Source organism: Pistacia vera, unplaced genomic scaffold (genome assembly GCF_008641045.1).
Source record: "Pistacia vera cultivar Batoury unplaced genomic scaffold, PisVer_v2 Contig1045, whole genome shotgun sequence".
Classification (NCBI taxonomy): domain Eukaryota; kingdom Viridiplantae; phylum Streptophyta; class Magnoliopsida; order Sapindales; family Anacardiaceae; genus Pistacia; species Pistacia vera.
In genome coordinates, this window is record NW_022195077.1 from 270,371 (window position 1) to 342,459 (window position 72,089).

The 72,089-nt window shown below is 36.2% G+C and overlaps 3 protein-coding genes across 3 annotated transcripts; 1 reads left to right on the forward strand and 2 right to left on the reverse strand.

Moving 5' to 3' along the window:
- Positions 1–21,633: 21,633 nt before the first annotated feature.
- On the reverse strand, positions 21,634–22,122 carry LOC116127102 (uncharacterized mitochondrial protein AtMg00810-like). Its single transcript, XM_031412774.1, has one exon. It carries the CDS (start codon positions 22,120–22,122, stop codon positions 21,634–21,636), a length of 489 nt encoding a protein of 162 aa, XP_031268634.1.
- Positions 22,123–27,785: 5,663 nt separating this feature from the next.
- LOC116127112 lies at positions 27,786–29,093 on the reverse strand. The gene is made up of 3 exons (XM_031412784.1): positions 28,785–29,093; positions 28,073–28,580; positions 27,786–27,967 (listed from the first exon to the last, which is right to left on the reverse strand). Exons 1-3 carry the CDS (start codon positions 29,091–29,093, stop codon positions 27,786–27,788), a joined length of 999 nt encoding a protein of 332 aa, XP_031268644.1.
- Positions 29,094–36,485: 7,392 nt separating this feature from the next.
- On the forward strand, positions 36,486–37,295 carry LOC116127123 (putative disease resistance protein RGA3). Its single transcript, XM_031412792.1, has one exon. It carries the CDS (start codon positions 36,486–36,488, stop codon positions 37,293–37,295), a length of 810 nt encoding a protein of 269 aa, XP_031268652.1.
- The last annotated feature ends 34,794 nt before the right edge of the window (positions 37,296–72,089 follow it).

The window sequence follows — 72,089 nt, forward strand, 5'->3', positions numbered from 1 at the left end:
CCTTTTTAATCCAGGAGGGTTGTTCTCTAGATTTGAGTGTCTTTTGTTGAGTGATTTCATCAGAGAGACCTACAATTAGTTCGAGTCCTTGTCTCTCTGGAAGAGATCCTTTTTCAGGTGCAGATGTGTTTACTTTAGATTTTGATGTGGTCACATCTTGATGAGAATTTGGAGTGGACACATTATTGTGATCAGTGGTCACATTGGGAGTCAAGATTAAGTCATCAATATCTTCTTCATGGGAAAATTGCAAAAAAATCTTTAGAATCAGAGAAAACAACATTAAATGATTCAATTATGCGTTGAGTTCTCATATTAAAAACCCTATATGCTCTACTATTTGCAGAATATCTGAGAAAAACACCTTCGTCACTTCTAGAGTCAAATTTTCCTCGGTGATCTCTATCATTTAACACATAGCACTTGCACCCAAAAACATGAAAGTAGGATAGATTAGGCTTCTTACCTTTCCACAGTTCATATAAAGTTTGAGAGGTACCTTTCCTTAGACAAACTCTATTTTGCAATGTGACATATAGTGTTCATTGCCTCAGCCCATAATCTTGTTGGCAATTTTTTGTCCTTTAACATGACTCTTGCCATTTCTTGAAGAACTCTATTCTTTCTCTCCACAATTCCATTCCGTTGCCGTGTTTTTGGGGCATAAAACTCATGCCATATACCCTGCGAATCACAAAAACTGGAAAAATCAATGTTCTCAAACTCTCTTCCATAATCACTTCTTATCCTCACAACTTTCTTCACACAACAACTTTGTTCAACTTGAAGTCTTTTGATCAAGGTTTGAAATACTTCAAATGTATTAGACTTTTCCCTTAGAAAATCAATCCAAGAGAATCTAGAAAAGTCATCAACACCTACAAAGACATATCTCTTGCCTCCCAAACTTTCAGTTTGCATAGGTCCCATTAAATCCATATAGAGAAGTTCTAAAACATGTGAGGTACTCAGTCGAGATAAGGATTTGTAAGGAAGCTTAGTTTGCTTACCTTGTTGGCATGGGCCACAAACTTTACCTTTTGGGAACTCTAAAATTGGTAGACCTTTCATAGCATCCTTTTTAGAGAGTTTCACAAGATCTCTGAAATTTATGTGTCCAAGTTTTTTGTGCCAAACATCAATATCATCAGAACTGGAACTTAAACATGAAACTTTCTTAGTCAAAAGATAGCAATTATCATTTGATATTTTTCCTTCAAGAACTGAGGTTTCATTGTTATTTAAAACTTGACACAAATTTTTTGAAAATTTCACAACACAACCTTTATCACATATTTGACTTATGCTTATGAGATTTGCTTTAAGACCTTCAACATAGAGCACATCATTCAAAATAGGGAAACTGAGAATAATAATAATTGATCCTTTACCAAGGATTTTACCTCTTTTGCCTTCACCGTGGGTCACATGACCAGCCTCAACAAATTCAAGTTCAGTCAACAAACTTTTGTTACCTGTCATGTGCCTTGAGCACCCGCTGTCAAATTACCATTGGTCATTTTGAAATGCAAGTAATGATGTATAAGCAACCAAGCTGTTGGTATTGGACTTAAGTCTCCATACTTTATTGTTTTGATGCAAAAATTTTTTAAAGGGAAAAACATTATTTCCAATGCACCTTTTCAAATATGCCATGAGTTTAAAACAATTTGGTCGAATGTGACCTTTCTTTTGGCAAAAATGACAAATAGGAGTAAACCTCTTTCCCTCGCGGAAATGATCTGGAGGTGTAGTGAGAATATTTTGGTCTGAAACTGTGTTGACAGAGGTGGTCACAACTGGTTTTGAAGTGTTTGCTTTAATGAAGGTGGTCACACCAAGTTTGGAGGAGCTTGCTTCAGAGGAGAATCCCAGCCCAGTTTTGTCACCAAACAACTTTCCTTGGCCAAGAACTTCATCAAGTTTAAGAGAACCTGCATTCAATCTTTCAACAATCTCCTTGGCCACTGTTAGTTCATTTAAAGCTTGATTTAACAAAAGTTCCTTGTTAGATAATTCAATAAACACAACATTCAATTTTTCATTCAAAACTTTTTTATCTTCGGTTAAGGTACAATTTTCATATTCAAGGGATTTTATATTTCTAATGGCTTTTACCCCTGACTCATACATCTTATCATAGGCCTCTTGCTGCTCCTTATAAACATCACTTGAGTCATCCGAGGACACACTCCTACTGTCCTCTTGGTTAGCCGTAAAAGCCAGGAAGTTCTCATCCTTAGGAACATCATTACCTCCACTTTCACTGTCACCACTCTCACTTAGTGTGGCAGCCATGGCTTTCACTTTTTTCTTAAGAGTGTTGGCACACTCTGAATGAATGTGTCCACACCCTTCACATTCATAACACCTGACGCCTTTGTTTTTTTTGTCATTGTCTCTCGAAAATCGTTTTTAGAAGGCACCTTAAACAACTTGGCCAGAAGACTTTTTCACAAAAGGTTGTTTACCCCTTTTGTTCAACCTCGGTTTTCTCATATTCTTTTTCAAAAATTTAGCAAAATTCTTTGTGAGTAAGGCACATTCATCTTCCCCACCATCACTAGAAACAACATAGATAGAAGGTTCAGATGTTACCACATGCTTTAGAGCGAGACCCTTTCCCGTTTCTTTTCCCACCGTTTCAGGTTAAGTTTGAAAGTCTGAAGTGACCTGATGAGTTCATCCAGCTACATCTCGTCCAGATTTCAACATTCTTCGATAGAGTTTGCTTTGGATATGAATTTCATCGGAAGAGAACACAAAGCTTTCCTGACAAGTTCAGCTTCAGTATAGATTTTACCCAAAGCAAAGCATTCATTTGTGATGTCACATAACCTACCATGAAAATAAGTAATAGACTAATCATCATGCATAAAAAGATTTTCATAATCAGTAATCAATCTCCTAAGTTTGGTGATGGGAATGCAAAATGTCATATTTAACCCCCTTAATGTTTAGTCTTTTATATGTATTTGTTTCCTAATTGTACGCATTATTACTTTATTTTGGTTTAGGAAGCAAATGGAGGTGTTAATTGAAAAACGGAATTAATTAGGGGAATTAGGACAGTTTCGCCACTGCTTCATATTCTGGGCATAATTCTCTCATCTGAGCTCCGATTGAGATGATTCAAAATGCTGTGGAACACTAAGAAAGAGATCTACAACTTTTATGTTTTGAGTTTTTAGAGATACTGCTGAATAAAGGTTGTAATCGAGCTTGAAGTTGACACACCTGCATTGCCGACGTCCTGGAGCGTTCTGACTTGTTATGCAAGTCAGTCTATTATTGCACGTTTTGAAGACATACATGCTGCACGAAAATCACAGCTGGAAACACCACTTTCCTATTTTATTAGGACTCTATTTTATTTTATTTCCAATTAGAATTAAATTAGGATTAATGTTATTTTAGGATAGGAGAATATTTCTTTTAGGAGATTGAGTGGGATTCAAATTCTAAAATTGGATTTTAAAAGGGAGATCAGATTAGGTTTGAAGGGACCACGCCTCTCTCTCTTTTCCTCTCTGGAATTTTCTTTCTCTTGAGTTTTTGTGATGGCCATGAGCGGCTAGAACTTTTGTAACTTGGTCGAAGGAAACGGAAACCTCGGAATCAAATAAACTGTGAGATCTTTCTGTTTTTAGTGTTAAATTCATGTTTGAGTATTGAATGTTATTCTGTGCATATTTTCATGATTGATGCATTTAATTACTAGGAGGCCTACTAGTGTATTATTTGTTGAAATCTACTGCTAAGTTTGATATCAAATCCGTAATTGTTTGATCCCTCCAACTTGTGAAGCAATTAGGGTTAGTAATTTGCTGCGTCAGGAATTAGTAACCTTACGAAGAACATTCAACTAAATTAAATACAACCGCTTGTGTTTGTGTTGTTTAGCTTCATCGATCTCTCTAATTCTTAAGGCTGCCACTAGATTAAATCTTGAGCGCTTGTCTAGGGTTGTTTAGGGGTAAGATTAATTAGGATCGCTTGTTTCCTGATTAATTACAATTAAGGAGAGATAGGAAATTAGTTCCAACGGTGAATATTCAATGTGTGAATTGATTATCTTTGCATCAATGATCAGTTGTAAGATTCCGATGGTGGATGTTGACAGAGACCAAGTTCGTCATTTTGATTGAATTCGAATTAAATTGTTTTTGTTTTTGCTGAGATTGTTTTCTATTTTTACACAAACCCCCCAGCCTTTTTCACATCAAAGAAAATTCGGCTAGACACTCTTCGTGGGATCGACCCTTGCTTACCCTATTTACAGTTCAGTAGTTAGGTTCGGAAGGTTTTAATTCTGGCTGCCTACGACAGCACGCCAGTCTTTTTGACAATGTTAGTTCCTTCATTCTTAACTTGGATCTGTCCCATACATCTTTAGCTGTTTCACAGTTGGCTATGTTTTTCATTTGGCCAATACTGACAACATTAAAGAGTGCATGAAGAGCTTTAGGGTTGAAATTAGACTCTTCCAACTCAGCTTTAGTCCATTGATCGAGAGACTCTCCTAAGAGGTTCTTTCCAACCAACGACACAAGCATTCCAAGCCCTTTCATCAATGGATTTTATGAAGACTTTCATCCCAGGTCTCCAGAAGGAAAAACTAGTTCCCTCCAACAATGGTGGTCTATGAGTAGATCCACCTTCATCAAACAAACTCATAGTGATAGAACATAAAATGTGGTCACACAAAAAGAGGTGATCACACAGAGCAAAAACGAACTAATCTGCTTAACTAGACACGAGAAAGGAATTTACAAATAAGCAAGGATCAACTTAAATAATTTTTCAGAACCCGCTCTGATACCAATTGAGAGTTTTAAGGGGATTACCAAGTGATTAAAACTAATGCGGAATGGGTTACTTGTTCAATTTAGTGCAAGTGAGTTGCAACAGACTGAATTAAAACAAACATAAAAACAAGTAAAGAACACACTCATTTTTACATGGTTCGGCATCAAGACTACATCCACGGGACCATGTCCAAAGAAGCAAATTCACTATGAAATACTTATGAGTTCAATTACAAAGCAAGATAACCAAAAGTTGTAAAACACTCCCTGTTTTCTACACAACAATTCTATCTTCTTTAATTGAACTTCAAGCCATCACAACAAGCTTCACATGCATAGCAACATCATGTTGAAGAAAACCTCCTCTCAAGAATCAACAATGAAGACAGGACAATAGCTTACACTTAAGCTCTCAACACAAGGAAAACAACATCCAAAAGATCTTACACAAGGATAAGTGATGAGGGTAATTCTAAGCCAACCAAAGCATAGTAAGAAACCTTAACAAAAACAAGAACCTCAGAGAATATTCAGAGAGGCAAAACAATGTAATCAGGTTTCTTGTAAAACAAAAACTAAACGGGAGAATATAAAGTGATCAACACATTAAAGATTGGGGGACAAAAAAGTTAAACTTTAACTTTTATGCCTTTCTTTTTGCACAAGACATTTTGGGACCACAAACAAAATAAATATTCATTTTCTTACACAGCGAATAAACAGGAGACAAGTTTAAAGAATAAGACAGAAAATCAATTAAGGAATAATTATGTCTAGAAGTGAAAACAAATACGTGAAGTGTGATTTGAGGAAAAATATTTGCCAAAAACATTGTGAACACACATAGGCACTTGTGAAGGTGGTTACCTTTAGAAGTGTGAACACAATGGATCGTAAAATGACAAAAACACTAACACCCTTCACTGTCTATCTCTCTTAACACTTTGGCACTTGACTTGATTTGATACACTAAGTCCCTAACCTTTTCCACTCTATGCCCTATTTATACTGGTAGGGTGATAACAAAATATTTTCCATTAAGAAGAAACGTTATTTCTCATACTAGGATACGTACTTTCATTATTAAACCAAAAACTCATTCTACTTAAGATTTTTCTTATAATAATAAAAACTATTCATAATTCTACTATACTCAAATTAGAATTTTGAGCCATCTCTAACATGAAGCCAACCAAAAAAGTGATAAATCTTCTTTCTTTTGTTGTTGCTTTTTAGAGAAAAATATAATCAATTAATTTCAGTTTAATTAGAGGAGAGTTGTTGAAATGATGTGCTGAAATTGGTTGGAGAAGAAGAAGAAGATATTCATATGAAGGAGAGGGGCATTATTGCCTGATTAATGGCTTAGTGGCCCATATGAAATGGAAGAATTTGCTTTATTAGAATCCACTCTAACTCGGTTAATATTGTCAAGTTCTCTTACATTATAATCTTCTTTTTATTATTGAAAATATCAATTATTGCAACATTAGAGAATAATCAAGAAAAAATAAATCGTGTAAAGTATATAATATCTCGCATTTTTGCTTTTTTTTTTTTCTTTGTATATAATTTAATAAATGTAATTGCTAGTGTTTCTTAGCTATTTATATTTTGTTGGCATGAAATTAATTTGTTTGATAAATAGTAAAACAATTCCTTTTAGCTAATTTTTATAAGCCTATGCATTTTTCATGCATGCTCATTTTGAGTTGTTGATACTGTGATTTGCACCAACAAGAAGCAGTAAGATATACAGTGCAATCTATGTAAGAGTTTGTATAAGACCCGTTGCTTTAATGTTGGATCAATAAATGAATGAGAAATTGAATAATGACACGAGGAAATGATTTTTAAAGTAGTTTGAATGTTAAGTGCAAATCCTACATCCGCTATTATGGTATTGTTTTTTTATGATTTTTCTCTGTGCACAAGTACGGTTTACAAAGTATTCATTGAAAATTAGATCCCTAATCTGAGTGAAAAATAAGCCTATATACTGTTACAATGACAAACTTTTAAATAAAATTAACCTAAAAAAATGTCATATGGTGTGAATTTGTGTTTCAGGTATTGATCATACAACATGAGTTATCACTGATCATTAAAACATCAAATTCATAAAAGAAATGAAAACTCATGGCATAGACGAAATTATGTAATGTAAACACTGGATCTTGGTAATGTTATTGGAGGGATAAGGAAATAGGGAATTAGAAACATCTAGAAGTGTCGCACTTGTAAATTTGTAAAATTTACAGGTTATTAACATTGGTAATAAATGCATTCATCTTATGCTAAAAATATTATTTTTGTTAAAACCCCTTAAGTTTAGATGGGGGTTCCTTCATAAGTTAGTGATCAAGGAAATTAAACTAATCGTAAGCTATCCAATATCTTGTCTTAGCTCACATCCTTTTAGACCATCGAAACATAACTATATATAACATATATACTATTACATTATTAACTTCCAACCTTCTCATAACAACGATTTTCTGTTCTCAAACGAGGCATTCACATTACCAAACAAGCAATACAAAAACAACCAACACCAAAAAAGAAGAAAAAAAAAATATAGCAACTCCGCATACATAATTACTTTAGTTTATAAATAGCCCACTAACATTTAATTCTACATAATGAAAAAGAAATCATTAGAATTGTTGTTAACAAGGTTGCAAGAATGGTTCAAAGATACGAAATATTCTGCCATTCATGCAATCCTGTTAACAACAGTTCTACTTTTTTCTCTGATTATCCCTATTATGTTTTACACAAGAAATATCACGGATACATCAAAGATCGATAAATGGATTGATCACAACATCAAAGAGTTCTTGAATATGAAGGGTCGGTTGAATAAATGGATTGATGATAACATCAAGTTTTGGCTTCGACAGAGGTTGATATTAAGGTGATAACTATTATGTCAATCAAGGGCACTGTTGATTTCATTTTTGGAAATAACCAACCTACTTACTTGTTACTTCCATATCTCTTAGGATTATTGTAAGTATTAATATAAATGTCTACTTTTAAAACATAAACCAAGAGAAAAGATTCTTAAAGTAAAGAATTTTTAGGTTTCTTAGAAAGGTTGGATTTAATTGACTGTGAATCTAACATCTTCTCTTGTGGTTGAATGACAAACTCTTTAGTCATTAGGGTTAGTTATACCCTATACCCAGGGAGTCTTATGTTCGAGTCGTAGGAAAAATACTTATCATATTTGTGCAATTACCTTGATCCATTAGACTTGTAAGGTGTTTCGTAACCCTGAAGAATAAGCAAGCTCTAATATGGGTATAGGTACATCAGATACCTAAACAAAAAAAAACAAAAAACAAAAAACGACGACTATAAATCCATAATAATATAGGACAAATTACGTTGATACATGATACTGAAATTGTTAATAAATGTGTTAGCCCAGAGGGATGCTAATAGTTGAGATGCTGATGTAGAATATAGGCAATATAAATTTGGTTGAATCCTAAGGATTTTACTCTTGGTTCTTAACAGATAATATTTTAATTATTTATTTCATTTTTAAAAATTTAACCTAATTGCTTTTCCTGCTTTCTATCATTATTCAACGTAAAAGTTTCGTTTTAGTTTTGTCTCAATCATCACATTTAAGACGTGATGGTGTTGAGCTTTATAAATATTTGTATATATGGTTTCGTTATTCAAAAAATGAATTATACTTCATATATTACATTGAAATTTGAGAATGAGATTTTAGTAATGAATTTTCTTATAATATTTGTATTGTTAAAAAAAAAAAAAAAAAAATACTAACAATGTGCGGTTTATGAAGTTTTTATACATTTTAATATATATGTGTTTAGGTATATAATTTAGTATTACAGTATAAAATTATTCACAAGATCATACTATTACAGGCTTTTAATTGTCCGGTTTGGGTAAAACGATAAAATAACAGTTGGATTGGAATCATCTATTTAGATCCAATGAGCTAACGGATCAGGTTTGGTTTAAGAAAATTTAACATGGTACAAATGCGACACGGCATGAAACTATTTGATTAAACACGACCCATTGCTATATCTACTCTAAAGTCTCTTTGCACTTTAGTCTATAAAAACTTGGCTCAAACGAGAAAACAAACAAAGCTAACATGTAAATAAAGAGGGATAGAGATAGTTTTCCCCTCAATGACAAATTGGCTTAGTTTAAGCCAATACCCAACAAAATAATCATTGATGTATAAAAAAAATGAGATGTAAATTGGAGATACGTGTAAGACATAAATAAAATTAAAAATAATAGTAAAATAAATCTCCCTTAATTATATTCCAATTTGCTTAGCCTTGATGATTAGAATTCGAAACATAAAAGCTATAACTAATTTAGTTCATAACCCAGCTCAAAACATAAAAACATATCGCTCAGCTTAGTAAATTTTGTGAAGTCATGGGTAAAATTCATCCCTTGGCTTAGATCAGAACAATAATAACTCAACAGTAATATTAAGTTCATAATCCAATCTCATAATCTCTGACACGACAACTTGTAATTGATCAAGTAAACAGGATCCACAACAAGTAAATGAGACACATTTATGGGTTAATCAATTACGAACTGTCACGTTAAGAGTTGTAAGAGAGTATTGTGAGATTGAGTTGTAAACCTAACATTTTTTATAATTCAATTCAAAAGTTGTCAAAGATTGAGAGGGATAATGATACCTATGTACACTATAGTTTAATCCATACTATTGTTATATCATCCCACTAATTATATACCAATGACAAATCAGTTGGGAAGAATAACACAATTAATATTTTAGTTAAAATCATATCTTAATCTTAAACCGCATAAATAACCGAAAATAAGTTCTGCTTTTACTTTGCTAATTTAATTATATCGAGCGATAATTTTCAGCCTAGCCCGAGTTGATGAAGTCCAATGAGTAAGTCCTGGCACCTCGATAAACTAACCTAAGATATATTGATAAAGGTCCAAAATGAATCAAGTACTGAAATAGATGGAATGGGAGGTTCGACTCACCTGTGACCCAAATCTAAGAAGTCTGCCCGATAAGGAGGTCTCAAATATGTTCACTTGAGTGAGCAAGTGGTAAGACACGTGGCACACAAGGAAATAATATCTCCGACCATCTATGATCTACTTGCTGCCCATCCCAACTTAACTACCCACTTCCTTTATCTTAAGATCGAGATTAACTTCTCCATCGCTTCTAATCGTTATCAACCAAAAAGTGGCCATTAACCAGAACCTTAGGCCCCATTATTCCATGAAAATCATGGCAACAAAGCCCTCAAAACCGTCTTCACGTTTAGGGGAAAAGGCTATATAAACCTTCTAAAGGGACCGGCAAGGGTAATCTCGGCTCACGTAAAACCACTATTTTTCTACTATTTATGGTCTTAGTATGGCTTAAGCATCGGAGGGGCCACGCCGGAAAACCCACCGACGCCCCTTCAAGTTAGCAAATCTTTTTTAAGTGATCACAGAGTCCGAAGTTATCTCCTAGTTTGAGTGAATCTCTTATTGGCAGACTTCCACAACAACTTCTGGCCAGGTCATTTTTACAAACAAACTAATTAATTAGTCCACAGTGAAAGGGAGTTATACTTTACTCTGTTTAATTTATTTATTACCTATTTTTATTTTACTTTTTCTTTATCATTCGCTTTTTTTCTGATCAATAATACTATATTTACAAAGATTTTCATACAAAGTGAGGTGGCAAAAAATGAATAGAAGAGTGAAACAAAAAGTCAAACTCATTAAATTTACTCTTTCATTCATTTTTTGTCACATCACTTTGTATGCAGATCTTTGTAAAGTGTCTTTATAAGTGTAGTATTACTCTTTTCTGATATTGTTCAAGGAGATATTAATTACTTACTACTTTTATGTACAATAATTTTGCCTATAAAACAGGGTTTCTATAGTAAATCCCCATATATTTGGCTTCTTCTAATGAGCACCCGCTAGTTTTTGAAATGTAACTTTAGCACCTAATGGTTTTGAAAATACTACCGTAACCCTGGAGCATTTGGCCTTTTTTAAAGTGAGCACCTATTGGTTTAGAAAACATCATCAATTCAACCTTCAAATTTATCAATAGGCTTAACAATTTAACCTCTAGAAAAAGATAGATTTTGGTAAAAACATCATTTTCTTCAAACTTAAACAGAATGATCTAACGGTTTACAAAAAATGGGAGTTATGTAATGAGTCTCTCTCTAGCTAATATACTTGTAAAATAAACAGTAAAACTCACTAAATATAAATATTACGAAAATATACATGTAGATGAGTATAAAATAATGAGTCCAATTTTCCTTTATATATACAAAACTATACATAATGTAAATAAATTTCTCAAGAAACTCGATAGTGTTGCCGACCCTTCTGCATCTTGACATTCCAAGCGACCACATCTCATCTACTACCTGCAAAAACATTGAAAACAACGGGGTGATCACTAATTGCTCTGTAAGTAAACCCGCTATGCTACCCTTCTATCTCTGTTGCTCATATTCTGAATTCTTTCCTTACATCACACTTCTTTCTTCTTCTCTGTTATTTTCTATTCTTTCTCTCTGTTCTTTCTCTATCCTTTTTATGTTCTATCTCTCTGTTCTTTCTCTATTATTTTTTTTGTTCTTTCTCTATTCTTGTTTCTCACTTACTAACATGTAAGCACAATTAGAGAAACTAATTCTGAATAATATGAATGTCATGATGCATAAATGCATAAAGAATGCAATTTCTTTTCTGTTTTTTGTTTCTCTTCTTTCTTTCTATTATGTTATTTCTTTCTGTGTTCTATTCTTTCTTTCTGTTCTATTCTTTCTTTCTTTATTCTTTCTTTCTTTCTATTCTTTTTCTTTTCCTTCTTTCTATGCTGATCGGACTCGATTGAGGCATGGATTCGGAACCCTGGCCATGTGAGTGGGTACAGTCCTCATCTACATGTACTTCTATCAGACTGTATAACTCTTCTTTCTAATTCTGAGGCTGCTCACTAAAGGCGGCGTGCATGTAGGTAAATTCTGCTGGTATAGTTCTCATTCACATACACTTCTAACGAACTGTACACTTACTTCTTTTTTATTCTGACGCCACTCACTGAAGGCGGAGTGTATGTGAGACTATTCTTCTCTGTCACTCACAGGTTCCCCATCACAACAACCTTCTCTTCTCTTATCTTTTTACAATTAATTCTTTTCTTTCTTTTTCTTTATTCTTTACTATTCTCCTCCACGTGTATGGGCATGAAACTATGCTCATTCTTTGCTATTCTTTCTAAATGCAAATGTGAGAATGTGAGAATGCATTATGGCATATAAAAATATCATTAGAGAACTAGTATTTTCCACTAACAACATTCCCATACTTGAAATCAATCATAGATTATTAGTCTACAAAATATTTTGAGGTAGTCATTCTGCACAGGTCATATTCAAGAAGGCATATCTCAAGTTATACCCATCGGATTGCTACAATCTTGGTCTCGTTTTGAAGCTTAGAGAAACCGCTACAACTTTTATGTTTAGGTCTCAACCCAGTTCAATTGGTAAGATGCCCAAAAATCACTTAGAAGGTCACAACTGTGATAGGGCCACTACAAGAAAACCGGCATTCTGCGTCTAGCAAAATTAGACACAGAAAGTCACATTTAGACGCTAAGCCATTTTTAGCGTCTAAATTTGGTTGTCGCTCCCTTAGTTGCAGTAGGCTGGTCGCAGATTCATAGTGCGTCTATATTGTGGTTTAGACGCAAAAAGTTTTTTTTTGCGACTAGCAAAATAGTCGGTAAATGCTGGTCAAAATAGTCCCCCAACTTAGACGCTAAAAGTTTAAGGGTAATTTGGTAAAATTGTATAGAGACTAATCAATTAGTTGCAAAATGTATGTTTTAGTGTCTAATAATTTGTCGCGAATCCCACACAAATTAGACGCCAAAGGTGTAAGGGTAATTTCATAAAAGGCTTTTGCAACTATTTTATTAGTCGACGAATGTATCTTTTTGTGACTAAAATTTAGTGGCTAATTGTAATACTTTTAGACGCTGAATGTAGAATCCAAACGGTTTTTGCGACTATTTTATTAGTGACCGAATGTATCTTTTGGTGACCAAAATTTAGTTGTTAATTATAGTCATTTTAGACGCTGAATGTGGAATCCAATAAATTTTCGTGACTATTTTATTAGTGGCCGAATGTATCTTTTAGTGACCGAAATTCAGTAGTTAATTATAGTCATTTTAGACGCTGAATGTGAAATCCAATAAGTTTTCGTGACTATTTTATTAGTGGACGTATGTATCTTTTGGTGACCAAAATTTAGTGGTTAATTCTAATCATTTTAGACGCTGAACAACTCAATTCTGGAAATAACTTTCACAAGTAAACAAAGAACTAAATCATAGAATATATAAGAAAATAACACTATAAAAGGCTTTCATATTTACTCAATTACATTAGCAGAGAACAATGGATTGAAATTTCTGAATTTCATAAGACACCTTATTAGTTACTATGTATCATCAAAATGTCAAGAATAATATACAATTGAACAGGATTTAATGGAATATAGATAAAAAGAAAAGGCTTATGCCATCTTACAACTTGCTCAGAAGCACCAATGTATTTGTTCAACAGCTCAGGCCCTTTCACCGATATAAATCGTAAAGAACAAGCAGCAGCAGCAGCAACACCAGCAATGTGAGTTTTGCCGCAACCAGGAGGACCATATAAGAGAACATTTGACCTTAAACGTAAAGGAGCTTTGGCAAAGATATTTGGAAACTTTGAAGGCAATTCAATGATCTGACAATTAAATATAGAATTAGCAACAGATATATGATACAAGTAGACAAATGGATTTTGTTTTTTCCTTTTTATAATCCAAAAACCCCTTGGCATGAGCACCAAGTTCAGAACCCAAACTATTTACAACAACCTTGACTTGTTAGAAAACCTAATAGATATAATATCTTCAATATGTGGTTCCAAGAGGATTTAAACCAGTGATATCTTATAGATAAAAAGTAGGACTATTGAACCAACCCTTGCGTCTAGCAAAACTTTTCAGAATAGTTGCTCATTCAACTTGGAAGCTAGAAGCATCTAGCTCTTGACATTTTGTATATTACACAGGACACACTAAAAAATTAACTCCAAAAACAGGAACTTTTATTAGTTAAACTATCAGATGTTAGAAGAGACTGAATGCACTGTTTATCATCAAAGATTTTTCAATGAGTATTCAACTTTGATGAACTGATTTTTCAAGCTAAAATTAAAGCTACAATGTGCACTCCAATAGGGTTCATCTTCAAAAGGTCCATAAGCTATCACCTCAAGGAAGCAATAAAATATCAAAATGTTCTGAGTTCAAAGGATTCTATTGGCCTTGCATTTCTAAGAAATCAGAAGTAAAGAAATAATACCTCTTTGATCGCATTCTGAATGTCATTAAGACCACCAACCCTCCAACCAAGCAACCACCTTCAGGAAAAGGTTTACTAATGTCTCGCAGACAACTGGAAGGAAATCACGCATAGCTTGAGTAAAGTCATCCCTAACTAATGTGGGATGAATGTTCTTTTCACACCAGAATCGGAAGGCAGAAAACGCCAACAGCAGCATGACAGCTCTATCAACCAATATTTCCTGAAACATTGTTATTCCTTTTCTTAAAAATGCAGTAAAAACAAAGGTCAAGAAATTCATTAAAGAAGAGGGCAACAGTAACATGTATCTCTTATCTTTAACCATGATAACAACTAATTTAAACAATCAGTGGTAACACCAAAGACAATTGCATCACTAAACAAAGTGACTATGGTAGAAAAATTATGTGTTGAAAATTAAAAAGGATTTTGAGTAGAACTTCTAAATAACATAGATAGGATTTTGAGTAGGTTTGCATCATTATCAAGAGAGTTGATCGGTATTGGTAAAAAGAGACATATCAAAATCCATTATTGATATATTTCAATCACCATTAAAAACAATTTAACAAGTTACCTGATTGGAGTTCCCATGTGTATACAAAGGTTCTTGAAAACATATTCAACATAGTTATAAATGTACTTTAGGGATTCACCTAGATCACCAAGGAGTCTATTCTATTCAAGACAAAAGTTTAGCATATAGTTTAAATTGTGCTATAGAAAAATTACCTTTTGAAGAACATAACCATCATGTACTGCGGCCACTATAGTTTATCCTCCACTACTGAAAAAGTTGTGATATGAAAAATAACATTCATCATGTTAAATAAATGTAGTTGTAAGAGGAAAAATAAAAGATGGCAAGTAGATGAAATACTGCAAAACTTAATATAGCATACCTGTGGTTGTATCATGTAAATGAAACTATTTTAAAAGCATTCAAAGTACAATGAATTCATGAATTTCGCAAACCAAATATTGGATACTGATTAGCAGAAGCAGCCCTATAAAGAAACTAATCTTTCTCCTATAAATAGTAAAATAATTTTAAACTTCCTAAAAGAATCATCAACATTTTAAAACAGCCGCTGAAACAGGTAAATAACAAAAGAAAAAAGTTTTTCTATCAGTTTGCAAGTATTGAGTGAGGTGGACATCAAAATAGTGAAATAGATAAGTAGGACATTCTTTTTAAATAGATATATACCCTATAACTAAAACCTGCCTAAATCAACTTTTCAATCCTTTTTTTTTTTCCCCCTCAAATCCAGGTATAGGATAAACGAGAATACTTGTAATCTACCAAAGAATGTAAGTACAAAAAAAAGCCTAACTGAAGGCTTGAAATCTAATTCCAAAGCAAGCCCCCAAACACAATCCTCAAAGAAACGAACACTACCATTATCTGAGTCACTTCAAATTATTGCCGTTTAAAAACTAAAATACAACATATAAGAAAAACTGAAAACTAATATTAATAGAGTAGCATAAGCTGCCAAGAAGGTAGCACTCTATCTATAATTTGGCTACATCTCTAATACATGAATCCTATATAGTGCCATCATAGACAACTTGTGAGCCATATAGTAACAATTTTTGGTAAACATGCAAGGATGTTGAAATAGTAGAAATTGCTTTTACATAAACCAGTAACAGAACTTTAGAGTGGCAGATCACCTTTCCCTCGTGTTGTAGTGTTTGAAGATGGTTTGGCAAGTAGCTTGGATGCTCTTTGGGATCACTAACAAACATTCCCTAAAACATTATAACAATTCAGCATCAGTGAATACCAAAATAATTGACAGGAATATAATGACACCCACAGACCACCAATCTGTTGTTTGTTCTGAAATAATTTTATAACACAAAAACTCCTTAACATTATTACAAGTAAGCATCACATGATGAAAAAAGCATCAGCTAATTAGATATATACTCAAAATGCGTAGTCAGTGCCACTATGTTTTTAAAATTGCAAGAAATTTCATTGTTCGCAATAATGTACTAGCTAAATTGAAAAACATTTTAACCCACGATTAAATCATGTGCAATAACACCCAATGAGGATTAAATCAATGTGCGAGTAACAGTGCAAGAATATTTCTTGGCATCCTTGGCCATTGAACGAAGAAAAGCTTCACAAGCCAGCATTCATTCCTATTTATATCTTCCTGAAAAAGAAGAAGTTGCAGATTAATAAAGGAGAAGTAAAAGATAAGAAGTATGGTAAAATCACCCGAAGAGTTTCCGCAAACACGTGATAGGCAAAAAGGAGCATGGCAAAAGGATTGTGTTTTAGTATATTATTATATAAGGACCGCAAATCACAAAATGGAAAAAGGCTATTAAAGAAGGAATTCATCAAACTAAAGTATAACAAATACATATTAAAAAATCATATCATCAAGACTCAACAGTCAAATAGTAAAAAAACAACATGATCGGGAAGGCACATCAAACAACCAAATGAAAGAATAAACAAGAGGAAAATCAGCAAATATGAAGATAATTCCAACCAAAAACACTACGGTATTGTTCCTAAAAAATGAAGAAAAAAGTATACCTTCTCTACAGTGTCTCAACCCAAACGCAGATAATCCTCCACAAATTACACCCCAAACCAGTCTTGTCGGGACAGTTAACTATGATAACAATGGAGTCACCTGGCTTCTCGGCTTGACTTATTAGTACAACATCTTCATACAATATCCCCATTTCTTGAACTCTGTTTTTTCACCTTCATAATAAGAAAAGAATAAAAACTTACTGCAAACCTAGATGGGTATCTTGGCTTTCTCTTTCTTTTGTGGCATTGATTCCTTCTTGTTGTTTAGTTAAATCACAAGTTGGAGATTCTGTTGAAAGAAAAGTGGCCAGAAACAAACATTTAAGTGAGAAAGAAAGTTAAGGGCAGAGAGAAGAGAAAAGGGTGGTGGAAATTGTCTAAGCGAAAATTTTGATGGGTGGGAAACTTTTGTCTAAAAAAAGTCAGGTTCTGCAGTTCGAAAATTCGGGCATCAGCGATTAAGATAGCGTGTCAGATCGAAGAGATGAAGATGCGTGGGGAAAAGATGAAGTCAGGTTCGGTAGTTTGGAAATTCGACAACAGTGAGGGCAAACATGCGTGGAGAAGAATGAATTTTGGGTTGTGCGTTTGAGAATTTGGGGAAAAAGCTAGGGCAAACATGTGTGGAGAAGAGATAAAATTGACAAAAATGCTTGCTATATATAGGTTAGGTTATTATGTAATAACTTAAAAAAGTAAGTTTCAATTAGTTATTTAATTTGAAATATAAGTCAATTTGTAACTAAAATTTAGTCAACAAAGAATTAGTGTTAGTTGCCCATAATTGAGGTCTGGCGGGAACAAATAATTTTGGGGGAATATATTTTTAAGTTAAATTAGCAACTAAATCAAATTTAGTTGTTGTATACTTTGGGGCCTTGTAATTACTGTCCGAATATGGGATATTTTGGTAATTTTTATTTTTACAAACTAATCATAATAGTTATTAATAAATCCCTAATTATTCACAACTAATTTAGCACTAAATTAGTAGTTGCAAAAAAAAATTTTTGTAACCAAAATTTGATCAAATTATCATATTTTGGAGGGAAAAATCACCCAAAAATTGCAACTAAATTATTAGTCACATAAAGCAACCGGTTTTGTAACTAACAAATAGTCGCAAAAATTAACTTCATAGCCAAATGTTGAACATGTGGGCCCCAAAATTTTAATCCTCTTTGCTCGACTAATGTCAATTTGTTGATAAATGTAGCCTTTTTGCAACTAATTCTGGTTAGTTGCTAAAAAATTGGTTGCAAAATGTCAATTTTCTTGTAGTGGCAACCATGGTAACATGTTTCTCTTAGGTTTTCATCAAACAAATTGCATGCATACTCAAACTCTATTTGGCTACACTTCTACTACTTTCTCAAGCCACCAATATTTGGAGCAAAACTCCATTAAATCAACACTAAACCTGGCCAGGAAACTACACTCCATAAAGTCTACTCAAACTCTTTCTAAATTCAACCAAACTTCCATCAATAACCATATAGGCAAAGTCTACATTCTCATGGCTGAATTTTAATTATCATCAAGTATAAATCTCATCAAAACTTCTCAAAAACATAAGTACATACATAAATGTACAAATCTCTACTAACTTACTCAAATCAAACTTAGGGTTGGATTTACTTACCTTGATCTTGGGTAGTTCCACACTAGAAACTCTCTCTTTGGGTAGATCTCCTCTTCTTCTTAAACCCTAAGCATATAACTATAAGAATTCAACACTTAAAAATTAATCTCACATCATATTGCAAGAACACTTACCTTTGGATTCTTAGGATTGAATATCTACCAACATCCAACAAAAAATCCTCTAAATTGCCTTGGAAATTTGATGAAAAAAATGAGAGAATTTGGAGATGAAAGTAACGTGTGAGGGAGTAGAGAATGATAGGGTCTTCAAGAATGAACTCAAAATATCTCATTTATTACTTCTATTTTCCCATTTTGCCCTTGTACTTTCTATGAAATTCCATCTATGTCCCTTAGTCAATTACAATAATGCCCTAATTTTTATTAACTTCTCCATGAAATTCTATCTCTTTTCACTCCCCACTTTTTCAACTAATTATGAGTGAAAAGACCATTTTACCCCTAATGAAATTTTAAGGCGTTTTCTTCATACTTGTTCAAGATAACTTTAACAAAATTCAACTAAGGGTATTAGAGAATACATAAAGCTACGTACCTCGATGTAAGCGTTACAAGTTAGGACTGCAATTCTGAAACCAATGGGCGTTCACTGCAAAAAAAGCTAAACACATGAGGGTTAGGATAAATTACTTATCTCTATGCTTGGTGATAATGATGTTTTCATGAGATATGTTTTTAATGAGTGCTTGTTCCTTTCTTATCACTATACTTTTAATGATGATATTGTTTGAGACAGGTTTGTGTTGATCATTTGAACAAGATTGTGCTTTGTTTATAAGTTTGACAAACGGGGAGATTGTAAGTATTTTTGTCAACTTATGAAGTTATGTGTACACATTCATTTATGATGTTCGCACATTTATTTAGTTAAGCACAATCATGTATGTAATTCACACATGTCATAACATTCTACATAAATATATGCACATTTTCTTAGTCTAAACGTATTGCAAAATACGTGAACACATTAGAGTCAGATGTGTGAACATTGGTCCAGTCGGACCCTTTAGTGCACATGTCGTTTCTTTGCATGATAGGATATTTTTCAGGTCTGAGATATGCATGAGTGGTCCAAATACAGGTGTTTGATTTTTTAAAAAGTGGTCCAAGAATGTTGTTGCGCCTTTTTCAGACGTGGTCCTTGTGGTCCAAATTTGTTGGAATGTTTCCTAAAATAGACTAACATGTGTAAGTTATTGTCGGTTGTGTGTGTGCTAAGGGTTTCTTGCCAAATGAGTATATATTATCTTTTTCATCCTTGCGTTTTTCGTTGAACCTAAATATTCCTTTATCTGTTCTCTGAAATTCCTTAGAGAGGTTATTCATTTTAGGTCAGGTTCCTTTAATGTTTTCGTGCTCAAAATACTTATCTTTGTTGTTGAGTGGTTGTTGGAACATGGTTCCATTGATGAAAGGTTGAAGGGAGTTCAAGCTGTGGAGCTGATGATCGACTTCGACATTGAAGCTTGGAACTCGAGCTGTCCAAGAGGGTTCTTAGATTCAAGCAAGCTGCGACAAGACATTAGATCAACCAGAGGGTGAAGTTAGAGTGTTGTGAAACAGAGAGTGTTTTACATTTGTGTACTTAATTTTAACTCTGTAACTGACTTGTAAGTATTTACTATAGAGGATTTGCTTCGTCTAGACTTAATTCCATAGATGTAGGCTGTTAACTGAACCATATAAATATGCTTGTGTGCTTTCTTTTCTACTTATGGTTTATATGATGATTAATGTTGAATGACCATACACACAAGCAACAATAAACTCAATCAACACATTCCGCAAATGTTTAATGAACTTGGTTAAAACATAAACTTTCAACAATCAAACCATTCCACAAATGTTTAATGAACTTGATTAAACAAACTTTCAATTACAAGCTAACGTAATGACTTCTATAAAGTCAAAGGGGCTAGTGATTTATTATCTAATCACTTACATATATATACCATTTTTTTCAAATACATATAGAAGTTTTCATATGATCAATATAATACAAAGAATGATGCAAATGTCTTATTCTCTAATCACTCTCAGAAAAAGTGCAAAGACACGTCTTCTTTGCTTGCGAGAAATGTCGGGTCGATATGTGGAATTAATCACGTCACGTAAGAGAGGATATTGCGAATATGTAAACAGGGAGAGAGGAACCGAAGCTGATGCAAACACTAAAGCAAGTATCCAATATTCCTTTTCTCCGAAAACACTAGATAAATGAAGGTTTTGGAGCTGGAGAATTCTAAGGAAAAACTGCTGTTATGATGGCACACACACTGAAAAATGTTACAAACGGGAATACTTTTTCATTGAACAAAAAACTGAATATAAAACATGGTTTGCACTGCAGTTACACCTACTCTGCAGCAGACTTACAATCAAAATTAAACAGCCATACTTTACTAACTACTACAAACACATCACATTACATTAACACCTAATCAATAGCAAAAAACAAGCTGAATTCACCTAAGATGTTTATCATAAAAATTTAAGAAATTCTGATGCAAAACAGAAGAGACAAATTCCAACAGAATTCCAGTTTTGCCGCCAGAACATGCAGCTCCAGTACTTCAAAAATATTGACCAACTTCATGAGCTTCCAGCATAATATCATTTGATCAACACTCCTCCTTGATATTCATGCTGGAAACTCCAAGTTTGAGTCTGAATTCTTCAAACTTTGACTTATTCAGTCCCTTGGTCATAATATCAGCAACTTGGTTCTCTCCCAAGCAATGGACTAAGCTGATTTCTTTTCTTTGCTCTGCCTCTCTTACAGCATGGTATTTAATTTTGATATGTTTAGTTCGACCATGGAGAATAGGATTCTTAGCAATTGAAACAGTTGACATGTTATCACAATAAATGGTGGTAGACTCATCTTGATTCAGCCTCAAGTCTGTCAGAATTTTTCTCAACCAGATTGCCTGGTTTGTAGCAGCTGCAGCAGAAATGTGTTCTGCCTCAGCAATAGATTAGGCTACTATCTCCTGTTTTTTGGAGAGCCAACTGAAGACACCATGGTTAACAAAGAAAACATATCCAGAAGTGCTTCTCATATCATCAACTGAGCCTGCCTAGTCACTGTCTGAATAGCCTATTAAACTGAATTTTTCTGACCTTCTGAACTAGATTCCTAACTCAGTAGTCCCCTTAATGTACCGTAGCACCCTCTTTGCAGCCTTATAATGCATCTCACTTGGCTTGCTCATGAATCTAGATAGGAGGCTGGTGGTGTACATCAAATCAGGCCTGGTTGCTGTCAAGTACAGCAAGCATCCTATCAAGCTTCTATAGACACCTTCATCCACCCTTTTGGCACCATCTTCCACCCTTTTGGCACCATCTTCCTTGCTCAGCTTCTGGCTAGGAATCAGTGGGATATCAACTGATTTACAATTGTCCATATTGAACTTAATTAGCACCTCATTTGCATACTTCTTTTGACACACAAATATACCCTTTAAGCTTTGGTATATTTCCATGCCAAGAAAGTAGCTCATTTCACCCAAATCAGTCATGTCAAATTCCATCTTCATTGCTCTTTTGAACTCTTCCAACTGAACAAGATTGCTTCCAGTCACCAGGAGGTCATCAACATAAAGAGAGACTATCATCACTTCTCCTCTTTATTCCTTACATAAAGGGTGTGCTCATTTGACTTCTAGCAAATCCTAGCTTGCACAAATATCATTAATTATGCTATACCGGGCTCTAGGGGCCTGTTTGAGACCATACAAGGCCTTTTTTAGTAGATAGACCTTCTCCTTCTTTCGCTTGACTTCATACCCCTTGGTTGCTCAATGTAGATTTCCTCATCAAGCAATCCATTTAAAAATGCGGACTTTACATCAATTTGGAAGATTTTCCAACTGAATTGTGCTGCCACTGCCATGAGAAGCCGAATGTGGTGTCATGTCTTGCCACAGGTGCAAAAGTTTCTAAAAAATCAACTCCAAATTGCTGTGCAAAGCCTTTAACACAAGTCTTACCTTGAGTTTTTCACTGATCCATCAGATCAGTTTCCTTTTAAATATCCATTTAACTTGTATTACTTTCTATCAGTGGCCTATCAACCAGCTCCCAAGTTTGATTTTTCTTAATCACATTCATCTCCTCCTGCATTGCAGCCTTCCAGGCTTGAGATTTTGCAGCTTCAACATAGCATGTAGGCTCCAATTCGCCACATTACACCTCTCATATATGTCATGCAAAGACCTGGTGCCCCGGACTGGCATTTCATCCACTTCTTCAGGATTCAATTCTGCATTCTGAATTTCTGGATCTGTGTCATGTTGGCTATTGATCCTTCTCTCAACTTGCCTCTTTTCCCAATTCCAAGTAGCTCCTTATCAACCTTGACATCCCTACTAATCACATCCTTTTGGAGCATGGATTGTAAATTCGGTAGGTTTAGACTGGCTGCTGTATCCAATCATGATGCCTACTTCAGCCTTCTCATCCAACTTATTCCTTTGTTTGCTGACAAACACGTAACACACACTTCCAAATACTTTCAAATGATCCACATTTGCTGTGACACCTACCAGGCTTCAAAGGAGTCTTGTTGTCAATGCTTTTGTTGGTAATCGATTAAGTAGAGTAGATCCCAATGTTGACAGCTTTTGCCCAGAAAATTTTTGGCAAATTTTTCTCAATCATTAGCACCTAGCCATTTCCATCACTGTCCTATTCTTTCTCTCACTCACTCCATTTTGCTGTGGAGTGTATGGACTGCTGAACGGATGCCAAATTCCAGCCCCTTTGCATGCTTCTTCAAACTCATTGGAAGTGTACTCACCACCATTGTCACTTCTCAATGACTTAAGTTCAAACCTGTTTGGTTTTCTACCTGCAATTTGAACCTTTTAAACACAGCAGCTACCTCACTTTTTTTATTCAAGAAATGCACCCATGTCATCCTAGAGTAATCATCTATGAAAAGGATGAAGTACCTTCTCCCCCTAGAGAAGTTTGCTGCATTGGACCCACACATCAGTGTGCACACTGGAGCTTTTCACTTGCTCTCCAAGCTTTATTTGTAGGAATGGAGGCCTGCTGAGTTCGCCAATTTGGCAGGTTTTGCACAATCCTTCCACCTTGGTCTATTTCGGGTAGGTTACGGACAGGCTTTTTGTGTTTAAGTTCCTTGAGGGCATGATAATGAAAGTGTCCAAATCTCCTATGCCATAACTCTGAATCTTATCCTAGCTGAGTAGTTTTGAAAAGCAACCTTTCCCCATCTATATGGAAAACTTTTTCCTTGCATTCTAACCTTCATCAATTCAGTCCCTCACTCTCTAAAAAACACAAGTGAGTCCTTGAAATGCAGAAATAATTTTTCTCTAACATTTGTCCTACACTAAGTAGGCTCAAACTGATTTTAGGCACAAACAAACTTAGCTAGGAGTTTAGTACCGTTTTTGGTTTGGACAGAAACATCCCCTTTGCCTTTCACCTCTAGTAGCTTACCATTTCCCACCTTCACCTTGGATTGGTAACCCTTATCTAGGCTCACAAAATTGCTGGCATTTGGGTCATATGGTTGGTGCAGCCGCTATCAATCAACCAGACTCAGGGCTGCTTACAACCATGATTCAGAGACCACAAACACTGCCTGAACTCTCTTCTTCTGCTGGGAGTGCTAGGAACTTTCCACAGCTTGAGCTTCCTGTCCTGCTGATTCCCTTTGTTCTTACACACTCTTTCATGTGCCCAAATTGTTTACAAGACCTGTATTGAATGCTAGGCCTGAACCAATATTTATTTTCAGAGTGGTTCTTTTTTCTGTAGTGAGGACAAGGAGCAAAAGTTCTTGCTGCCCCCCATTTTTCCTCCTTGATTACTCAGCTTTTCTTTCCCCTTCTTCTCTCCAGCGTACCTCCTGATTTCCCCTTGAAATCCCTTCTTTTTTTGACTTCAACATAGCTCCTCACTGAAATCTTCTTGCCTCAGCAGCCTCCTCTGTTCTTATGCTTGAAGGAATGCACAAGTTCAGCTAGGCTGATTTGGGACAGGTCTTTTGAGTCTTCAAGTGAGGAGATTTTTGCTTTAATCTTTCGGGTAAACTAACCAAAACCTTCTCCACAATCCGCTGATCAGTCACTACTCCACACCAAGTAGCTTAATCTTGTTTACAACATCATTATCTATCCACATACTCCTTGACATTTTCATTTCTTGCATTTTGAGCACTTCAAACTCTCTCCTCAAGTTTAGGATCTGCATGTTTCTGGTTTGGGTACTTCCCCAAACTCCTCTTGAGCTTGCCCCAAGCTTCTTTAGGAGTATCACAAGCCATTATCCTGGAGAAGACTTGGTCAGTTACTGCAGAATGGATGCAGGAGAGTGCTCTTGGAGCCTTTGCAACCTCCTCTTCATGAATCCTAATCTGATTCAGTGTTGGTTTACTCCAAGTTAAGGATTTGTCTCTCTTTCTCCACATATTCCATAATTGCCTAAGAATGGCCTCTCAAATAGGTCTTCATTTTGACAGCCCAAACATGGTACTGCTCACCATTGAAGATAGGTGGAGAAAGTGGTGCTGGATTTGTTGCCATGGAGGAGATCTTAAGGGAGTTGAGCTGTGTTTGAAGAGTTGAAGTTTTAGTCTGAAAAACTCACAGAGGCTCTGATACCAAATGAAGGTTTTGAAGCTGGAGAATTCTAAGGAAAAACTGTTGTTATGATGGCACACACATTGAAAAAGGTTACAACGGGAATACTTTTTCATTGAACAAAAAACTGAATATAAAACATGGTTTGCACTGCAGTTACACCTACTCTGTAGCAGACTTACAATCAAAATTAAACAGCCATACTTTACTAACTACTACAAACACATCACATTACATTAACACCTAATCAACAGCAAAAAACAAACTGAATTCACCTAAGATGTTTATCATAAAAAATTAAGAAATTCTGATGCAAAACAGAAGAGACAAATTCCAACAGAATTCCAGTTTTGCCGCCAGAACATGCAGCTCCAGTACTTCAAAAATATTGACCAACTTCATGAGCTTCCAGCATAATATCATTTGATCAACAATAAACAGTGGCACAAAATGTTACCATCAGTGACGTTAAAGAGGAACAACATAACAAGACCCCATATCAACTTGTTGGGTAGCGAATAAAAAAAATCATGTTCTGCGTAGCGTGCGGTGAGGACAGACAAGAACATTATGATGGCAGCCAAAGACCATGAAGGATGTCAGTCTGTGAAAGTTTGGCTGACCGTTATTGTTGTAATCACCCGGTACAGTGATTACTGCTGCAAATACTACAGTGGCAATGAGAGCTGCTGCTACTGAGCATGAGGTTGCTGCATCTTTCATCCATTTCTCACCTTCTTTAACGAGTCCCTTATGTTCCTCAGTAAACACCATTGCTGGAGTTTCTCCTTTATAATTTTTTTCCTCTTTGTAGTCGGGCGGTACAATTTTATCCACTTCTTGTATATGATAAATTTAATTAGAGATTTGGACATATATAATTAACTCAATAATCAAAATTTTTCAAAATGGGTAAGTTTTATTTATATGATTACCATACAAATATATGGAAAGAGTTCATTACAAAAGCACCCATGCAATGTTTAAACCAAAAGTACGAGTAATGTTATATTTACTCACGATCTTACTAACCGTCTTATTAACCGTTGTAAATATAAGCATAGTACGGATATCATGCGGATAGTACGGGTACTATGTTTTATATTTATACACGTTAATAAAATGGTTAGTAAGATCGTAAGTGAGCATAGTATTATTGCCAAAAGTATTCCTACCTTAAACCACTGTAACTCGCGCTGCATCTGCAAAGCTGTGCTAGGAATGAGATTAAGTTGATTTTTGGATGCCAATTTTCCAGCTAAATGCAAGATATTGTTCTTGTCAACGTCTTGAGACAACAAATGTTTTGCGACCACTCATTTCATATATGAGGTGGAATACCTTCTCTCGACGTTTCATGGCTGCCAAATGGAATATGTTATGATCCTTTTCAATTGTAAACCAGATTGCATCAGGATATGATTTTATTATCTCTTCAACGACTTCACAAATGCCCAACTCTGCCGCTAGAAGGAACGGTGGTTTCAGTAACTCGGAAGCCTTTGCATGGTCTATATCCTTTGCAATTTCCTTGCACAAAAGTTTGACAAGTTTAATCACTTTTTCATGCATCAACTGTCTTTCCTTTTTCCTTTGTATGACTAATCACTGCAAATTGAATATAGACACTGAACAGCTCAACAATCAGAACTATATAGCTGAGTAAAATAAATATTACAGGTCAGGAGAAAACATTTCATTAAAGACTAGCTAAACATGAATTCATTTTAAAGTTAAACAATCATGATAATGATTAATTTGGCAGAAAAATCATTTCTCGTTAAAGTTAGTGACAAATAACTTATAGATTTCTTTTAATTGAACGATTTGTAACTTATATCCACCTATAACAAAAGTCAGAGTAGTTTCTAATCTAATTGATAATATCGGTCAAAAATTAAACTGCACTATTCTAACGAATGAAGTCATTAGAATAGTATAAATTTCTAAAACTAGTTACTAGTGGTAAACTACTAAAGCGGAAAATTGTCTTTGTTTATACGAAAAACATATTGAAAATTAAACTTGACTTTATTGCGGAAAGTTAAGTTTCCATCAAAATTTGAAGGGTCTGCAGATATCTAAATTCAGTGTATAATATATCAAATTAAATCCTTGTCTATCTAGTTTCAAAAGCTTCAGACCGATATCAATTGAATTTTTATTGAGTAAGTTATGACTAATTTACTATTGACTATTTAGTAGAAAAATCATTTCTTGTTAAAGTTAGTTCCCCTGTTTTGGGACTCATTCTTTCATTCTATATAAACTACCTTTTATCCAAAAAAAAAAAAAAAAAGTAATAATAATAACCTTTAGATTTCTTTTAATTAAACGATTTGTAACTTCTATCCACCTATAACGAGAGCTAGAAAAGTTTATAATCTAATTGATGATACCAGTCCAAAAAATAAGTCGCACTATTCAACCGCTTAAAGTTATTAGAATAGTATAAATTTCTAAAACATATTGTACCGCTTAAAGTCATTAGAATAGTATAAAATAAATATCCTCACTTATAGTATACGACTCAAAGAATATTTTTTTATTTATACATGATGAGCTAATTGAAATTTCCTTCCCAACAACCAAAATATAAGAAAACAAATGAATAAACAACAGGATATTCATGAAATAATGGATGATGCAAGATTAAATAGTAATTATGTGAGAAATGTAAACTCACGCTTAGGAATGATAAAGTGGTGCCGAAACTTTAGCTTTCTTTGTCTTCCACTTGGAAATGCAGACGGCTTTCCAGCTATTGTATTCAAAAACTCACCACAAGAATCCTTGTTTTTATCTAAACTTCGTTCATGTTTCTGAAGCAAGTTTAACGCCAACTCTGAGCATAAAGATGGAAAGAAATTTAGGACTGTTCTTTTCAAGTTTAAACTTGAAGAAAATGGTTAAAAATATACATCAATACAATAAAATGAACTTAACTCACCATAAAATCCAGCAATTATAAGCTTGTTTATGAAAGAAAGACCAGATTTATCTTTAGAATGTGTTGCACCAAAAACATAATTCAAATAATTGTCGCTGAATTGCAACAAATAGTTAATCATCTTCTTTTGGCCATGTCGAGCAGCCTCAATCAAAGGTATCCTTTTTAAATTGTTTGGATCTTGGATTAAACATAGATATTTATCTCTCTTCATGATCATGTCGGTTGCTTCGAGATTGTTAACAATTGCAGCAATGGAAAGAACCGTATTGCCCTCTTTATTTTTCAGTGAAGTCAGTTGATGCATTGACATCTTATCCAACAGATACTTCACGATATGATTCGCCTTGCACGTCCCAAGGCCAACAGCAACATGAAGAGTTGTGTCTAACTTTACCGTGATCCTAGATTCTAACGCATCTTTATCCTCATCACAGCGTTCTTTTACATATTCTAGATTGCCTTTGAGTATAGCTTGATATAGTGGCAGGTATTTCTTGCAATTTCTCTGCCATAAAAACAAACAGAAAAATTTTCATACTAATTAATTGGAGTAGTAATTTTTTATTTACTTCTGAAAATTCATTTTATTTTTCCACTATACTTACTGATCATCCTATCTTGTTCTGGTGAGGTGATAATCTGTGATAAAGCAGAGGCGGTTATTAGTAGGCTGTAATGAAGCGAGATATTGTAGTTTGACAGCGCATACCTGAGGATTGCGTTGGTACTCTTTTTTAAAAGTGTCCCATACTTCTTTCGCCATCTTCTTAGATGAAATTTTTGGGAAAATATTATCATCCACTGCTTGCTGAAGGATGAAAAGTGCTGCTGCATCATTCTGCTGCTCATGATCATACTCAAAGAGAGGGGGAATGTTTTTTGGGTTTTCCCCATTAACAATGTTCCATAAGTTTTGGGACAAAAAATATGTTTTCATCTTAGTACTCCAAATATCATATTTTTCTCCGGTAAAAATCGGGATAGAGAGAGCAATTGAATTTGAATTTCCTTTGGCCATGACGAAGGACTTGAGGTTTAGTATGTTGAACACAATGCCGAGGGTGTATATATATATATAGTAAATTGTTAGAAAGTATGCGTGAAAGTGTGGAAAATTAATTTAAGTAATTACCCCAATGCAATTCAACTTTTCAAGTATTGTAGTAACTCTTACCAGTTTTGAGAAGACATCATTTTTCAAATTAACTTGAGGTTAGGTATAGCCGTATAGATGATATTTTCATTTGTAAAAGGACATTTTTTGGTTTTCAACTTTTAAGGAAATCCCTACCATTTTCCCCTCATTTTTTTTTTTCTTTTGCTTCTTTCTCCTCAGTCTTTCTTTTTCCTTCCTTTTCCCTCCTAGCAACGCTTATCTTCTCTCTTCCATCTTTTCTAAAATCATTCACCTTAACAACTCCTTTACCTTTGCAAAAAAACATGAGTCAAGAAATGAAAGGTATACGAATTTGGTCCTAATAACTCTCCCCATGTCCTAATAATAAACTTTGCTAACAATCACCAATATAATTCAACTTCAATAGCCCATTCAAAAGACAATTGCAAGTAATCACACTAGATTCCAAAGCCAACCTTGATAGTTTTTAATTTTAAGGGTTTAAATCATTTACCCCACCTAAAGTATCCAAAATTAACGTTAGGTCCAAAGTATGACATATTATACAACACCAACCCCTATTGTCAATTTTGGATGTTAAAACAAACCAGAGGCCAAGTTTGACGTATGAATTACTAAGTTTTTCTCAAGATCCTAAAAAATAGCAGTAATACTACACTCACAAACCCTTCTCCTAACTTTCCTCTCACAAACGACGTATCAGCTCGTAATTAGTTAGCTTGCAATAGGCCTCGCTTGCCCAACAATGGGTCCCGCCTGACTAATACAAACTGGCTAATTGCAAGTTGTCAGTCAACGTTATGAGAGAAAGTTGTGAGAAGTGTTTGTCAACCTATCTTTATTCAAAAAATAGTTGTCAAGCCAATTTGATTTGACAATAACCCGTGTTACCAATATTAAATTGTTAATTAAGAAATTGGAGCACCAACAAATTTTCATTGCCGAAAATGCCCTTGATATAACTTGTAATTTACAAATTAACTCTCTTGTGACTTTTGGAATAAAGGCTTGAATTGCAGATTCAATAATTAAACGGTTTACATATTATCCTAAATGACATACAAAACAAGCCTTATCAAGAGAATTAAACAGCCAATATATTACTTATGGGCATACTATACTAATACCTTAGTCTCACAAACTTTCTCTCACACTCCGATGTGAAAATTCGTAATTGGTTAGCTCGCAAATGGTCTTGCTTGCTCGTTATAGGTCTCGTATGCCCAATTGCGAGCTGATATGTCGGGTTGTGAGATAAATTTGTAAGATTGAGTTGTAAGTCAATCTTTATTGATTATTTATTCCTTGATAAAGTATGTGCTTGGAGTTATTGTAGATTATAAAAACACTTTAACTTTCAATATTACTAAAAAGTATTTGGTAAACTGATTTTGAAATGCTTATGACTGAAGTTGATTGTTTTAGAATCAATTTTAAAAGGTTTTCAAAAGTTACCTTCTGTAGCTTTTAAAATCAATTTTTTCTTAAGCTGATTTTAAATATGTAAATGTTATTCTACTCTTATATATGAATAACATATAAAATTTATTCATACTTATTAACTTTAGTAATAATAATTTAATAAAATTATTTTTATAAAACAATAAAACTAGGAATTGCAATTGTCGCGAGGACATCCACTAGCGACGGTTATCGGCGATTGTTGTAGGAAGTACGTCAATACTAGAAACGCTATCAGGTCCAAAGTTTGCACTAGTTGATCTATCTAACGCTAAAGGAATCATCAACAATCTTGCAGCGTTTGGCCACATGAGACTATTAGTGTAAGTGCCCTAAAGCCAATCCAATTGTAATAATTGACTCTTATAAAACATGTTGATGTTAATAAAAGACTTTTTAACTATATCATTTAGTTATATACATTTAGATATATGCCCGTAAAATGATTAAATCGTGACGAGTGTATCAAGTTTTTTACATCTTTCATATAGAACCTTATAATTACATAAGATGGTCATTCTAGAATTGTTCATCAGACACTAATATCTTAATAAGGATACAAATAATCCAGTAAGATTATCATAGTGTTGAATGACCTATCGAAAGATAATACAATCTACATGTTGAAGCGTTTTTGGTGACAACTTGGTACAATGCATGAGTGCTTGCATTTGGCAAGTTCTTGATAGACCCCCCAAAGATTCCATATAGAGATGGTAACCCTATTGTCTATGGATATATCTTCTAACGGATGGTGGTGCATGTGATCCTTTGATTTAAGTTACTAGAGTGTCATGTGTAAATATGGTGTAGTTTGACACTAGCCTAACGTATCCTATTTAGAGCTATCAGTACAGGGATGGTTGGCTAATTAGAAATACACTATACTAGGTGGTGTCGACATAAGATTCATCACTCTTATTATAGGAGAATTTATCTCGTTGAGTACTCTGGTAAATGACCATGATCGCAAAACTGTGGTTCAAGTAGATTCGTGAGAGTCCAATTGGCACTTAAAAAGAGCACACTCCAACATCTCAGATCCGACAAGAAAGTATCTAGTCTTCGGTAAGCAATTTGGTGTCAATACTAACCAGAGATTGAAAAATTGCCCAGGATACAATTGTCATTCCAAACAAAATGGCTCCAAAGAACTCAGGTACTTACCGGGGAAATGTCTTGCCAAGTTTGTCTAGTTAGAAGGGCACCTCTCTTTCCGTCCTTTGATCTCCAGTAAATTGTCTCCAAGGTATGATCAAGAGAAAACAGGGGGACTTGGCTAACAATATGGGGAATCTCTCCCAAAGCATTCCGACCTGACCCACTGGCCATCAACTAAAACATCACTCACCTTTGCACTACGCCCAAGTCTTGTTTCACAGATTGTCCTATAAGGCACAACTTTATCAAGCGGTCCTAAGGGCTGCCAAGCATCATGCCAAAGAGAGATGGTTGACCATTTCCAATGGTCACTCCTAATAACATCCCTAAGTCTAAGTCATTCACCAAGCTAGCATCCCACGACACCTTGATACTCCAAAACTACGACCTTTCAACCTATAGGTGTGGATCCATGTAACCTAGAGAGTCTCTCCCTACAACTACGCCAAGCTGAAAGCAAAATCATCAAAAGGTATTCCATAGTCTCGTGGGCTTAATTCCTAACCTTCCATCATCTTAGGCAAACAAACATCTCTCCAGGCTACCTTCACTTTACCCTTACTCAAGTCCCCACCCGCCCAAAGAAGTCTCTCATCTTCTCTCTCTCAGTGGCTGTGGTGACTAATTGAGGTAAGATAACATTGAAGCTCGATATACACTTGCATGGAGGCTAAAACAAAAGTACACGTTGAAAAACCCAGCATAGGAGAGAAACTATTTTTCCAAATTTTAATCCTTTTTTCAACGTTCTCAAGTAAAGGCAAACAATCATTATGTGTAATCTAGTCGTGATCAAGGAAACCCCATGATAACGAACTAGCAGCTGCCCTTCATCAAAACCCATGATGCTCTTGATAATGGCCCTATTCACCTCATCAACCTTACACATAAAGGTGGTACTCTTGGAGGGTTGCGGTGGAGACCTAAAAACTCCCCAAATTCAATAAGGAATCTTGCAAAATCTGAACCGATAGAGATCCCCATGATAGAATAAGAAAAAAAGGTCATCCCAAAGCATAAGTACTAATTGATTAGCCTCACATCTCAAGTGATATCTAAAACCATCACTCTCCCGTGTCCTCCTTCTAATAATTAGATAAAGTATTTGCATAACTAGGGTAAACAATACGGATGTGGGTCCCCCTGACAAGACCCCTCTCACCTTGGAAGAACCCATGAATCTCCTCCATTAATAACAACTGAAAAGACAGGCATGGTAATGCACTCCCAGATCCAGTAATCACCTTATGGGGAAACCAAATAAATTCAGCACTTGCAAGAGAATCCCCAATCTACACTATCTTCGCCTTTGATATCCACCTTAAGGCACAATGAGGGGTTCATGCATCCTTGTGATAGTTTCGAAAAATCTCTTGAGCAAGCAAAACATTATCATTGATCCTCCTACCTAACAAAGGCAGATTGAGTGGTATCAACTAACTCCCCCAGGCAGCCCCCACTCTATTAGCTAAAATTTTGCAGATACACTTGTAGATAACGTTGCAACAAGATATAGGACGAAAATCACTCACTTTTAGGGGCATTCCAACTTAGGCACACAGACAATGTAGTGGCATTGATCCCCTAATTAGAAGCTTACTGACTCCAAAGAATTCTATAACGGCCTTAAACATCTCTTCACCTACAATCCCCCGGGTTTCTTTAAAAAAATTTGATGTGAAATCGTCTGGCCCCAAAGCCTTATAATCCCCGACCCATACCAAAGATGACCCCCTTACCTCCTTAGTGCTAGTCTCACCATGTGGGCACAATGGGCCCAAAAACCTGTTTACAAACTAGCCTTCATTCCCTCATTCTAGTCACCCGGGGGTCATCATTACCAGTAAGATTTTCAAAGTAGAAACGAACTCCACACAGCTTCGAAGATAATTGTTTACATTATTACTCCTTAGCCAATGAGTTTAATCCCACTTTAGCTTGTTAGATTTAGAAGAAAAAGGGATCAGATTGTTTATTTTTAACAATCAAGACTAAAGTGTAATTGTGTAAACGTGTAGTTTTACTACAACCGTTTTACCAGATCTCTCTACTCCCTCTCTGCTCTTTCTCTTAAAACAATATAAAGTAAAGTTGTGTAACAGTAAGCTCGATAATTCAATTGTATACACTGATTTTTTTCATCCCAATTTGTCTAGAATTCTCTCTAAAATTCCATCATTACACTCATGAAGATACTTGTTAAATTATTTCTCATGAGCAATAATGTAAATAAAACATTACTTACATTAATACAGTGACTACAATAACTAATACTATATGCTTAAACAAGGAACAACTAAAAAAATACAATGAATCAAGGTTTATTGACACAAGAATCTTGGTTGACAGATACGTGATTGAAGCACGCAACTAAACTTATAGTTTTATTTTATTTAATTCTCTTTATGAATCTTTTCAAAATATTAACTAAAATGAAATAAAAGATAGAAGTAAAATCAAGATCTAAGCAATTGAGGGGGTTGGTCCGATGAAGATCAATGTCATTATTCATGAATACAATTAATTGATGAAGACTATATTAATCTAAAGAAAGACCTAATATATATGAGTCTTCCAAATAAATAATGGTAGGTGAAGAGTAACCAACATGTTTAACCAACAAGATTAACCAACTATAATTTAACATGATTAACCAAATATATGATATTTGTATATAATATTAATACTAATTTCACTTTTTTAAGAAAGACTTGTAAACCTTGTGTTAGCCGATATATTTGTGTTGCATATATATGAACTAAATATATAATTTGTTTGTACACAATTTAGTGTGACATAACTTTTCTGGCACATGAGTTTATATAAAAAAATTTATATGTTTACTATTAAGTAAAATACCATGCGTAGAGTGTTGCTTTAAGCTAAAACTCCATGCAGTCAACGTGGTGATTGGTGAACCCTATAACTATTTAATTTATTTTTAATTTAAAGTCAGCAAATCATCTTAAAACAGTCAGTTTGTATGAGATAGTTTGTATATGGAGTATTATCCAATAAAGAAGGGGTCTAATTATACATACAAATATTTTTAGGGGACAATTTTGTTGGAGTTGTCGACTACTTCAACATTATTGGGTTACCCAGACGCATTCCTTATTGGGTTGGGCTTAGGAATAAGAATCCTTGTAAACTAGGTTTTGTCACTTAAACTTAGTATATAAACATATTTTTCTCTTGTTACGAGGGTGATAGCAAATCATAGGGCAATTCATTCATTCATTGTAAATGAAAGAGATGTGAGAAAATATTGCAATAATATTGAGTCGGCTGGACATAGCCCATATTGGGTGAACTAGGGTAAATCGTGCATGTTATTTTCTCTGTGTTTATTATCTGTGATTTGCTTTATTGTTGTTTTGTTCCCGCTGCTATCTCTATTTCATTCAAATTTTATTGTCCCACTTTATTGATGTGGTGAAACCGACCAATAAAATAAGAACACATTAGTTTTTAAAATCATACATCTTAAAATCATACATCATAGTGGTGATAATTGACGATGAAAGATAGACACTAATTGTTAATAAATTATGATAGCAATGAATCAAATAAAAAGTTTAGCATATATTTGACAATACATGCAAGTATGTAATTGAACAATTTCACTATATTAATAAATTATGATAGCGTGTAAGTATATCTCAAGATTGGTATGTATGTCAAATTAGTAACATTGCTGGGCTATGCTTCAAGAGTCCCTACTGACGTAGAACGTTTAGCAGATGAATTCCTGTAAAGAGTCGAGTGTCAGAAGCCCAAACGGGCAGTTATATCAATGGAAAGCTCATTTCGAGCCCGATGATGTGGCAGCTTGGATCCCTAGTTGGGTATCTTTTTCTAGGCTAAAATCCACTATTTCAGCATGTTTTAGGACTGTTTAAGTTTTTCCCTATTTAATTTATAACCCTTTCTTATTTTATAATTAGTTAATAGTAAGGAATTCTTTTTTTTAATTAATTTTTGTGTTTAATTAGGATTTTATTTTCTTGTTTAATTAGGAGTCTTGTTAGGGTTGGCTGTCACCACCCTATAAATTTTTTTTTTTTTTTTTTTAACATATAGAATATTTTTCAGAATTTCCTTCAAAACTTTATGAGTTAAGTTTTTACGTTTGAGAGTTATTTATCAATCCTAAAGGTATAGTCGAATACTAATCTTGTTTTTACGCTACGTCACCTACTTGGCTCCCTTTCAACTCGGAACCCAAGCTGTCTTGGTTCACCATATAGCATCACTTCTCAGACAGCTAATTAAATACCTAAATCTTCACCCTTGCCTTTTCCTCTCAAAGAACATGGTTGAATCATTTCCGTCTAGCATTGCAACTAACATGTTCACGGAAATAGACTTCCTTACTTCCCTAGAAACACGCTTGTCGTCCGGGATTAGATGTGAAATAAAGAAGATCAAACGAATCTTGCTCGATGTCAAAGATGTACTCTTGAATGCCAGGGCACAAGCACAGGAGCTGAGCAGCAGGACTGGCTGGCGAAGCTTTCCAAACTGTTGTATGATGCCGAGGATCTGTTGGATGAACTGCAGTGTGAAATATTGGCTAGACAGGTAAGCAAACTCAATTGCGTCAAATATTTTCTTAAAATCAAATTGACCAGAAGAAGTTTAGATGAAATGGCAGATACTATCAAGTCTATATACGAAAAGAATAAGCAAAGGCGTGTTTATTCAAGAGAGATGGAGATAAACCACACCTTTATGGGTAGTTTCGAAGTGCTTGGACGAGACTCTGATAAACAAAAAATTATAGACATTTTGATGAAACCAAACAAGGAAGGTGAAACGGTTGATGTAATTCCTATAGTTGGACTTGGAGGTCTTGGGAAAACCACTCTAGCCAAACTGGTGTATAGTGACAAAAAGATAGATGAAAACTTTGACCTAAAAATGTGGGTAAGTGTACCTGCGGACTTCGATATGATTAAGTTGATGAAAGAAGCTTATTCTTCTGCAACCGGTCAAGATCATGTTGAATTAGAAGCAGATGAGTTAGAAAACCGCTTGCTAGAAGAATTGGTTGATAAGAAATTTTTGCTCGTATTAGATGATGTGTGGAATAATATTTCTGATAGATGGGAAAACTTGAAAAATTTATTCATGCAGCAGCAAGCATGTGGGAGTAAAATTGTGGCTACTACGCGTAGTAAGCAAGTTGCAAAACTAACAGCAGGCACCGCTCCTGGGTGTGATTTAACATGCCTTCCTCATAAGGATTGTATGTCGTTGTTTTTGAAATCAGCGTTTAGAGAGGAAACGAAGAAAGCAAATCCAGAACTTATTGAAATTGGGGGTCAAGTTGTGGAAAAATGTGGTGGCAATCCTTTAGTAGTGAAAACTTTGGGCACCCTACTTTATCAAAACACAAACATGTGTGATTGGTCCCTAATTAAAGAGAGTGTTATAACTTATAAGGGTGCAAGATAATGATAGAAATAGCATCCTATCAGCCTTGAAATTGAGTTATGATCATTTACCACCTCATTTGCAAATATGTCTAGCATATTGTGCCTTATTTCCCAAGGGTTATTGTTTTAACAGTGATTATCTGATTTGTGATTGGATGGCACATGGTTTTCTTGCAACTCCTACCGAAAATGAAGACTTGGAAGGCATTGGATTCCAATATTTAAAGGAATTATTTTTCAGGTGTTTTTTTCAAGAAATAATTGAAAATTATGGTGATCATTTTACATTTAAAATGCATAATCTTATATATCATATCATCGCGGAAGTCGCTCAGAAAGATTGCAAAATGGTAGATCTCAGAATCTTGAAGGCAGACGTGGATGCTTTATGTTGATGCTTGATTTTGACACCATCTAAACGCACGTGTGAAATGCTGAGCTGACTCGTAAGACACACGCGAATGGGGGTATGAGAATGGATAAGAGATGAGGAACGATGTTTAAAGTGGTTCGGATGCTTAAACAAGCGACTCCTACGTCCACTGATATTGTATTGATATACTGAGGTTAGGTCGCGTTCAGCGAACTAATTTACAAGTGATTACAAAGAGAGAAAATATGTATACTATTCCAGAGAGAAATTAGCTAATCCCACAAACGGGAGATGAACCCTCTATTTATGGTGGAATGAATTGAGGTAATGATTACTAAATCAGGGAGTGGGTCAGACTGCCGTGCAAATCCTTCCTTGCACCTCGTTATTCACATGCTCAAGTGATTTACTCGATTTTTGCAGGGGTTGGATACGTGGACCGCCTCCAACCTTTCACCAGCCTGGCGCACACCTACTGCACTGGCAGAAGCATGCCTCTTGTGTCAGCGTGCCACATGGTTGCGTCTGAATGGCTGTTGGACTTACCTAAAAGCTTTGACCACTTATGCTAATAGGGCTCTGCGTCAGCCCTACTTTTCCAGGCATAACATAAGTCCTCTAGTTTTTAAGGTTTGAGAATCAAACCTTGGAAACTAGATATCATGCCTTGATTTGATGCGTTTAAAGACACTGGTTGACCCGACCTGGATGTAAAGAGGTCGAAGAAACATTTTCATGTAGGCGACTTGAAATGGCCTTTACTTTAAAGGTCAGCGACCTGTATTAGACCATATCCAGTGCCACGACGATGACTTTGATCTTCGTCCGAGATTCACGACCTGATTGCACTTTGCGGAAGTTTTTGCTTAAGGCAAGAGATCGTGTTGCTTCGTGACCGATATACATCCAAGTCGAAGAGTCACGTCACCTCGCGGTCGACACGAGACAAGATCGAGGGGTCACGTCACTTCGCAATGAGACATGAGCCGAAGAGTGTTGTACGTAACGACTTCTTCAGATGTTATTCGTTGCACTTTTGCAGCAGATACATTTAATGAAGTACCTTTTGCTTTGACAGACGTGTCCTGTATGCAATAATGCCAGCCATGTGCATTAAATGCGAGCCATGCTGAAACGTCATTCCCTATCAGAGCATTAAATGCGAACGTGGGCGCATTTAATGTGGAGGAGGGAGAACGTGTTGTCGCTTGAGTGTTTCAACAGAAGAGAATGACAATTTGGTTTTTCAAAGCGTGGCGGTCGCTCTTCTTCACTGATCTGTGACACGTGGTCGCGATCAACGGTGAGATGCTTTTTCTGCCCAAACGTCATTTAACTTCGAGAAACCAAAGTGCTATTTCCTTCACTATAAAATCTCAAGTTCACTTCAAGCAATGTCACAGTATTCATCTTCTCAGAGAGAGCAAGAGATTTTTGTGAGCCTTGGTTCTTTGCCTATCAGATTGGTGCACGCTTGATATCCAGAGCAAGAAGACTAATCTTCTCATTTCAAAAGGTAAGGATGATTCTTCTGCCACTTTTACTATTTTTTCTTGTTTTCAATAATTGTCGTGCGATGATAGTCTGTCGGAAGTTGATCGGAGATGAAATATTCTCTTTGGGATTGAGCCATTAATGGTAGCTCTAAAGATATCCTGTTAGGGTTTTTTCTAGGGTTTACGGAAGTATTTTCTTTTTCCTCCACGTCATCATACGAAATAGTGTACGAAGACTGAGTGATTCCCTGCATGTTGCTCTTCTTTTCAGACAGTAGAAGAATGGACTCCCCAACGACCAGGACTGAGGAGGGTCCCCCTCAAGAGATCCTGTCGATAATTACTGACGACGAGATCCAAAAGGTGGTAGACTAATATGCTCTTAGCGTAGAGGTCTTTCGAGATAGGACACACACAGCTCGAAGTCCGCCACGAGGGATGGCTACAATCTTTGAGAACATATTCAAGAATTGAGGGCTGATCCCTTTCCACCCTTTTGTCAGGTCGGTCCTCAATCATTTCGGGATCGCACCATTGCAGCTCACGCCGAACGTGTACATGATAGTCGTGACTATGTACATCGCGTGCGGCAAGAATGGATTGGGCGAGCTAACCGCGCTAGAGCTCAGTTGCTCGTACATTCTAAAATAGAGTAAGGACAAGGATTCTTACTATCTTTCCAAGTGACCTACTATTGAAGCGGGAATACACAGTGCCCCGAGCAACGTAGGGGCATATGAGACGAAGTTTTTTTTCTTTCGTCATGATGACATTTGCCATTTTCAGGAGCCAAGTAGGTCCTCCTTTCTTTTGAGTTTGCGAACTTTCGTTCTTTCCTGACGAGCTTTTTGTTTCTTCACAGTTAACAAAACGACCAAGTTAGAGCTCCTCGAGGATCCAGACAGGATCCCTACCTTCAGCTTTCTGCTCGAAGAGAGTCGTGACGCAAGATTGCTTGTGACAACCGCAAATTTACGGAGGTACGGTTTCTTCAACTCAGAAACGACCCTAGAGACCACACCGAGTAAGCTTCTTGACCTTAGCCTTTTTGATTTCGCATGCAACGAACTGTCTCACTAACGATGTTCGTGTGTAGCAACCATGCCTCCCAAGGTGCCTAAATCACCGCGACCACGACAATTTTCCTTCCCCGAATGGGTGCCATCGTACCAGATGGAGCGGCTCCTAGCGGTCCTCCTATTGGAGGGACATCGACAGCTGCTCCGGCCTGACTTGTGGGCGCTCCCCAGCCTTCGACTGCTCGCCCAAAGCAGAAAACTATGCCCCAAAGGCCTAAGAAGAGGAGGCAAATTCAGACCGAAGAGTGAGAGTCTGAACTGAAGGGTTTGGGCGTTCAGCCCGAGAGGTCGTAACCTTACCAAGTGTTCCACTTGGGAGGGCCACCTAGGGGCACGAACGGCATCTCCATTGCCCCCAGGGGTCCACAAACAAGGCAACAAGCGGTCGCAGTCCCCGAGAGGAGGTCGAGCAAGGAACCAGAGGAGGGAACTCTACCTGCGTGGGCACAGACACCCCCGTGCTGGAGTCAATGTGTCAACTACCAGACCATCTGCAGCTGGTAGTCTTTGCTTTGCTAGAATGTAGGCTTGCGGAAGCTTTTGAGCAATTCGTGGCCTCCGGCACTATGGACCTAATGATCACCTCCTTCCAGCACCTAAGCCAGGTAAACGAGCTACCCTCGGCAAGGACTTATATTTTCTTTTGTAATATAAAGGACTAGCTTTATTCTCTTCGTTATGTAGGCCCTGCTCTCCATGCACCTATCCCTGCAGAAGGTCCAGTTGGGGGCTACTGAGGGACTGGTCGAGATGAGGGAAGAGAATGCGTGGCTTAAGCGGGAACTAGAGGTCGCACGAATAGACAGAGACTCGTCCATCGCTCAGGCGAATTAGCATTTGTCTGAAATGGATGCTGCACTTCGCACGGTGGACTTTCAGAAGGCCGAGCTCGAGAAACGCAGCGAGAAGGTGAAGGAGCTCCAAAGGACCGTGGCCAGACTCACCAAGAAGGCTGACGACAAAGACTGGGCGCTGTTGACGACCTCCAAGCGGATCTTACAAGCAGAGAGGGAAAGGGGCTTGCTGTAGGAGGCTACTAAGAAGCAACGATCAGCGCTTGAGGCCGAGCTCCACTTCACTCGAGGTCGCGTCACTTCACTAACTGCAGAGATGCAGCAGTAGGAGGCGAAGATCGAGAGTAGGGTTGCAGAATGGACGATTCAGTCCATCTTTGCCCTTCAGCCGAAGAACTCTGAGATGGATCTGTCCGACCTCCCTAATGAGCATTGGGATGCCCTTACTGCCATGGCGCGAGCGGAGGACGAGGAAGCAAACCAGGGACCTGGCTTGGAAGAAGAGCATCTAGAGTACGTCCCTAAGGAGCTTGCACCCGAACAAGCGGTCAGCAACCAGCCTTGGGATGTTGAGGTCGCCCCTTCGGGACCTGGCGACGAGGATTGATGATGCACTTTTGTAGTCTTTCCCTTTCTTGCTTATGTACTTTCCCTTTCATTATAAATAAAGACATCATTTTTTCTACCTTTCATGAGTACTTTATAATTTTTGCATCTTCTGTTTCATACGAGCTCGCATTCTAACTGTTTACAATAACATTGGTACAAATTTATGCGAACAGAATTATACACATGGAAAAACGATTACAAAAGAGAAGAATCATATACTAGCTATTTACAAAGATTAAGAAAAGTAAAATCTTTACAAGAAAAAATTGAGTTCGGGATTAGTGATAATATGGTCGGAGCTGTTCAGCATTCCAAGCTCGCGGTACTCAGAACCATTAATCCTTTTGAGATGATAAGTCCCCGGTCTTATTACTTTGGCAATGCGGTATGGGCCCTCCTAATTCGGTCCTAAAACTCCCGCACTTGGTTCTCTAGTACCGAGAAGAACTTCCATTAAAACGAGGTCGCCTACCTGGAAGTCTCTTCTTCTGACCTTAGAGTCGAAAAACCTCTTTGAGCATTGCTGATAGGCTGTTATTCTTAGCTGAGCCTTGCTGCGATGTTCTTCAACTAGATCCAGATTTGTGCGCATAAGCACTTCATTGTCGGCTTCGTTGAACAGGTCCCTCCAAAGTGAACCGGTCCCTACCTCAATAGGGATCATCACTTCATAGCCGTATGCTAGCGAAAAAGGGGTTTCTGAGGTAGCGGTTCTCGAAGTTGTCCTGTATTGCCACAAGACTTCAGGAAGGTCATCGGCCCAATTCCCGTTGGCCGCGCCAAGTTTGGCCTTTAGAGTGTGCTTGATGGCTTTGTTGACAGCTTCAACTTGACCATTTGCTTATGGTCTCGCGACGGAGGCGAATTTTTTATGGATACCTAGCTCGTCGCAAAACTGCTTAAATTCCTCGTTATCGAACTGCTTCCCACTATTAGATATGAGGGTGTGAGGAATCCCATAGCGGCACAAAATGTTTTTGAAGACAAAGTCCTTGAGCTTTTTGGTGGTGATCGCAACTAATGGTTCTACTTTGACCCACTTGGTGAAGTAATCCACTGCAACCACCGCATACTTGACTCCTCCTTTACCAACTAGTATGGGACCAATGAGATCGATTCCCCACATGGAGAATGGCCAGGGGCTGGTCATGGTTATCAGTTGGTGGGAAGAAGCTCGCGGTATGTTCGCAAACCACTGGCACTTGTCACACTTTTTGACAAAGTTGTAGGTGTCTTCTTGGATCAAGGGCCAGCAATATCCTTGACGAACAACTCTAGGAAACCGTGTGATTATCGCAGATCCCTTCATGTATCTCTCGCATGATATAGTTTGCTTCTTCGTTGGTTACACATCGGAGAAGGGGGGCGCTAAACCCTCGCCTATACAGTTGGTATCCTATAAGTGTGTAACGAGCAGCTCTTGTTCGTAGGGTCCTTGCTTCGACCTTATCATTGGGCAAGGTCCCATCTCGGAGATACTGAATGATAGAAGTCATCTAGGAAACTAATTCTATTGTATTCACGGTGTGTTCGGTCGAGCTGATACTGGGGGTCTCTATAAACTGAACAGGAATACGCTATGTGATCTGAAGCGACCATCACGATTGCTCTGTGATCTAAGCCATCTGGGGATTGCTTTCCCCCATATGGGTTCGACCCTCACGATTGCGGTTAAGGAAAGTCCAGAGGTCGGATTCCTCCTCGCCTCTGCCGACAGTTCCGGCCAATCTTGACACACGCTGGCTAGAGTTGTGTGATGGCGATGAATGGTGCAGGGAATCTTCATGACCTCCGCGGTGGTACGAACCGCCCCGCGGAGTGTGGGAACTTCCCGCACGATGACGATCGGAATCGTCATTTTGGCGGTGATGGGGATCGCCCCACCTCGCACTTTTGTGGGAGTGCTCACGCAATGTGGCATGGGACAGCTCAGGCTGTAACTTGTCACCGAGCCTTAACGCCACAGGTATTGTCCCCGGGACGCGGTCAGTGTTTGTCGGCTCCTCAGAGCCTTTAGGCTCACTGTTCGCCACTTACTTACCCTTCCTTTGACGCGCTGCAGTGCGCGCAGCACTGGCTATCGCCCTTTTTCGCGCTTTCATGTGACCTGCAAGCATTTTAGGCGGTGGCACCGCCTCATTTGATTTAGGTGGTGCAACCCGACCCAAACGGTCTAGCTTTTGGTTGACCGTTTGGAGAGTATTGTTGAACCTCTCCAGGTAGCTCATAACACCTGGATCAAGCCGTGAGCTTGTAGGAATATCCCCCACGAGATTTTGCGGAACTGTTCCGAAGTGCCACCTTGCACCTGGGGGACTTCTTCCTCACCATGATTTGGTCGCTCAGATTCGAATCTGCAAGCCATTTGCTATTGTAGGACCAGTTAGTTAGAGATTCTCCTGATGAAGGATGAATACTAAATTAGCCCTCCTTCTAGCGCCAAATTGTTGATGCTTGATTTTGACACCAACTAAACGCATGTGTGAAATGCTGAGCTGACTCAGAAGACACACGCAAATGGGGGTATGAGAATGGATAAGAGATAGGGAATGATGTTTAAAGTGGTTCGGATGCTTAAACAAGTGACTCTTACGTCCATTGATATTGTATTGATATACTGAGGTTAGGTCGCGTTCAGTGAGCTGATTTACAAGTGATTACAAAGAGAGAAAATAGGTATGATATTCTAGAGATAAATTAGCTAATCCCACAAACGGGAGAGGAACCTTCTATTTATAGTGGGACGAATTGAGTTAATGATTACTAAATCAGGGAGTGGGTCAGATTGCCGTGCGAATCCTTTCTTGCGCCCGCTATTCACCTGCTCGAGTGATTTAGTTGATTCTTGTAAGGGTTGGACACGTGGACCGCCTCCAGCCTTTCACCAGCCTAGCGCACACCTACTGCACTGGCAGGAGCATGCCTCTTGTGTCAGCGTGTGACGTGGCTGCGTCTGAATTGTTGCTGGACTTACCTAAGCTTTGACCACTTATGCTGATAGGACTCTGCATCAGCCCTACTTTTACAGGCATAACACTCTACATTTGTACTTTCTTGGCATTGGAAATGGTAATAAAAAAATTCCATTTGCTTCGAATAATTTGCGGACCATCTTCATGAAAGGTCTACAGTCTGAGCATGTCGGCGACGCCTTTGTTCATAGATGGATATCGAGTTTTAAGCACCTTAGGCAATTATGCTTAAGTGGTTTAACAATTGAAGTGCTGCCGGATTCTATAAGCGCATTGAAACATTTGAGATTTCTTGACTTATCTTGGAATTTAAATTTGAAGAAACTCTCTGATGATATTTGTAAGCTTTTGAGTTTGCAATCCTTAAGACTTATGGGTTGTTCAGCTCTTAAGAAGTTACCCAGTAATATACGGAACATGATCAGCCTCCGATATTTGGAAATAACTACACAAGAGCGGCATCTACCAGAAAATGGAATTGAAGGTATGAGTTATCTGCGATCTCTGCGGTTATATAAGTGTGGAAATCTGGAGAGTTTGCCTGAAGGGATGCAACGTCTGACCCACCTCCGAAAATTGATTTTGCAAGATTGTGATAAATTGAAATCTTTGCCAGTCGATATAAAACACCTGAAGTGATTGGAGAAGCTGGTGATATACAATTGTAAGGTACTTAATATGAAGATGGATTTACAAGGGGAAGACCTTCTGAACTTAGAGTACATGCGAATTGAAGCATTTGACAATCTCACAACACTACCAGCATGGATTTCAAATCTCACATCACTTCAAAAACTTGCCATTGTAAGTTGCCCAAAATTGAGATCTCTCCCAGACGGGATGCAGAACCTCACCAACCTTAAAGAATTGGAGATACGAAAATCGCCTACCCTCAGTGAAAGCTGCAGACAGAACCGTTCGAACATTTCTCATGTCCGAGAGATTCATCTTGACCCGGCAGTTGCTTCATCGGTATGTGTAAAAATGTCTCCCCTTATTTCAGTGTTATAATTAAGCTTGGAGTATGTTTTAAATGCGCTAGCTTATGATTTAATTGTTGGAATACCCTTCAGTAATGGTTATTGCAGTGTAAAAGCTTTCTCTGACTTTTTACGTATGTAACTTGTACTGTTTGTTAGTGTTGCAGCTATGTTGGAGATTCTATCAAAGTCTTCGGCAAGTGGAAGAAGTTTCAGTTCTGATTCCTGCTATTGTAAAGCTTTTTAATATATTTGCGTTCCTTGAATTTTTTTTTTGGGTGCATTTGTCACTTTCCATAATATGTGGGTTGTCTTTAACAAAACCTCAAGGGAAAAATAATGTGCTTAATATTTTTATTCATATTCTGGATCCTATTCTCCAAATAATGTTTGGCACAGTATTCCAGAAATATTACCCTATTTTTTTAATTATTTTAAACCCCATAAGGTTATTAATTTCACCAAATACCCCCTGAAAAAAAGTTTAAAAATTAACAAAAACACCCCATCAACACAACTTGTCAGATTCCGGCAACCACCGTCGGTGATAGCCGGAATCTGTACAACGGCCTAACTTCCAACCAGAAATGGCCGGAAGTTCACCGATGTGGCCTTTTCTGGCCAGATCCACCGCGGATCTGGCCGGAAAAGGCCAGATGTGGCCGTCAGCGACGGCCAAATCTTGGCCGTCGTTGACCGAAAATGACGGCCACATCTTTGGCCGTCGCTGACGGCCAAAGATGGCCTTCGTTTGGCCTTTTCCGACCGTCGACGGCCATAACAGACCGTAGATCTGGCCAGAAAAGGCCATAACGATGTGTTACGGCACAGATCCGACCGGTCTGTGCCGTAATGAAATTTGCCGGTCAGATTCCGGCGGTGGTAGTTGGAATCTGACACTGCAAGTGGTGGGGGTGTTTTTGTCATTTTATATGTTAGGGTCTTTAGTTAAATTAGTAAACCTAAGGGCTTTTTCACAAATTTTTAAAATTTACCTCGTAATACTCCCATATCCAATAACCCAATACTATCCCCAAAATCTTATCCAAAATACTAAACCAAACGCACCTGCTTGACTTATGTGAATAATGTTTGTACTTGATAATGCTTTAGAATGTTCCCAATCTACTGTTTCGTTGGTTTTTCTTATTTCTATTGCATGACTTAAGTTAATACTCTATTTTTTCATTTGTCAAACCATGCATATGGTATATATTCAGATTTGTGTGTGTGTGTGGGTGTGTGTGGGATTCCACATGCTTTTTGTTTTTTTCCTACACATATACATGTATATATAGAGATAAATATAAATTCACAAGCAATTTTTTCGTGAAATCAAGATCTAAGTAATTGAGGGGGCTGGTTCCGACGAAGATCAATGCCATGTTCCATGAATACATAAATAATCTAAAGAAAGATCAAGTATATACAAGTCTTCAGAATAAATAATGGTAGGGTGAAAAGCAACTTGGCCAATTGGGGCTTTAGTTAAGAGAAGTGTTAGTCTTATAAAGATAAATACAAAGGAGGTATACAAAGATAACCCCCACCCTTGATCTTCATGATTTCTCTCTCTCTCTTTCTTTCTCTTTTTCCTTTTTTTCTTTGTTTTTTTCTTCACTTTGTAAGCTTTTTTGTATAAGTCTGTGTAAAGATAGACTTATTCTTTAGTTAAACATGATTAACCAAACACAGGATTTCTGTATATTATAAGAATATTAATTTCATTCTTGTAAGAAAGACTTCAAACCTTGTATTAGTTGACATAATTGTGATATATATATATTGAATGAAATAGAGGCAACAATAAGAACAAAATATAATAGTAAAACAAATCAAACAGTAAACAAATAAAATAACACGCGCGATTTACCATGGTTCACTCAATGTGGGCTATATCTAGCTGAGTCAATATTATTGCAATATGTCTCACCTCTCTCGTTTACAATGAATGAATTGCCCTATGATTTGCTATCACTCACATAACAAGAGAAAAGTATGTTTATATATTAGGCTTAAGAGACTAAACCTAGTTTTACAATGATTCCTATTCCTAAGCCTAACCCAATAAGAAATTAGTAACTTAAAAGATATCCTACAGCAGTTATACATGGAAAAGCCCAAAACCGTCTACGAGCTCGGGGTCGCTGCCCCCGCGACCCCCGCTCGCTCCCCGGTGACCTGGCAACGGGACCTCCGAATGCATCTGCATTACCCATTAATGCTGAAGTAGTCGACAACTCCAACATATATATATATATATATAATATAAATAGCTATCTAAAATTAATAATAACGGTGGGTATCAGGGAAGGACCCATGAGTTTTTCGTGGGAGAAGCACCTTAAAAAATTTGATAATTAGATACGTTAAAGAAAAAAAAGATCATAGTAAAAAAATTTATAGTAAAATTTTACAAAAAGATAATAAAAATTGCTTTTCACCAAAAAACTTCTGCATTTGTTTTCTCATATAGCAAATAAAATGCCAATTAATTAGTTGCGTGAAGAGTAAAATTAATAAACAAATGCAATTACATTTTTTTTTTTATATATACTCAGTAATTCTTTAATCAAAACTTCCTGCTATCATACTTATCATTAGATTCATTCATCAGACTGAAATAATATTTTATAGATACTGATCCAATAGTGATTAAGCATAGTCCTGATATAGTTAGAGTCATAACGTTTTGATTAGAGAAGAACCCTATATAATTGAACTTGAAACAACTTCAGAATACAAAAAATTAAGGCTTATTTTTCCTAGGTTATGGCTTGATTTATATTAATAATGTTTGTACTTGATATTGCTTTAGAATGTTCCCAATCTACTGTTTCTTTGGTTTTTCTTATTTCCATTGCATGATTCTAAAAATCTTAAAACAAACTATTCTACATATCCTTCTTAATTTTTATTTTTTAGTTGTCAAACCATATGGTATATATATATATATATATATATATATATATTGTCAGATTCAATATGCTTTTTGTTTATTTCCTATACATGTATATGTAGAGACCAGATAGATAAATATCATTTCACGAACAATGTTCTTGTCGGTGGAGGAGCCAGAATTTTCGTTCAAGAGGGACAATATTGAATGACTTTATCAAGATTAATTTAGTGATAAATTTCATAATACATCAGATTTGTATTTAGTTGATAGATTTGTTTAAGAACACAAATAAACTTATATGATTAGGATGAATTATTTATATAACATATTTAAAGTATTGTTTATTAAATAAATATCCATATCAATTGATGACCAACTATTATATATATGCAAAACGAGGCTTACATAAGATACTTACAAATTTACTAATGATATTTCTTTTTGTGTGTAGGAGTGGTAAGTGCCCCTTCTTAACAAACCGTGGCTCCACCCTTTTCAGAACCGCACTAAAGAGACTCAAGTTTAAAAATACAATAAAAGGAACAAAACACCATTAATTATCATTAAATTTAATGAACAGAAGATTGAAAGATATAAGTGCATTTAACTAACATTTAGAGGAAATATTTTAGAAGAGAAATATGAAGTAATCGGCAGTTTTGTCGTAATCCAGTGTGTGAGATCACTAGAAGGTGATTTAATCACCAATGCTAATATTTTATTATCATATAGGTTATTAGACCTTAGAGATGCTGTCAAAAGATCGTGGAGTTTATGCATGAGGGAAACTATGATAGCTGATCTAAGTGAAACCAATCAACACAACGATTGGTCAAAATCATAGTCAAGACCCTCCTTTTATCCCACACACACTTACACCCACACAGCTTCTAACATCATATAAAAGGGCTAGTGAAAATTAAACAACCAATAACATAAATGAAGAACATATATATTAAACATATCAAGAACATAAATTAAGAACATATATGTTAAACATGTCAAAGAACATATATGAGATCTTTTGCTACGTACCCTTAACATTATCATAATATTACAACACTCTTGAGGTTGAGGGAAAGTTTAGAATGATGAAAGAAACATGGAAAAATTATGGTAAAGATGTGCAAAGAAATATGGCCAGCTAGGTCTTGATTTTTCTGGTGGCCGCGAGGGAGGGGAAAATCACAAAGAAAAGGCCAAGATCCGGCGAGGCGGACAAGGTTGGGGAATGGATGGGTTTTGTCGAGGATGAGTGGGGGAAGCTAGTGGTGGTGGCGGTGATGTCAAACGGCATCGAAATCTGGCCAAATTTGGATTTTTCCAACAACCGCGAAGGAGGGGAGTGATAAAGAGTGCTTGTGGGAGAAATTTGAGATGTAAAGGGTTATTTTTAAATTTTCATTTTTATTTAAGATTTAATGCAATTCAAATGACCATTTTACCTTTTCACCATTACATTAAATGATTTTCTGTTAATTTAAAAGTGGGAATGTGGAATAAATGAAACCAAGGGTGGGAACTTGGAATTTCGCTAATCTTTGGATGGGAACATGTCGTTTACTCATTACACTTAATTATTGACCATGCCACATAATCTTTCAGCATTATAACGAACTTTATTATAAAATTGTGAAGAGAATAATACAATAATCCCAAATGAATAATAATAATTATTATTATTAGTATTCCCCTGTAAATTAATCATACAATAAATCACTCAAACCCCAAAAAATTAAACGACGGACATAAAATAAAAAAAATAAACAAAAAAATGTAACACAATAATTGTTGCTTGGATTGTATAGCATTAATATTATTATTGTCATTTCTGTTATAATTTAGTGGTGCTATTTAGTAGTAACTCAAGAGAGGTAAAATATAAAGCAAATAACAAGGGACCAAAATGAGAAAATTGAGAGATGTGAATATTGATATACTAAAACCCTCAAATATTTTGATTTGCTTTCAATTGAAAACTGATAATTGAAAGAAAGGCGATGGATGGCCACCAATGTTTTTACCCTAGTTAGTAAATACGAGTACGGCAAAAAAAGGGTACAGGAATTATACGGGTATAATACGGTAAACGGTGAGAAATACGTTTATAAAAATTTGGCCATAAAATTCGGATACAGAAAAAATACTGTACGGGTATATACGGGTTTAATACAGTGCATTGTCAATAATACGTTTTGAAAAATACGGCAATATTAATCTTAGTTTTAACACTTTTATGGACTACCTGGTTAAAATCAACATAACATTTCAAATGCAAAGTATTCAATTAACCAATAACACAAATACACAATATATAAACACATCTAAAATTGGCATCAACACTTCACATTACACAGATTATATAAAAATATAATATAGATACGAACTTAACAAGGTATGAAATTTTTCACAGGCAAGCTACCAAAGTTTTACTGCTTGGCTTGAGGGAGGATGTAAGAGTATTACAAGGCAGCTGGAGTTTTACAATTGATCAATGGTGGAGATGCTAGAAGAATGATCAACGGTGGAGATGTTATTTTGCAAAGGATGGCCAACGTGGTTGATGCTTGTATAAAAGACATTTAATATTCAGTTGAAAAAGTTAAGCAAATAAAAAATAAGTTTTAGTTCTGGAAAGAGTCAACATTTTCTCTCTCTCTCTCTCTTTCTTTTCTGAAATTTCTGTTTGGTTCTTGAGAAAGTTTCGCAACTTTCAAATCTTTTTCTTTTTCTTGATCCTAGGACTCTATTACATCTTCACGCCCTCTAAAGAAGCCACTATCCATCACAATCCCTTTAAGCCATTCATGCAACTAGACAACCGATCAAGCCCAGAGTCCTCACCACCAACCACAGCAACAAATACAAATATAAGGAAGAAGAAGCCTGGAAGAAGAGAACAAGAGATGAAGAAAGCTGAAAACGTGAAGAACTGAGGAAGAAAAGCTGAAGAAGAACTGAGGAAGAAGAAGAACCAAACTAAGGAAGAAGAACTGGTACTGACTATCGAAGAACTGAAGAAGAACGACTGAACCAAATCTGTTTTAATTTTTTGTATAAACCCACCAAAACGACGTCGTTTTGGGGGTGTGAGATTTTTTTTTTTAAAATTTGCGAATAATTCGCGAATTATACGGAAACCCTTATTATACGCGAATTATATGGCAGATTTTATAAAATACATATACGCGCGTTTTATACGTGAATTATACAGTTGTTTGTATAATTCACGTATAATTATACGTGTTTTTACTAACTAGGTTTTTTACAACACTCCCCCTTGGACATCCACCGCTTACAAATAAATGTATTTAACATTACTCAAGAAAAACCCAGTAGGAAAAAACCTAAGTAAGGAAATACAACTGTAACGTGAAGTTGGATGTGCTTTATACTACCTCATTAAAAACCTTGTCAAGAAAACCCAGTGGGACAGAATCTGATTAAGGAAAAATAGTATAGTCATATGTCCAGTACAATAAATAGTACAGTAAACTTTTCTAGAAATTCCCCCTAATCGATGCTCCTCTTGATCAATGCTCCCTTTCATAATGATAGAATTAATTTAGTAATTTATTGACCCACCACATATTGATGTTATACACTTAACTTTTCAAATGTTGGTGTCAGTAAGGCCTTAATGAATAAATCTGTAAGATTATCATTGGAGCGTATTTGTTTGACATCAATCTCTCGATTTTGCTAGAGTTCGTGTGTGTTTATGTTATTTCAACCGTTCTCCACTTGCAATTCGAGCAAGCGATCCTTAGGACAAATCAAATCATGGCATAATAATGAATTTCTCAAGGTTCAAACCTTGAACCTTAAGAACTGGGGGGCTTCTGTTATGCCTAAGAAATCAAGGCTGACACAAGCTTACGTCAACAAGGCCTTGAACCTTAAGAACTGGGGGGCTTCTGTTATGCCTAAGAAATCAAGGCCGACACGAGCTTATGTCAACAAGGACCAATTAGAGTTTAGGAAGGCTTTGTGCCGCCCAGACATTGGCACGCCGTCCAAGGACAAGAGAAGCAAGGTTGTTATCAACTTGGCAGGTAAAGGTCTAGTTTGTGAGTAGCTGGGAGTCGCCCACCTGCCCAAGCCCTGCGTAATTTAAGGATATCTCATGTACAATCAGCCAATGGGAAGCAGAGTAGGAATTGTATGGCACCTGCCCACTTCCAGACTTATAATCCTTACCCAAAAACCTCTTACTAAATAAAGGGCTCCCCTCTCATTTTCGGGATTCGAATAATAGTCTGACCATCGAAAAACACTCACACTCACACTCACACTCACACTCACACTCACACTCACTCTCCCTCTCTGTATTTCTATTTTTTGATCGTTATACACAACTTGATTATAATCTCTGATTTATAAAAAGCAGTGGATGTAGGATTTGCTGAGAGCATCCGAACTACTTTAAAAATCATCTCCCATTATGACACGAATTTGCGAAGAGCATCCGAACCACGTGCGAATAGTTGGTATCAAAATCTAGCATCAACAGAGGCTGCATTATGACACAGATGAGGATGTAGATGAAGATGATAATGACTACCAGAATATTGTGTAATCATGGCACAAAGCAACAGTTAATCGTTTGTGTTGGAATTATCCTGTTTTCTCGTTTGCATTTGATGAATGGCTTTACGATTTTCTTTCTCAATTCAATGATCTATATAGAATAAAAAAGTTTCAAACTCTGCATTCATAATGTTCATAGTTTTGATAGTAGCTGCAGAAAGGCTACTCTACTCTCCCAACCGATTATACAAGGGAGGCTCTTATGGTGTGTTTGTCTTATTATTTTGGGTAGGATTTTTGAAATCCTACCCAAAATACATATTTGTTTCCCTATTGTGAAAATCCAGTTATATTATATTCAACTATTTTTTAAACCCCCTAGGTTTGTTAATTTAACTAAACACCCCCAACAAAAAAAAGTTTAGAAATTCACAAAAACACCCCCACCCACCCACATTTGTCAAGTTTTGGCCACCACCACCGAAAGGTGATCGGAATCTAGTGTAATGACATATTACCAGTTGGATCTGGCCGGTAGTGCGCCGATCTAGCCTTTTTGGGCCAGATCCCCTATGGATCTGGTCGGAAAAGACCAAATCTATGGCCAAAGATCTGGCAGTTGACGGCCAAATTTTTTGCCATTGTTGACGACCAATTGTGGCCAAATCTGGCCATAGATCTAGCCTTTTCTGGCCAGATCCATGGTGGATCTGGCCGGAAAGACCATATCGGTATACAACTGGCCAGATCCAGTCAACCGTGCGCCATTATGGCGATTTTCGGACACCCTCTGGCAGTGGTGGCCTATTGCCGACATTTAATGGGTGGGTGGGGGTGTTTTTGTTAATTTTTAATGTTTTATTGTTGTGGTGTTTGAAAATTAACAAACCTAGGCGGTGTTTTTGTTAATTTTCAAATCCTAGTTCGTAATAACCACTTAACTCAACTTTTTCAAAAATACTACTCCAAATAATAAACCAAAAATTATGCTATCGATGAGCAAGTTAACAATGCAATGGCTTTCACATTTTTTCTCGATGTATTTCGTATAATCATATAGTGTGTGTCTGATTATTTTTTTCGGAGCAAATAGTTTATATTAAATCTGAGACAATTTTCCGATTAATCTTCCAATAAATTTTGTGAGATATTTGAGACAATTTTTTGCTTGTATAAACTATTGATCAGAGTTGATCAGCTAACTCCAAACACAGAGGTGTTATACTGTCTCTATTAGTTTCCAAATTTTGTTGGGATTGATTTATTCTGACCAAGTGTCCAGGTTCTTATGATTTCTCCAAAAAATACTTCTATGCACCATGTTATTATACAACAAGTCAATGAGAAAACAAGTATATTCTATTTGCATTGATTTGATAAGATCTTTTCGATTTCTCCATTTGAAAAAATATAAAATGTAAATTCAGAAAATGGAAAGCATGTTTTGTACATTCTGGTTGTTGTTCAATGTTGATTTGATGGTAAAGTTAGAATTTTCAAATGATTTGCATTTTTCTTTGTGACTGATTTGATTTATGTATGGACAATGGAATTTACATTTAACCCTTCTTACCATTATTATTATTGTTATTCATGTTGATCACTGTTGAGTGATTTGGAAAAATTATGCATTTGGACTGACCATTCCGTGAACATATTTATTTCAAATATATTATATTTAACGTAGTTTCAAAAAATAGATTAAGGTATTATAATGAAAATTTCAAAATAATGTAATAGATTTGATAGCATATTAACTATTAGATTACATTGAATTAATAATAAATAATTTATTTATACAGCCTTAACTTTTTAAATCAAAGTTTGGGTTAATAAGAAACTTACAATCTGGCCTTAATGTAATTTCAGGAGGTTAAAACAGTCAATGTAATTTTAGGAGGGTAAAAGAGTAAATGTAATATTTAAATTATATCATTACCTAATTTTTTGGGTTTGTAAGATTTTTAATGAATTCAGGATTAGTTGAGGTACGCGCAAACTATTATTGAACACCTAGGCTAAAAAAAAAAAAAAAATTATATATAATTTGACCACAACAGTCCTCCACCCCACGGTACCATCGCAATGGGTGTTGCAGCCCTCTTCTTCCCCCGCACCACTGATCCCCAACACCACCTCACCACACCACACCGCAACATCCTACCCTCGGCATCAAGATCAGCAAGAGAAAGTTGATTAGAGGTTTTGATACTTGATTTTTTTTTTTTTTTTTTTTTATTTGTGTTTTGGGCTAGTTTACATAGGAGTGGGGTGGAGGAATGGAAATGGTAGTGTTGCCGCAGAGGGAGGGGTAAGTGAAAGGGATTTTGATATTTGATAATTGGGTGCTAGTCGATCAAATCTTTTGTGTTTTTGAACTAGTTTAATGAATTTTTGTGGGTTGTTTGACGGAATTGGTAAGTTTTTTTGTGTTGCCAGCTTGTTGAAGTTGGGTGAAGGAAGAGGAGGAAATTTAACTCCCCGGACATCCCAAGTTTGCATTTAAAAAAATAACCCTGAAAAATTTTGCAATTTTTTTTAAGTTAAAAAAACTAACATGGCACATTTAGGATTCATTAAACATGTAAAACGGGTTAAACTGAAAAGATTTAAACAAATGTGGGTAATAATAATTAACGGAAGTTTGTTTAAATTGTGAAAATTGCAAACAACCCCCCTTCTCCAATCAAAATCGATTAAGCGGACTCAATCGCTTAATCGACCCTAAGAAAACCCCGACGAAATAGCCACCCTTCACTGCATTTTTCTTGCTGTTTTTCTCCACCCATTGTCGCAATCGTTTGTTGTTTGTATTGAAGACATTCCCTCTTACTTAGAAAGAAACAATGGTTGACCTAAACAAAGATTTTGACAAAGACCTAGCCCTTCTTCAAATTGTGGACGCGAGTGGTTCAAAAATTGGAGATCGGAGGTTGCGATGGAGCAAATTCCGATGACTGAAGTTGGCCTAGTAGGAGATGATACGACGCCGGTAAAAGACAGCCCACCAGATGAACAAGGGAGGGCAGGAGCCGAAATTGAAAATGAAGAGAAGGATGCCAACACACCGTCAGGCGAGATGGAGGAAGAAGACGAAGTAAAGGTAATAATCTATATATTTTATGAAATTATTGGTTTTTTTTGGGGGGGGGGGATATTTGGTTGGTGTGTTGTTAGGGTCATTGTTGCATTTTGTCGAACAGTTGGGGGACATTGGAGAAGTGGGTGTTTTGGTCTTCCAGAGGGTTGGGGAAGCCAATGGAGGCCCTAGGGAGGTTTTTTTGTGGCAATTTGGATGGATTTTGTTGGCAAAGAGAGCGGAATAGGGGGGTTAGAGGGCTTCCATGCATATTACAAGGTTGTCCACATGCAGCCATCCCTGTAATATGCAGGCAAGCCCTGAGCCCCCCTATGCAGCTCTCTTCTGCGAAGTCCAGAGCACCGAACCTGCCACAGCAGCCTTCCTTGTCTTCATGGACTTCTGGAAGCCAAAAATAGCCACCCCTCCCCTCCCTCCCCCCCCCCCCACCCCACCCCCCCCCCCCCCCCCCCCCCCCCCCCAATGCACACCAACATGTTGCTTGTCTTGGTTTTTGTTGTGTTGATATGTGTGATATCAATTGTGCAGTGTATAAGAGCATAAATTATAAGGATTATGGGCTTGAGGTTGTAAATGATGTTGTGCCATACTTCCAGCAAGGGTTACCATTAGGTCTAGTTGGCGTGTTTGAAAAAATTAAGGACATTCTAGGTGGGCTCCAGAAAGGGATGAAACGATTCAGAAACTCAGTGTTTGGTCATTTTGTGGGGTTGGGAGATAATTGGAGTAAGGCCTTCTGGGGTAGGGTGCACATTATCTTTGGTGCACGCTGTTAAATGCAAAAAGAAGAATGAAATGTGGTTTTTGGTTGATGGAAAGCTGATTCGGTTTGGGATGATGGAATTTTGCTTAATGACGGGCCTAAACTGTGGGCCATTTCTAGACGTAGAAGTTGAAGAAAGGGTAAAGATAGCAAAGTTGTTGAAACATTTTGTTAGAAAGGTGTTCGCAGGGCAATAATCAATTACGGGTCATGATTTAGAAGAGAGGTTAGAAGCAGAAGGAAATCGTATAGCTCTTCAGAGAAGTTTCGAATGTGTTGGGATGGTTCGTGCATTCAGTCTTGATGGCTTCTGACTCAACGAAAGCTGAAAGCCAGGATTGGGTGCGATATGCAAGTAATGAAGACTTTTTTATTCTTATCCGTGAGGAAGGTATCATTTAAGGTAACCATCGATTCCCTTCAAGGAAAAGACATAACGATTAAATACTGCCTGTAACACCCACATCAAGGTACGTAATTTTACTATGCCCTAATACCTAGTGGATGCTTTGAAGTTACCTTAGACAAATGTGAAGAAAATTCCTTAAAACTTCATTAGGGGTAAAATGGTCTTTTCACTCATAATTAGATGAAAAAGTGAGAAGTGAAAGGAAGCAAAATAATGTGAAGAAGATAATAAAAAATGAGGGTATTTTAGTAATTGACTAAAGGACATTAAGGGAATTTTATAGAAAGCGCAAGGGCAAAATGGGAATACATGTTTATATTATTTGATATAAGGCTTTATTTGAAAAAACCCTAACACACCTTCAGCCCTTGTTCACGCCACCTTTACCCCATTTTCTCTCAATTTTCTTCACTAAATTTCAAAGGAAAATCATAGGATTTGGTTTGGATTTTTGGAGATTTTCAATCCTAAAGCATCCTAAGGTAAGGATTCTAGCAAAAGGAGTGTGATTAAACTTTAAAGCTTTAAATTTTTATGGTTTTTATATGATCTAAGTCCAAGAGAAAGAGATTTAGAGCAAAAGGGAAGTGATCTCACATATTCAAGGTAAGTAATCCTAGTTTGAACCTTAATTTGAGCAAGACTTGTGTTGAATGAATTATTGCATGTTTGTATGTGATGATATAATTATTGGCTGTTTTTTATGTTTAATGATGTATAAATTCTAGCCATGAGAAGTAGTGTATGGTTATGTGATGATTTGGTGAAGTTGTGGAAGATTTTGTGTTGAAATTTTTGGAGTGTAGAGAAGTGTGAAATTCGGCCAGGTTTCATACTAAATTTAGTGAGTTTTTGGCTCACAATTTGGTTGAATTGGGTAGTTATGGAAGTGTAGCCAACATGGTAGTTGCATGTGCATATGAAGTGTTTGATGAAAATCCAAAAAGAAATTGCATGCATGAGTTAGCTAAACCCTAATGAAGAAAGGGTTAGAGAAATGCAAGAATTGAAGTTTGACGATAATCAATGGAATTAGTTGTGTCATGGATTTTTAACATATTACATGTTTTCACAGGGGAGAATGATTAGGAAAGGTTAGGGAGTAAGTGGAGATAAATAGTTATGGAAAAGCCTTAAAGTAGGCATGTTACCAAGGTTGCCCTATTAAATCTGTGACCTTCTGAGTGATTTTTGGGCATCTTACCTATCGAACCAGGTTGAGTCCTAAACCTAAAAGTTGTAGCCCTTATCTCTAAGCTTTAAAATGAGACTAAGACCATAGCAATCTGATATGTATAACTCAAGATATGCCTTCTTGAATATGACCTATGCAGAATGACTACCTCAAAAGTGCTTCCAAATTATTAGTTTATTTTTAATCTAATAATCTATGATTGATTCCAAGCATGAAGATGATGCTTAAAAGGTTGTGAAGCATGTTTGAATGAGTGGTCTTTGTGATTATTTAATGATTGTATGAACATATATATTTGATGTAATGAATGACCATGGAGGCTATGTGTAATATGTTATAGACTACCTAAGTATGAGCTTCTGTATTTATAAACAAGCCTAAGGATGATATGTTTCTAAGAATTTGTTATGCATCCACGAAATGGTCATGATGAAATGATAAGTTCATATATGGAAAGTGTATGTTTTTAAAGAATGCAAGTGTAGAATTTCCATAGCTTGGAAATTCATGTTGAAATGTGTATAGTATCTTTTTCTATTCTCTTTCTCTAGCATGCTATGATATAAGGTTTTTGCGATGGGGAACCCGTAAGTGATAGAGATGCCCACATACACGCTGCCACGAGTGAGCGGCATCAACAAAGAGATATAGTATTTGTACAGTCCGTGAGTAATGTATGTGGATGAGGATTGTACCCAGTAAAGCATACCTACATGCACGCCGCCACAAGCGAGCAACCACAGCAGAGAGATATAGTACTTATACAGTCCATGAGTAGTGCATGTAGATGAGGACTGTACCTACTCACATGGCCAAGGTTCCAAATCCATGCATCAACCTAGTCCGATCGGCAAACCAGAATAGAAGAAAGAGAAACAAAGAAGAAAAGAAAGAGATGCAGCATAAGAGAAACAGAAACAGAAAAGAAAAGAAAGTTCTTTTCTTAGGAAAGTTTATTATTCTACATATGTATTGTGCTACTTACATGATTCAGTATTTCTTATGTGCTCGACGATGTATAGTTTTATTCATTGTCTTTGCAGGTAAGTAGCAAATCAGAGTATCAGAAAAGAAGGCAGAATATCATAAAAGAATAAAGAATATTATCAAAGAATAAAGTGAGAAAAGGAAAAATCAGAACATGAGTAATAGAGGAAACACAACAGTGCAGTTTGGTTTACTTACTGAGCAATTAATGCTTACTCCGTTATTTTACTGTTTCGCAGGTACTAGATGATTTACGACTGGTTGGGCTGTCAAGAAGCGGAGGACTTTTGACGGGACTGTTCAAGATTACCTTATGCTTACCAAAGTATATCAGTATTTTGTGTATATATTTATATGAATTAAAAATTAGAATTTTCGGATTTACATTATGTATATATGTTTGTAAAAGTTATTTAGTGGATTTTATCTTATATTTCTTAGAGAATTACTAGCTATACAGTATATGACATAGCCAATATGTCGAGAAGCGGAAACCTAGCACATACAATTTGCTTGGCTTCCCTTGGGCAATGCAGGTAAATATTAATAGGTTTTAGTTAATTTTTTTTGTATTATATGTGTTTTAATTCTGATATGAACTATTTTTTTACAATGTAGGCTTGGATATATGAGGTCGTACCTGTCATGGCTAAGGCCGGAGGGGGGGGGGGGGCAATGGAGAGTTCGGATAAGGCACTATAGTTTCCTAGGATGTTGCAGTGGCACACCAAGGAAGAGTGTCCATTGGGACTATGAGAAAATTGAAATGGAAATTGAACTGGTTCGGGTAAGATTAAAGGATTTTGAATATGTAATAGATTAAATGGTTTTTATAAATTTGATTGATTTTTTTTCTTTTTACAGGGAGTGGTCTATCCGTTTATCACTCCTACTAGAGCTAAATCGGTGATGGACTATGTTACATCATTCAAACAGTTGGACGATGTTTTTGATGAGAAGATAGACTGCCTAATGCAGGACTTAGAAGGAGTCACGCATTTGACTGCAATGGAAGGGCCGTTTGTTGAGCATGTGACTGAGGCCAAAGGCCAAGTAGGCAGGATAGATGAGGATGAAGACATGGAAGCTTTTGTTCATACTAATTGGCAAACCGGTACACCAAGTACTAGTTTGCCACCAAGTACCAGTTTGCCTACGCATCCTGAATCTAAGTTGGTTGACCTCATAAACAGTCTACACAACAAGTTTGACTTGTTGAGCGACAAGTTTGACATGTTGAGCAGCACCATTTATGAGAAGGTAGATAAATTGGAAGAGAGGGTGCAAAGGGTGGAGGAGAAGGTTGATGTGTTGTTGGAAATGGAGGAAGTTCAACCTAAAAAAGAGAGACCCGAAAAAGCAACCATGTGACATCTCCTTTCATGCAATTAAGGTATAAAAAGAAGATGAGAGTTGTGAAAGAAAATGAGGAAGCTAGAGGAAGTGGGGGAGCTAAACTAGCTGATACGGAGGAACAATGAGGAAGTGGGGAAGTGAAACAAGCTGATACGGAGGAACAAGGAGGAAGTGGGGAAGTGAAGCAAGCTGATACGGAGGAAGTGGGGTAGTGAAGCAATTAAAGCTTGATTTGTTTAGGGTAGTAGATGAGGAAGGGAAAAAAATCTTTTTATGCCTATTACAATGATGAACAAAGCGATGTGGTTGTGAAGTGCAAAACTGGGGATTATCCCCAAAAGTGGTTTGATCAAATTTTGACAATGGGCCGTTGGGTTGACGACTCGGCAAGTTATTTTTCCGTATTTTGCCTTATTTTTGCTTATGTTTTCCATGAGGTATTGTGTGATCACTTAAGCGATCTGTTTTGATTTGATGACACTTATCATGTTTGTTTTATTTTGATACAGCACGTTGATGAGGTTTTGGAACTTATGAGGTTGCGACAGAGCACTAAGGGTGACAATTTTTATCCACATTGTGTCATAACCGATGTGTCATTTGGCTAAAGCCTAATAGGCATACATGAGAAGTTAATGAAAAAGGCCAATGATAGAGGAGTCACAAGGGGAGGCAAGCGAAAAAGAATGGTGACAAATGAGTGTGATGGTGTCCTTGCTGGCTATTGGTTTGATGAGAGGATGATACAGTATGTGAGGGGGGAAAGGCCCAAATATGGCAAGAGTTGGGCAAATGTGAAAAGAGTATACTGCATCGTCAACATCAAAGATATTCATTGGATAGCTGTCATCTAGCAACTGGAGGAGGGCTTACTGCAGATCCTTGATTACAACTCGAGTATTTGTTAGGGGAGGCAATTGGAGAAGGAGATAGAAGAGTTGTGTACATTGTTCCCGCGGCTGTTGCGAGAGAGTAGTATGTTTCAACACTTGGGCGATGAACTACTGATGCGAAAGTGGCAACACAAGCGTATTCTCGTCCCGACAAATGACGCAAGGTAAATTTTGTATAAAACTTATATAATACAATTGTTCTATAAGCTAATTGTAATACTAATGTCTTCCTCATATCGTAGTGCTGATTGTGGGGTAAGTACTAAAATTTCTTGAGTTCGAAATGACCAATAGTCCAATGGACGGCTTGAATGATGATACAATGAGCAACTTTCGGGAGCGTTTGGCTGTTGAGTGCTTTCACAGTCATATGGATCCGTTAGTTACCACGGAAGGTATGTTTGTGATCACTAATCTGTACTACTTCTTTTATTTTGGCTGTTTTCATTATTAATATAGATTTTGCTGATGGCTATTAGGATTGTGAAGCATGCCATGGAAATTATCAACCTTTTGGTTGTTAGGCTCCTACAAAGACGTTGTTGAATGCAACCCCCAGAGTCCGGTGATTGTGGGGAAGATTAAATTCAAGGAAGACGAAAAGATAAAAGAATTCATCTTGGATACTACTGGCCAAGACTGAGCAAAGACTACATCAATTATGGCAAAAGGTAGCGTTAATGGGTGTGCCAGTTGCATTCAATCCAAGCCATTGTTGATGTTGTCATCAACAGGTATGAAAGTTGGACTTAGAGTTTTGTAGTTTATGTGAATTGCATTTCTTATATGGATAATTGGGTTGTCTTGAATTGGATAATTGGGTTGTGGTGCATTAAACTGATATTGTTGGAAGGGGTGCTGTAGAAGAAGACGAAGAGGCTGTTGTTGTTGTTGTTGCTATTGATGCTGATGCTAATGCTAAATGCATGCTGGATAACTTTGGAGGATGGGGAAGTGGCTGAAGACAATGATGAAAAGGGAGGATGGAGCCTGTCGAGGCTGCTGTTAGTTTAGGTTGGTTTAGGACATTTAGTTAATGTGTATAATGTTGTATTTTCATGTAATTGACATATTTAAGATTTCTAATAAAGCAATTCAGTATTTCTTTCCCTTTTCGGACTTTGAGTTTAGTTAGTGATGTTTTTAAATGGAATGAATATGTGTTGATGCAAATCGGTTGTCAAATTCAGGAGAAAAGATGGAATGAATATGTGTTGATGCAAATAGGTTGTTAGATTGAGAAAATACAGAGTTAATATGTGTTGATGCAAAAAGGTTGTCAAATTACGGAGAAAATACATAATTAATATGCGTTGGACATGATCGCTTAAGCGATGGCATATATCATTTAAGCGATCAAGGGTTTCGTAAACTAGATCGCTTAAACGAGACCTTGTATCGCTTAAGCGATCTTGCCTAGGGGATGATCTTCATTCTGCCTTTCACTTGATTGCTTAAGCAAACAACGGTATTGCTTAAGCACTGGATCGCTTAAGCGAGCAATGAAATCGCTTAAGTGATCGTACATGATGGTTGATCTTGATTCTACTTTTCACTTGATCGCTTAAGCGAAGCATGGTATCACTTAAGCGACAAAGGCTAAATATACTGAATCGCTTAAGCGATCGTATGGTTGAGGATGAATTTGTTACTGCCTAGGACATGATCGTGTAAGCGATGACTGGTATCGCTTAAGCGACGAAGGCTAAATAGACTGGATCGCTTAAGCTACGAAGGCTAAATAAATTGGATCGCTTAAGCGAGACATGACATTGCTTAAGCGATCGTACACGAGGGGATGATCTTGATTCTGCCTTTCACTTGATCGTTTAAGCGACGCATGGTATCGCTTAAGCGACGAAGGCTAAATACACTAAATCGCTTAAGCGATCCATGACATCGCTTAAGCGATCGTGCACAAGGGGGTGATCTTCATTCTACCTTTCACTTGATCGCTTAAGCGAAGCATGATATCGCTTAAGCAACAAAGGCTAAATACATTGAATCGTTTAAGCGATCGTGCGCTTGAGGATGATTTTGTTACTGCCTTAGACATGATCACTTAAGTGAAGTAAGGTATCGCTTAAGCGAAGTACAGTATCACTTAAGCGCGAAAGCTTATATATATTGGATCACTTAAGCAAGAGATGCATCACTTAAGCAATTTGATTTTTGTTTTTGGATTATTTGACAACCACATATTAAGTAATGTTAATGTTAACTTGGGACGTTCACAACATCACAAGATTTGAAAAAAAAAAAGTTATTGTGATAACAGGAGCCACTGTTCATAGTCAAAATTTTCTAAAAAATCCAGGCACTCTCTCGGTCTACAAAGTGCAGAGCAGATGGTTGTAAAGTTCAATTTTATATAAATATTATATTTATTTATATATTATTTTTTTGCCAAGAACTAACACAAATAATAGAATAACAATAGATCATTCAGTTTTATGTACAGTGCTGACTGACAAAGACCAAAGTGTTATTTTCACATTCTATTGAAACAAAAAAAATTATTAATAATAATATATATTAAATAAAAAAAAGGACTAACAACAATAATAGAATAACCGTAGATCATTTAGTTTTATGTAGAGAGTTGTAACTCTGCAAAACCATCTACACAAAGAATCTGTTGACTGGTCATTCAAACTTCGTTTACTCCTTAAAATACAACTCTTTTAAAATCAAACCAAGAAGAATCTCAAAAGAGTGTAATATTTATCAATGCTCTAAAAATTTCACTATCTTCTTCTTCGTCCATATCTCAACTCTGAAGCCATTTTCTTGCTTGAACTCTTAACATCTTTATGTTCTGAAGAAAGAAGAAAAAATTATGTTCACTAAGCTTGCATGGTTATCTAGTTTTCTTCTACCCAAATCTCTACCCTTGAATTTGAGAATGATTATTGTAGAGTACAAAGAAAATTAGGCATGATCGCTTAAGCGATGTGAGATATCACTTAAGCAATCATGGCTTATGTATATAGGATCGCTTAAGCGATATATAACAATGCTTAAGTGATCCTACATTTGACAATGATTATTCTACAAAAGGAAATTCACTTGATCGCTTAAGCAATCTAATGTCTCGCTTAAGCGACGTGGGCTATCGCTTAAGAGATCTTGTATACATAAGTCGTGATTGCTTAAGCGATAAGGCACATCGCTTAAACGATCAAGGCAATTTTCATTTTTACTCGTAATAATTCACTCAAATACACGATCACTTAAGCGATTTAGTATCTCGCTTAAGCGACCCAGTATACATAAACCGTAATCGCTTAAGCGATATACTGCGCCGCTTAAGCGATCATGGCTAATTTCCTTTTGTACTCTGCATTGATTCATTCTCAAATACAAGATCACTTAAGCAATGTCATGCTTGGCTTAAGCAATCCAGTATACATAAGCCTTGATCGCTTAAGCGATAGACCACGTCGCTTAAGTGATCAAGGCTAATTTCCTTCTGTACTTCATTAATTTTCTCAAATACAGGATCGCTTAATCGATATCATACCTCGCTTAAGAGATCCAATATACATAAGTCGTGGTCGCTTAAGCGATAGACCACGTCGCTTAAGTGATCAAGGCTAATTTCCTTCTGTACTTCATTAATTTTCTCAAATACAGGATCGCTTAATCGATATCATACCTCGCTTAAGAGATCCAATATACATAAGTCGTGGTCGCTTAAGCGATATACCACGTCGCTTAAGTGATCAAGGCTAATTTCCTTTTGTAGTTGGAATAATTCATTCTCAAATACACTAGATCTTTTAAGCAATATCCCATGTCGCTTAAGCAAACATGGCTAATTTCTTTTATATCAATAATCGTTCTAAATCACGGATCGCTTAAGTGATGTCACGACCCAATCTAACTGTGGGCCTGGCTGGGGATCACAAAGCACCCACTCTCGTGACCATTCTACTCAGTACTATCACCCCCCTCCCCCCCCAAGGGATTTCTTTCGCCATGATGGTACTCACCATGTTTCCCAATTGACTATAGCCCCTTGGTCTTGGGTTCGAGTGATGGCGGAGGCGAAAGAAATCCCTTAAGAGGGGGGGTGGGGGCACGGTTAGATTGGGTTGTGACAAGTGATGTGGGCTGTCGCTTAAGCAATCCGGTGTACATAAGCCCTAATTGCTTAAGCGATAAAGGCAAATTTCCTTTTGAACTTGGAATAATTCATTCTCAACTACAGGGTCACTTAAGCGATTTCATACCTCGCTTAAGTGATCTAGTATGCATAAGCCATGATCGCTTAAGTGATAACCCGAGTCGCTTAAGCGATCAAGGCAAATTTCCTTTTGTACTTGGAAAATTCATTCTCATGTACAAGATCGCTTAAGCGATCCAGTATACATAAGCCTTCATCGCTTAATCGATCTCCTACATCGCTTAAGCGATCAAGGCAAATTTCCTTTTGTACTTGGAATAATTCATTCTCAACTACAGGATCGCTTAAGCAATTTTAGATCTCGCTTAAGCGATCCCGTATGAATAAGTCGTGATCGCTTAAGCGATCAAGGCAAATTTCCTTTTATACTTGGAATAATTCATTCTCAACTATAGGATCGCTTAAGCAATTTCAAATCTCGCTTAAGCGATCTCGTATGAATAAGCCATGATCACTTAAGCGATCAAGGCAAATTTCCTTTTGTACTTGAAAATTCATTCGCAAGTACAGGATTGCTTAAGTGATCCAATATACATAAGTCTTGATCGCTTAAGCGATATCCCTCATCGCTTAAGCGATCATTGGCTAATTTCCTTTATACTTAATAATCATTCTAAACTAAGGATCGCTTAAGCGATGTGGGCTCTCGCTAAAGTGATCCAGTATACATAAGTCGTGATCGCTTAAGCGATAACATACGTCGCTTAAGCGATCAAGGCAAATTTCCTTTTGTACTTGGAATAATTCATTCTCAAATACAGGCTCGCTTAAGCGATGTCTTATCTTGCTTAAGCGATCTAGTATACATAAGTCGTGATCGGTTAAACGATATCCTGCTTCACTTAAATGATCAAGGCTAATTTCCTTTGTACTCTTCAATAATCCTTCTCAAATTTAAGGGTAGAGATTTGGGTAGAAGAGAACTAGATAACTATGCAAGCTTAGTGAACATATCTTTTTCTTCTTTCTTCGAAACATAAAGATGTTAAGAGTTCAAGCAAGAAAATGACTTCAGAGTTGAGATATGGACGAAAAAGAAGACAGTGAAATTTTTAGAGCATTGATAAATATTACACTCTTTTGAGATTCTTCTCAATCTGATTTTAAAAAGAGTTGTTATTTTAAGGAGTAAACGAAATTTGAATGACTAGTCAAAAGATTGTTTGTGCAGATGGTTTTACAGAGTTACAACTCTGTACATAAAACTAAATAATCTACGGTTATTCTATTACTGTTGTTAGTCCTTTTTTATTTAATATTTATTATTATTAATATTTTTTTTCATTTCAATAGAATGTGAAAGTAACACTTTGGTCTTTGTCAGTTAGCATCGTACATAAAATTGAATGATATATTGTTATTCTATTATTTTTGTTAGTTCTTGGCAAGAAAATAATATATAAATAAATTTAATATTTATATAAAATTGAACTTTGCAACCATCTGCTCTGCACTCTATAGACCGAGAAAGTGCCTGAATTTTTCAAAAAAAAATTTACTATGAACAGCATCTCCTATTATCACAATAACTTTTTCAGCACAACAACTGTAACCTTTTATAAAATATTAAGCTTTTTGAAGATTTACTTTACTGAAAAAGTTCAAATGAAATTGAAAATTGCAGTAACCTTGGGCTTAGTGTTACTTTTTACAGCTCACTCATGACTAATTCAGTAAATTGATTGATTTGGCATGACAATTATTTTGATAATAATTAATTTTATTTAATACGATATAAAAGATGATTTATTCAAGCTTCTCAAAACACAAATGTATTGTCATCACACATTTCAAGATATAGTTGTTGTGCTGAAAAAATTATTGTGATGGCAAAAGCCGTATGTTTTAGAAAATTTATTTAAAACATATTTCCCAACTATATCACCACCTCAGCAGCTCAACCCACATCTTCTAATGATTTCATCAACCAACTCATCAAACTAACTTCTGTACTCACCGCAATTGGTTTAACTTGTTTGCTCTTCCCAATCCACTTCTAACAACTTTCTTCCTTCACCCACTCACTAAAATATTCAAAACCCAAAACAACTTGTCTCATATCTAATAATAGCCAAGTATCTATAATGCAAGAAAACAAAAATTATTAACTAATATATTAAGGGTCGATAGATTTTAAAAAGCATCTACAGAGTCGCTTAAGCGATGTGGTGTATCGCTTAAGCGATTTGGCATAAATAAGCCTGATCACTTAAGCGATCTTATGCCATATACCTGATTGTTTAAGCGATCTGTTGTCATATACCAAACTTAAAGAAGATTGCTTAAACGATCTGTTGCATTATACGACATACCAGATTGCTTAAGCGATCTATCAGATCCAAAACACATTTTCAGTCATCTCCACCTACAATTAGTATTGGAAAAGTAATCCGTCCGGCCCGACCCGACCCGACCCGGCCTGTGGCAGTTTACTGATTTTGGCAGGTCGGTCCTAACTTGCCCGCCAACAAAGGCAGGTCGGGTTAGGCCTGCCATTTTTTGGGGATTGGCTAGCCCAACCCGGCCGGCCAATCCTAACTTGCCGGGTTAGGCTGCTTGTGGGGTCAAGTTAACCCCTTTTTTTGATTTTTTTTTATTTTGATTTTTGATTTTATTTTGTTTTGTTTAGTTAACTTTTCAAATGAATAATTAACAATTTATAAATGAATAAATGTAATTGTTTTTAGTTAACCTCTTTTCAAATATCAATAATTCAATTAAATTAATTTTTTTTTTTTTTGTTAACATTTCAAATATTAATTCAATTTTAATACATTAAAATTGTAATATAAGAAAAATTAAATTTATTCATTTATCAAAAAATAAAATAAGAAATTACAATAATTATTGCCTCGTTAAAAACCTCACCAAGAAAAACCCAATGGGATAAAAACTTGGTAAGGAAAAAAGAGTGTAATAATTGACAATTAATTTACAAGTTACAATTTACAANCCCCCCCCCCCCCCCCCCCCCCTTCCTTCTTTTTATTTAATTTTTTGTTTTGTGTAATTGTCTTAGTTAACTTTTCAAATATCAATAATTCAATTCAATTAAATTTTTTTTTTTGTTAACATTTCAAATATTAATTCAATTTTAATACAATAAAATTATAATATAAGAAAAATTAAATTTATTCATTTATCAAAAAATAAAATAAGAAATTACAACAATTATTGCCTCATTAAAAATCTCATCAAGAAAAACCCAATGGGACAAAAACTTGATAAAGAAAAAAGAGTGAAATAATTGACAATTAATTTACAAGTTACAATTTACAAAACAACTAATTTGGGGTTAACTAGGACCTTCCTCATCCGTATCATCTATATTACAAAATTGAAATGATTCTATTAAAGTATAGTCGACAACCTCATATTGATCTTGATGGCGCGACCGTTCTCAATCTCGAAGATATGTGAGGACTTCAATCATTTTTTGTGAAAGTTTAGTCCTCCTTTCATTTAAAATTCTTCCACTTGCACTAAATGTTTGTTCGGATGAGACGATTGGGACAGGAACAGCGAAAACATCCAAGACAAGTCTTGATAATACCGGAAAAATACATTTTCTGGTTTTCCAATATTCTAAGACATCAAAGTTGGCTCTTTGTTGTGGATCTGCTGGTAACATTTCGGGGGTTCCCAAATATTGTTGAAGCTCGTTACTCTGTGAATGCATGGAGGACAGTATATTCGTTGTTGGTGCTTCTGAAGAGGAGGATGTGCTTCGAGTTTGGGTTCTCTTCGGCCTATTAAATGCACTCCAGGAGTAGAAGTCTTCATTTGTTTCTTCTAATGCAACTTCCCTAGTATTTCGCATCTTTGCGGGTTTCCATACCTGTTTTCATATTGGAAATATACCTCTGTAAGACAATCTCTTACCTCTCCTAGTTGATTGGCATATGCTTTGTTTTGTAAATTTTCAATTAATGTGTCTAAACCTGCTACTTTAATTCTAGGATCAAATATAGCACCTAAACAATAAAGAAAATGAATGGGTTTCCAATATTTTAAAAAAAAAATTCCATTGCCTTTATTGGTTCCCTTAAAATTTCATTGTTTTTGTTTTTTCTAAATAACTCTGAAATTTTTATAATTATATGTATTACCAATGGACTAGTAGGATAATACACACCAGAAAGTTGTAAAGTGGATTGGTAAAAATTTTTAAGAAAAGAATGAAATATTTTAGCTATATGCTAATCATTTTCTACCAAATAATGAGGACCTCTATTATTTGCTACAAAATAACTAATTAAATTTGCATAAGGTAAACATGAATCAAGCATTAAATAAGTACTATTCCATCTAACAGACATGTCTAATGCAAAAGTTTTAGGAGACATATTTGATTTTATAAAAGCATCTTGAAGTTCAGCATTTCTTTTATTACTACTAGTAATTCAAGCTAAAGAATCCCTAATTCTATCAATATTATCTTTAAATGTTTTCATACCACTTTTTACAATTAAATTAATAATGTGACATGCACAACGTTGGTGAAAAAACTTCAAATTGTTATAAAAAGGATAATTAATTTAAAAAAAATTTATAGCTGTATTATTACCACTTGCATTATCTAAAGTTAAACTTATCACTTTATTAATAGCATCATAATCTTCTAAAACTTCAACAATTTTATTATAAATTTGTTGACTACTATGATCCACATCTATTAATCTAAATCCTAATAAAGATTTATTTAATTTACATTCATTATCAAAATAATGACTAGTCACACAAATATAATTTTGTTTAGCTTTACCACTTCAAATATCGGCACTTAGAGTCACACTAACATGACAATTATGTATTTTATTTTTTAATTCTAATTTCATTTTCCCAAACAATTTTATTAAATCATTTCTAGTTGCAGTTTTAGAATAACTTTTAAATCCTGGAAAAAAATAAATTTTTAATAAATCTTTTAGAATATTTATCTTCAGCCATATTAATAGGTTGATGAGTTGCAGCAATATATAAAGCTAATTATTCCCTATATACATCAGAATTATAATGCCAAGTAGTACCCATATTAGTTATTTGAGTTTTATTGGTTTCTCTATTTCCATGTTGAGCAATATGTTTATTAGCATGCATTTTTAAAGTACTAGTACCATTACCTGAATCAGCTTTATAAATATTTTCACAATACTTGCATCTTGCTTTCTTCACTTGAACTCCGTTTTCTGTCTCGTAAAACTTATCGAAATACACCCAAACGTCTGATGTGTGTCTATCGTCGGTTTCGACAACAGTTGATGAACTCGCTTCTGTTTGAGATGAAGTTGGACGAGGACGACTTTTAGAACCACTGAGAGCTGTAGCAGCATGGGGAGGAATCAGGGGCATATTTTGAGGTGCATCAGATTCTAAGACTAGGAAAGCGGGACTATTTGAATCTGCTGTATTTATGTTAGTAAATTCAGCGGGACTAGGATAGTAGTTTCCTTCATCATCGAAATTGATGAGAGAGAAATATCTATCCATTGTAGTTAAAAAAAAAAATTTGATATAGAAGAAATAAAAAATTAAAGAAGGAGAATTGGAATATGGAAATATGAATTGCAAATAACAAAAACTAATAAAAATTAAAATGAGAGCAAATTGACAACAAAGAATAATTGTGAGATTTCAATAGAGATTAGAGAAAGTGAGAGAATTTGGGATGTGAGAAAATATGAGAGTTTAGGGCCAATTTATAGAAAAAAATGGGAAAAGAAAATGACGAAAAAGACCCCTCCAACAGCTATAAAACGACTATATTTCAAGGGTAAAAGGGGTATTTGAAAAAAAAAATTTTTTTGGCCAACCCAACGGGTTGGCGGGTTCTTTCAAAAAAAAAATAAAAAAAATAGCAACCCGCCGGGTTGTCATATATCAACCTGGCTCGCTCGAGGGTTGCATGCGGGCTGGGTTTAACCCAGACCGTCTAGTCGGGTTAGGGTTGACCCACCTAACCTGATCTATTTGTTCCACCTCTAACTCAAGTGACTAAGTAAGCCACAATGTTATTGTGGTAAGTGGCCCAAAGACTTGAATCCAAAAACTCAAGGAAGGGAGCAAATCTCCTTGACCGTCAAGCCAATCCTTTAGGGTTATTGGTATCTTTTTTCACTATGCACTTTTTTTATTAATTTAAATATCTATATTTTGCTGTATTAATGTGTTACATCACTTATCACT

What these genes read in the sequence shown, in the direction of transcription:
- LOC116127102 (XM_031412774.1), bottom strand. Translation starts at nt 22,122, where the DNA reads ATGATAGTCTCTCTTTATGTTGATGACCTCCTGGTGACTGGAAGCAAT.
- LOC116127112 (XM_031412784.1), bottom strand. Translation starts at nt 29,093, where the DNA reads ATGGCCAAAGGAAATTCAAATTCAATTGCTCTCTCTATCCCGATTTTT. An exon ending in AGTACCAACGCAATCCTCAG is followed by an intron (nt 28,581 to 28,784) that starts GTATGCGCTGTC and finishes TTTTTATGGCAG; the next exon opens with AGAAATTGCAAGAAATACCT. An exon ending in TATAATTGCTGGATTTTATG is followed by an intron (nt 27,968 to 28,072) that starts GTGAGTTAAGTT and finishes CTTTATGCTCAG; the next exon opens with AGTTGGCGTTAAACTTGCTT.
- LOC116127123 (XM_031412792.1), top strand. Translation starts at nt 36,486, where the DNA reads ATGGCAGATACTATCAAGTCTATATACGAAAAGAATAAGCAAAGGCGT.